Here is a 72,089-nt window from a genome sequence, read left to right on the forward strand (position 1 = left end):
TAGCTTGTATTGTCTTGAGGAATTGTCCTTCCATTCCTATCTCCTGACGTGTCTTAAAAAGGAATTGGTGTTGGATGTTGTCGAATGCTTTTTCCACATCTATCAATATTATCATGTGGTTCTTAGAGTTTTTCATGTCAATGTGGCACATGATACTAATGGTCTTTCGTATGTTGAACTATCCCTGGTATGAATCTTGCTTGGTCATGGTGAATTACCATATATACTCGTGTATAAGCTGAATTTTTCAGCACAAAAGATGTGCTGAAAAACTGGGGTTTAACTTATACGAGGTGTAATATCTCACAGGTGATTGTCGTTCCTCCGCTGTTCATTCAAAGCCCCACTGATACTGCAGGGCTTTGAATGTTTGTTACTCACATCTAACCAATCAGAGCCATCCTATGACATGGAAGGCTCCAATTTGCAGAAGCACCCATAGTGATTCACTTACGCTGGCAGCTGAACTGGTCAGGATGTGTCCGTGGCTGCGCTCCGTCTCTCCCCTCTGGTCTCTGTGTTAATTCACATCCTGCATTTCCCACCCTAGGCTTATACTCAAGTCATCAGTTTTTCTAGTTTCCCAGGTAATAACTAGGTACCTAGGCTTATACTCAGGTCGGCTTATATTCAAGTATATATGGTATTCGTTTTATATACATTTGTATTCTATTGGCAAGTATTTTGTTAACAATTTTTGCATCTGTGTTCATTAAGAATATTGGTCTGTAGTTCTCAATTCTTGTAGGATTCCTGCCCTGTTTGGGTATCATATTTATACTTGCTTCAAGAGGTTGCCGTCTTTTCTATGTTCTGGAAGATTTTGTGTAGGATTGGTGTCATTTCTTCCCTAAATGCTTGGTAGAATTGTCCTGTGAAGCCATCTGGTCCAGGGAATTTGGGGTTGGTAATCCCTTGATATCCTTGTCTATTTCTTCTATTGCTATGGGTCTATTGACATTCTTGATGTTCCTCTGGGAAATTCGAGGGAGGGATTGTTTTTCAAAATTTGACCATGTCTTCCAAGTTGTTGAATTCATTGGAGTACAGTCCTTCGTAATACTCTTTAATTATCATTTTGAATTCATTAGAGTCTGTTGTAATGCCCCCTCTTTCATCCCTCCTTCTTGCTATTGAAATTTGTTCCCGTCTTTCTTTGGTTAGGTTTACCCACGATATGTTGATTCTGTTTATCTTTTCAAAGAACCAACTTTTAGCAGCATTAATTTTTTCCATAGTTTTCTTATTTTCCCTCTCCTAAATCTCAGCCCTGATTTTTATTATTTCTTTTCTTTTGCTATTAGCATGATTGTGCTGTTGACTCAGCCCTAGTTGCTGTAAATTTTGTGCCAGCATATCAATCATATGGCTTTCTTCCTTTCTCAGGTGTGCATGTATTGCTATGAAACTTCCTCTGATAACTGCCTTTGCTGTGTCCCATAAGTTTTGGTACGTCTTATTCTCATTCTCATTGGTTTCTAGAAATTTCCTAATTTCATCTATGATCTGAGCCAGTACACACTCCTTTTTCAGTAGAGAGTTATTCATCCTCCAATTGTTTGCCTTGTTTTATTCATCTTCATTTTGCTGATTTGCAGCCTTATGGCACAGTGGTCAGTGAGAGAAGTCTATATGATATCAATGTGCTTAAATTTATGCAGATTTGACTTATGCCCCAGCATGTGGTCTATCTTCGAATATGTGCTATGTGGGCTTGAAAAGAATGTGAAATATTTTGTATTTTCATGAAAAGCTCTGTAAATATATATCAGGTCAAATTGACTAATTGTAGTGTTTAGATCTCTGGCCTCCTTGTTGAGTTTCTTTCCCTGTGATATTTCTTTCTCAGAGAGTGGTGTATTGAAGTCACCTACTATAATTGTTGAGGCTGTGACTTCCTTTTTCATATTTTGAAGCATTTGTTTGACGTATTCAGCAGGTCTGTCATTTGGGGAATATGTTTACAATGCTTAGTGGTTCTTTGCCTACTGCTCCCTTGAGCATTATATAGTGTTCCTCATCTCTTTTTATGGTTTGCACTTTGAGGTCAGTTTTATCCAAGATTACGATTGCAACCCTTGGTTTTTTTTTAATTGCTGTTTCTTTGGTATGTTTTTCTCCAGCATTTGATTCTCAGCCTAGTTTTGTTTGTAGTCTTGACATGTGTCTCCTGTTGGCAGCAGATTGATTAGTTGTATTTCTAAACTAGTCTAAACTAGTCTGCTAGCCTCAGTCTTTTAATGCCTGAGTTTAGTTCATAGATATTCAGGGGTATTATTTCCATCCGTGGACTCTGTGATGTCATCTTACACCTTTTGTGTTGGGTGTTTTCCCACCTCCCTTTCTTTTTAATGTAGTGTGTGTGTGTGTGTGTGTGTGTGTGTGTGTGTTTCATTCTTGACTTCTTTTCACCCTTAATCCAATGCTATCTTGGGGGCTGTTTTCTCTTTGTTTCCCTCTGGGTGAGGTTGTTCTCTGTGGCAGTCTCTTACTTATGCTTGGTGAGTGCTGTTCTTCTGCCTATACTGGATCGACAAGGATCCAGGCTGGGTTTCTTCTAATGTATTCTTTGAGTTTTTCCTTCTCTAACAAGACAATTACTTCTTCATCTATCTTGATCAGTAATTTGGCTGTGTAGAGTATTCTTGGGTTTGCATTATTTTCCTTCAATTTTTGCAATGTTACTCAACAACTCTCTCCTCTTCTTCATAGTGTTCTCTGATACCCTGTTTCCCCGAAAATAAGACAGTGTCTTATATTAATTTTTGCTCCCAAAGATGCACTAGGTCTTATTTTCAGGGGATATCTTATTTTTCCATGGAGAAGAATGTGGTACACGTTTATTGTTTTATTAAAAGAGACCTCGTACTACCTGTCTGCTCTGACTGCGCTGCAGCCAATAGTGAGCTGCGTGGTGGTGCCCACCACTATGATCCAGAGTCCAGAGTTACGGTAGCTTCGGGGGTGCTGATTTTTGGGGAGGTCTTATTTTTGGGAGATGCCTTATATTTCAGCCCGAGGCAAAACTGTAAGTAGGTCTTATTTTGGGGGGATGTCTGACTTTTGGGGAAACATGATAGGTCTGAGCATATTCTTATTTGGGAAACTATGTGATTGCTTGTTTTTCCCTAGCTCTTCTCATGATTTTCTCCTTTTCCTCAAAGTTGGATAGTAAGTATGATGTGCCTTGATTTCTTCTTGGGTTTCAATCTGACTGGTGTTCTTTCAGCTTCCTGAATGGTTGCCAGGTTTTCATTCATTAAGCTCGGGAAGTTTTCCTCCAAGAATTTCCTCTGTGTTGCAGTTGACTTCTTTGTGGTGTCTTCCTCTGGTAATCCAATAATTCTAATGTTGTTCCACTTCATAGCATCAGACCTAGCTTTTAGGTTCTCTTCATCTTCACTAATGATCTTATTAGATTTTTGTTCGCATTTAAAGTCTCCTTGGCTGTCCTCTAGGTCACTGGTGCAATTATCTGCCTCCTCCAGTCGATTCTCGTGGTCTGCGTGTCTGCTACTAGTTTTTGTTATCTCTTCCCTGATCTCTTGTATTTCCCTTTGGTGTATGGACTTAATCTCCTCTTTCATTTCATCTTTTTTCTGTATTGTTTTTCTCATATCCTGTATTACAGCAAGAAGTATTCTGAAAAATTCTTTATGTGGCAGATAAATATCTGCTTCTTCTATGCATGTCGTTCGGTTCAGGACATCTCTGCCATTGAAGTTTGTTTCTCATGTTTTTTTGTTGAGGTCATTGGGCCTGATTGCTGTTTGTTTTAGAGGAGCCAGGTGCCATTTTTCAGGGAGTCAAAGAGCACTGGCTCTCTCTGGGAGACTCGTAGGAAAGCTTCTTCGAACTGCTACAGCTAATTTCACTATGGAATTAGCCAACCACTTTATCCTCCTGTGGCTTCGCTCTTTCCCTAGTCAACAAGTTGGATGGGCCTCTCCGGAGATGCTGGTTGGGTTGTTGTGGATCCACGAGGATGGTGCTTTACTGGGTGATCTCACAAGAATCCATGATGGTGTGGCCCATGACGGCTTGGGTTGCCACAGGTGGCATGCAAAGGTGCCCGCTGCAACAGGAGTGTCACAGAAATCTGGTTGGTTGCCTGCTTTGGTATAGAGCACCGTGAATGTTGGGCGGAATTTCCCTGATCAGGTAGATCACTGCATAGGTTAGGCAGAGGTTCCCACTGCTCCGTGGAAAGCTGGTGAGTGTTTGTTAAGCTTTCTTAGTCTGTGAGGCACTACAGCATGCGGGAGGAAGCTCCCTCAGTAACGTGGGACCACAGAGGATGGATAGGAGCTCCCCAAGGCACACAGGCAGGATTTCCCCCAAAGAAGGGGTGCCGAATTTCTCCAGCCGTGTCTTAAGCACTACAGAGGACCGGCAGGTGGGCTTTTCCAGGGAAGAAGTTGGGCAGGATATCCCCTGTTGGAGTGTGGGTGGGCTTTCCCAGCTTCCGGTTATGCTGCAGAGGGAGGAGCTCGCCCAGCAGGGTTGAGTGCAGGCATTAATGCCCTAGGCTAAGGGTAGTGGTCAGGATGTTGGCAGTGCTGTGTGAGAGAAAGGGGAAGAGAAAAAGAGAAGGAAAAAAACAGCCCACTGAGACAGGGGGATGGGGGGAATAGAGAGAAGAGAGGGAAACTGAAGCATCAATATAAATGAACCTGATCCTTGACCATGGGGCTGCAGGGGTTTAATCCCTGCCCTGAGATGGTGTCAAACTGTGGCTGTGTTGAGATAAAGCCCCTGTGTTGGCTACAAATGATCCTGGCTCCAGCCAAGACAGTGGCCGGGCCAAGGTAAGGTGACCAGATTTTAACATTGGTATAGCGGGACACCATTGATAAAACTCATATCCTGGTGAAATTGCCACATGGCAGCCGAAAACCGTACATACCCTCACTTGTTGTCCATTCTTTCAAAAAATTGGGACTTTTTAAAAACACCATAGACACGAGAAAAAATGTTTAAAAAGCGGTACGTCTGGTCACCTTAGGCTAAGGTCAAACCCTAGCTGGCCTCCATTGTGGTAAGCCAAAAGACCCAGCTCCTTAAAACCTATTGGATCTCTGCCTACTTATCTTTCTGATGCTCCTTCTGCGACCTGGCGGTGTGGAATTTCCCTCTTAGTGACTCTCCTGCACAGATTTCTGTGGAGTTCCTCTGCTATGTGTTACTCAGTCGCCATCTTCCTGGAAGTCTCTACCATCCATTTCTTAACAGATTTTTGTGAGAACTTTTTTTTCTCTCCCACTTAAAATTAATATACTTTTCCCCTCAAGAGACTGTAATTTACCTTTGTAAATTACAGAAAAAGGGCTTCAAAAATTCATGGAAAATTCCTTTAACTTTTAATCCTATTTCCATGAGCTATTTGTGACTCACTCATACATGTTATTCCAGTTACTATGGCTCCATAAGAAATTATCGCCAACACTTAATGGCCTAAAATAGCAATTAAATATGCTCATAGATTTTATATTTTGTGGGAAGGAACTCAGACATAGCATAACAAACATGTTTCTTCTCTGCCCTATGATGCCGGGGCCTCAGCTACACACCTTACTGGCTAGACCAGAAATGTCTGAAAGCTCGCTTACCATGTGGCTGCCTGATGGGCCAGTTTGGGCTTCTTCACAGTTCAATGTCTAGTGTCCCTCCAGAGTACGTTTCCTAAAGGAGAAACCAGGTAGAATCATACTCCTATAGTCCCTGGGAGCACTGCTGCCGTATTCATTAGGTCTGAAGAGTCCCAAGTCCCCCATCCCCAGGTGCACAAAAGAGAAAGTGACCACACACCTCACATTCCTTCACGAAGGGATCTAGGGTCCCTGAGTAAACCGCATGGAGTGCATAGCTGACCTCTGGCTACATCAAGGAGAAGAATCCTACGTAGCTCCATCAATCAAGGCCGATTGCCACAAAATAGAGATCAGGCATGCCTCCACCCTCCATCATTCTTTACCCTTTTCTGATAGTAACTGTTTCTTCCACAGCATTCTACTTTTGTGCTGTGTTCTATAATCCATTGCACTGGTCGCACAGAGCTCACAGGCAATACTCACAATTAAGGGAGCTTTTTAGAGAACTTAATGGGTTACTACAAGCCAAGATCAGAAAACACTAAGGATACACTCATTGGTCCACAGTATCATCTCGCCTCAATCAAGTCTTTCTCTAGTCCTTAGTCTCTGTGTTGCTCTTCAATTCTGTCTCGTGTCTCCTTGCCTCAGCCTCTGACTTTGCCTTGTTCTTTCAGTCTGTCCAGTAATTTCTGTTTCACAGCCTCTGGTTCCTCTTGTCTTTAGACAGAGATCTCATTTGTTCTCCACTGGAAGTTCTTTATCCCTTAAGTTCATGGGATTCCTCTCTGTTCCTGTTCTAAGATAACACATCCCTATGGCCAGGGAAGTGGCAACGAAAATGAACCAGTCCACTCTGTTTTGTGTTAGACATGCCCTATTTGCAAAGTCCCACCTAATCATCAATGGGAATCACAAAGACCTAGACAGAAGAGCCATGCCAAGAGACTTCACACCACGATAGTCCCACAGACAGGTGCTTCTTGCCTTCTTACCCTTAAATCTACAAGTGAGAGCTGTGTCTTGGGAGATTCGCCTCTAAACCCTGGCAACCAAGTGTGCTTTTTACAGTGCATTTCCTCAACTCCTGTGCAGACAGACCACTGCAGCCAGGTGCTGATTCAGGGCAGCCTCCCAGCATTGCCTGTCTGTCCTGCAGCCCCCACTCTATGTGCCTCATTGGGCCTCAGCCATCCATGTGGCCTTTCTGCTCTGCTGGGTGGCATTTTGTTTTAAGATGATGGCAACGCCTTGACAGTCAAAGCTGCAGAACCCTCTGGAGAAAGGACACCAGTGAGTTGCTTTTCTTGCCCACACCCCATCACTGTGGTGGACTTGCACACATTCCTGTTGAGTCAGATGTTGGTGATCTGCATTTCTCCTCCACATTCACTTCACTTAAAAAAAAATTTAGCCCCTGCTATGATTCTAGTGATAGAAGGCGATGTAGGATTTAAGAAAGCTGAATTATCCCTGTCATGTTTAACTCACTGCATAGTTGGAAACTTATAGTTTGAATGTTACATGTTTGCTGTCAGGAATTGAATTTCCTTTCCACTGGGCATCCTACAGACCCTGCGGTGCTGCATTGCTCCTTGGACCTTGCTGTGTAGCATGGGGATTGCAGGGCCATCTCTACTCTGCTTATGGGACCTGCAGGACCGCAATGATGAGTTGCAGGCTGCGCTGGAAGGCCTACAGACATGGATGCACAAGACACAGAGTAGCCCATCTAGTTTCCGGCCAGATGGATGCCTGCCCCCAGCAGATTGCTCCGAAGGTAGAGGATCTTCTTGGGGAAAGGGTGGAGTCCTTGTTCCAGCAAACTGGGCTATCTCTCAGACCTACCCGTAGTTTGTGTCATGGGCCACTTCCAAGCATCATAGGGTATATTGAGGCACAAACACCTGCCCCAGACACACTGGCACCACCCGGCTGAGTTCCTTGTAGCTGGGAATTTATGGAAGGGGATGGGGGCTTTATCAACTGTAATGAAATGGCAGCAGTTATGTGATCTCACAATGACCTCATGAGAGGCATGTCCATCACTCGTAGATGTTCCAAAGCCACCTCCAGAGTTGTGATTAAGATGAAGGGACTTGGTGGTGAGGTTTCAGCATAGGCTAGAGACAGAGAGAGTGAGGGTATGTGACAGTAAATAAAGGAGCTATATTTCCTTTGCCCAGGTCACAGACCAGTCTCTATACAGATTGTCCTCTGAGCTGTAAGCTGGTTGATGTGAAAACTCTTTTAATAAAAGAGATAAATTATATCTAAAACATATTAATGACTCCCTGATGTTCAGAGAGAGCTTGAGATTTGTCCCCTTGAGTGTCAGAATTCGTCAGAATAGACCTGTGCCAGCGGCGCCTGCGCAGGACACAGGTCAAGCACTGGAAGCAGTTGGGACCTGTGTGCATAGGCGTGCATATCTGCTTAAAAGTAGATATCTCTGGCTTCAGGATCCTCTTAGTGCTGAGGTTTATGACAAATTCCACCTACAGTGTAGACTGTGTTTGATTAATCTCAGCTCCTTCAAAAGACAAGAACAAGGAGGTAACACAGCTGCCCTAGAGTTTTGTCATAGTCCTGTATAGCCAGGGGTTGGTTCTTGGATCAGTGCCCCCAACTGTGCATCAGCAGACACCGTGGCAAGTCTCTCAGCCCTGCTGCCAAAGCTCTGATACACAGTGGTTTTGTGTGCTAAGTTTTGGCCACTCCCTCACCCCAGGGAGATCTGTGGACACTGACAGGCCACTCCCTCACCCCAGGGAGATCTGTGGACACTGACAGGCCACTCCCTCACCCCAGGGAGATCTGTGGACACTGACCTGTGGATCTTTGGCAGTCGAGCATTTTGCATCCTCCTCCCTCCCAGTTTTGTAGTGCTCTAAAGCTATTTATTTAATAAAATGTAAATGAATTATAGCTAAAAGAGCCAACCTGGGAACCTTAAGTTTTCTCTGAATGTGGGTACAGCGTCTTTGGACCCCAACATAACCTGCACACCTGCAAATGGCAGATTGGTGTCTTGAAATCCTGTGAGTCAACAGCCAAAGGCCATTAGACTCATTTGGGAAATGTGGGATGGAGCCTGACACAGCCAGCTGCACCACATCCAGAGATGCCAAGGGTGCTGTGACATCCATTTAAGGCATCCTACGTATTCTTCCACACAACAGACAGGTCAGCCATCCCCAGGGAAATGGACACTGTGTCCCCTCAACTACACAGAATTTATGGCCCTCAGCACGAACCACTGACCCAAAACCTGGGAGACAAGGCCCTGAAGTCTTGGGTCTGCTCGAGACTGGGGACTGCGGCACCAGATCACAGACCTAGGCTTCATGCCATCCCTAATGAAACCTAGCAGTTTCACAATGTGGCCTTTTTATGTACTGTCCTCCCATCCCTCTGATGGAAACCATTTTAGAAGCAGCACCAAGGCTCAGTTGACCCTTCCGATGTTTGTCTGCTGCTGAGAGAATAGTAAGAAGCTGGGTTGCAGTAAGCCTAGTGATGTGGACTGTCCAGCCTCACGGACCTCCTGTCAGCCCAGGTGACTGCGCAAGTTGACAGTTCTCAGTTTCCAAGGCAAAGTAATTCTTTCCAGAGGTTCTCATTCAGGTTTTTGTCTTGTCCCTTATGTCAAAGTTTGTCACCATTTTCAGGGTGACAATGAGAGTAGAGGATGACTTTGCCACGTCCCATCCTTGACACTGCAAAATGAAGACTGAGTCATGGCATAAATGCAATTCTGAGTCTCAGACCAGCTCTCTTCCAAGCCCTAGCAACACACGTAGTTCAAAGATGTGCCCTGTGTGCCTGGTGTGCGGAGTGGTGATTCAGGTCGGAAAGCGAGTCCTTGCAGTGCTCTCAAGCACCATTCCTCATTCCACACGTATGGAATGTGCCTGACTGCTTTATTTATTCATTTATTATTATTATTATTATTATTATTATTATTATTGTATTTTAAAATCATTTTGTTGGGAGATCTTACAAGTATAACATTCCATAGTTAAATCACATCAAACAGTGTTGTACAGTTGCTACCACAATCCGTTTCAAAACATTTTCTTTTTCTTGAACTCCTTGATATCTGCTCCCCATTTATTCCCTCCTTTGCCCACCATACCCCGCCCCAGGAAACCTTACTTTATTTTTTTCCATATCTTGCACATCCAATATATCCACTCACATACAATTCTGTTGTTCAATCCCATTGAGTGGGGTTATTCAGTCATCAGTGCTCTCAGCTCCCTGTTATCTCCTCCCCCCTTCCCGTACCCTCAGGGAACCGTTACTCCATTTATTGTTTCTGAAGGGTTATCTATCTTAGATTTCATGTATCAAATGATATTAAATATACGATGAACCTACATCAAATCTGATATGATTAAAGAGGCAAAACAAATAAAAACCATAATCATAAGGGGAGGGGATATTAAGGAACTAGAGGATAATTATGTAGTTCATCAGTGCTATACCACACCCTGGATTTATCATCCCTTCCTGTGTCCCTTCTGAGCGTGACTGTCCAATTACCAGAGGGGCTGTGATTTCTGGGTCTCTACTACATCCATGCCCCTTCACATCAATTTGGTTGCTTATCTTTTGAACTTCTGATACCATTTCTCCTCAACACCTCATGATCACACAGGCTGGTGTGCTTCCTTGTGGGCTGTTTCTTACCTGCTAGTTGGGCACTTATTTAACTGCAAAGCATCTAAGACCCCATATGCTATTAATAACCAGGCACCATCAGCTTTTTTCAACCACATTTGCTTATGCACCCATTTTGGCTTCAGCAATCATCTGACCAGTTTATCGAGCAACACACAGACTTACTGCCATCAAGTTGATGCCAACTCATAATGACCCTATAGGACATGGGAGACCTGCCCCTGTGGGTTTCTGAGACTGTAACTCTTGATGGTGGTTTCAAACTGCTGACATTTCAGATCACAGTCCAATGCATAAACACCATGCCACCAGAGCTCCTACATATCCTGAAACCCAGCATTATTTGTGTGATATAATAATGTGGAGGAGGAGGAGGCCAATTTGAAGTCTTTAGCTAATAAACAGGCCATGAGGTGTGTCTGGCCACCTTCACACACAGTGAGGCTCATTCCCAGGCATCACACTGCCCAGAGGCATGTGTCACCAGGTCACCCCACTTCTTCCATCTCCCCACCTCCTCTATGATCCTGGCATCACCAGGGAATAAACTTGAAGTGAAGTACAAGGGGGCCTTACATTCATGGACAATTCCATTATCTTTTTCTTCCGTGTTCTGGAGGTTTTTTGAAGTCCCTTCACACGATATCACTGCCACTTTGTAGGAACTTGAAGGGTGTGATGGGCTGCAGGAGCCTCCTGAGCAATCTGTTCTGGTGAAAGTGTGAAATGGTTCTAAATGAGTGTTTCCTAACGTGGGCAATGCTGCCCCCTGGGGGGCACTGGAATAATCCGTGGGAGCTGCCAAAGCAAATAACCTACACCCTATCCTGGATTAGGGATGGGCTATTGTATAAAAGTTAATTGCCAGAGGGTTGCTGGGTAACTATTTTTCTGAAAATTGGACAGCTGACCAAATAAGTTTGAGATCCTTTATTCTACATGGATACAACATAGCAGATCACCAGTGATGCGTGCTGTTGTACGCCAGTGCGGCAGGACTCCACCATCACTGCCTTTCCCTTGAAAAAGCACATGTAGAATCTGTGCTTTGTTGTCCCTTGGGAATAGGAAAGCTGTAAGAAACCTGTAATGTCCTCACTGAGCTAAGCTGAGATTTCCTCTTCTTCGCAGGCTTTTTCACATGCGTTACAGCTCCTACTCCAGTGAGCCTCGAAACGGAACTCATGATGGAGCAGGTGAAAGAACATTACCAAGACGTCAAGAGCCAGCTGGAGACGAAGGTAGGTGTGAGGGGTGCCCGAGGGGGAGCCTGGGGCTTCCTTTTGTGCACAGAGAGCCGTGCTTAGTGCTGACCCTTCTCCAGGCAGCTGCCTTGGATTTCTCTGGTTGGTGAGCGGGCACTAAGAAGACAGTTTGAGGGAAATACAAGCAGAAATGACTGTCAGTGCCTGGCCCAAAGTCGCTGGGGGCTGGCATGCTGAGTGCAGCCCTGCCAACTGCTGTGCGGGAATTCACACCACCTACCTCATTCTTAGCATAACTTATCCTTGGCTTTGCCTCTCTTGGGATGCTGCATAGTTTCTCAGCCAGGATTACCCTGGCTGACAAGGTCTTCTCAGATGAAGTTAGCTCCTGCCTCTCCTTAGATGGTGACTAAGAGAATGTCCGCACACAGTTGCCATGTGCCGCGTTCTTTCTACTTTCAGGACTCAGAGAGCCAGCCACCCTGTTTCCACCGGGACCTCTGAGCTCCTGGGTGCAAGTTACTTACCTAAACGGAGCTTGCCAGCCAACGGCCAGACAATATCTTCTCCCACGGGAGGTTATCCAACTGGTCCAGACAAGGCTGTGCCTACATCTTGAGCACTGAGTCTTGGGGATGTCACCGCTGCCTTTTCATCCCTGACTTCTGCAGGCCTCAGCTCCTTGGCATGCCCGACAACCTTGCTGTTTCCATGTCATATTGTCAGGGGCTAATGTTTCTCTTTCCAGGTAAACTACAAGCAGGAAATTGAACTAATGAAGAAAAACTTTGAGAAGGAGAAAAGGGAAATGGAGCTTATGTTCAAAAGTGAAGTCAGCATGCTAGAGAGCCAGAGAGCAGACCTGGAGGCGCTCCATGCACAGTCTCAGGATGCCCTTTGCAGCCTGCAGGGGCAGCTGTGGGAGATAAGGAGTGGGGGCCCACATTGCCCCAAGGAGTTGGCCACCTTAGCTCAGTGGCCAGACGAGAAGCTACGCCTGAGACACCAGCACGGACTACCACAAATCAGGTCTGCTGCCCTGTTTTCTTCTGGGTCCTCCTTCAGTCTGAAGTTCTTCCCCAAAACCCACATTAGATATTTAATTCAGGAAATGACTCAACTGCAGTGCATGCTAAGTGGGTAGTTTTTCTCTGGCCACAGAGAGGAAGGTAGGAAAAAATAGGGCTTTGTATGAGTTGTTTTAACTTAAATTAGAAATATATATATTAAAACTTAAGTTATGAAGTAATTTAGTTTGTAGACTACTTTTAACACATTCATATTTATTTTCTGCCTCAGACTTCTCTGTAGCAAAGGAACAAAGTAGCAAAGCATCTTCCTTATTTAATGTCATGTTCTAATTTTCCAGTGCACGCGGTAGCATGTGGGCAAATGGAGAAAAAGGCTAAAAGCTCCTTTGCAATAGGGAGGCCAGTTATCTGCAAAGGTAGCTTTTCAAAGCTGTCCTAAGCGAAAGGAGCCCTGCTGGGGCTTTGGGTTAGCATCAGGCTGCTAACTACAAGATTGGTGATTCCAACCTCCCAACTGCTTTGTGAGAGAAAAACAGACTTGCTCCTCCAAGAAGAGGGACCATCTGAGAGCCTCGGCAGCAGTTTGCTCCATCCTGCAGAGCATAGGAGTTAGAATCGGTTTCATGGCAGCGAGTTGCTGTGTCATCACAAAGAAAAGCAATGAAAGATTTCTTTGGAAAACTGAGCGTATCAAGTAGGTTTCACTTAGTGGAATGATAACTGGTTGCTGCCAGCCCATGCCTATTTATCATGACCTCACTCTCCCACAGAGAATCTTGGCCCTCGCCAACTTGGACACCAAGCGGGCTAGAGCCCTGCTGACCAGACCTGCAAAGCCTCCTTGGGAAGCATTCTTAGCTGGGAACATGGCTCGGGTTAGAAGTGGCACTACGATGACCACAGTGGACCAAGCCATCTCCCGTGTCCTGTGACCTGGGGAGGTTGATGATCCCAGAGCCAGTCTGCCTTTCTGTCATGGTGCAAGGAAATTGAGGCAGCTTGAGTATGGGCGGTAAAGAAAATCCTGGACTACTGAATTGTACCCTCTTCTGTACCCTGCCTTTCTGTTCCCCAAAAGATGACCACACAGTGGCCTCAGACCTGGGCGTTGCAATAACACATACTGCCCGCTAGGATGATCCAGAGCTTCCTCCTGAGAATTTTGCTTCATAGTATCTGAACCTGTGAACTGTCTGGTAAAGGGCGGGCTACTGTCCAGAACACCTTATAGACCATTGCCACTATTCCCAAGCCCTCTCAGGCTCTAAGAAGCAGCAAAGGGACATGTCTGGTCCCAGGAGTTTCCTTAACTGGCTGGAAGGCTGCTCCCACCCCCATTCCCACCCCATGTCATGATTGTGAGTCGAGCCATATTGCATGACTCTGATGAGCTGAGTTACTCTTGTTCTCCCAGGCTGACTGCTCTCAGCTGGGCCTCACTCCACCGCAGTGTTATTTTCCTGGGGCTTCTAAAGGCCTCTTTCCTAGATGTTTAAAATACTTTTTAGAGTAATTTCGACTAAAGGTACTTTTTTTTTTCACTAAACTTTAGGCCAGTACTGCCCAATACAGCTTTCTGTAGTGATAGACATATCTTGTGTTTGCCTGCCCATTACAGGAGCCACTGGCCACATGGGGTCACTGAAAGTGACTGATGTGACCAAGAATCTGAGCTTTGATTTTATTCCATTTTAATCCGTCTAAATGTAAATTTAGTCCCATTTGACAAGTCGTGTCTGCTGCATTATCAACTAGATCCTGTGCATGCACTCTCTGAGCGCAGCTGGCACGAGTAGCGAGGAGTTGTGCACTTAGAACGTGCGCTTGGGCAGGCCTTTCTAACCCTGTGATACATGTGACATTCGTGTTTCTGAGCCAGGTCCATGTGAAAGTTTCTGTAGAAAGGGGGCAAAGGCTGAACTGAGCCAGAAACTCCTGTGGATGGAAGCAGCGCACTTGTTACAGCAATGGGACTGTAAAAAGAAAAAGATGCTTCAGAGGCAACTGCAGCTAGTGACAGACATGGGAGCCCAGCTGGACTTGGACAAGGGATAGAGAAGAGAGGCAGAAGGAGATGCTAGCCCAGTGCAAGAAGCAGCAATGCAAGTTGGGTGGGGGGTGGAGGGTGGAGGGTGGCAGGGAGGGCTGATGAGTAAAGAGCAAGCTAAAATTTGCAAAGTGTTTGCACTTGACAAGTTAGAAACCACATATAGGAAGCAATTAAAAGGGCTTTCCCTGGAGGCAGAGGGGCTGAAAGCCTTCTTGAAGGAGGGAAAGGCAACTGCCTCCAGGCCTGCTGAGGTCCACAGAAGTCAGAAAGGAGACAGGACCAGCAGGGTCAGAACGTGGAGAGGCTGAGTTCCTGCGTATGCCAGGGAGGCATCTCACTGCAGATCCTGTCCAGAGCCCGGTCCCGAGAGCAGCCCCACAACCCAGAGGACCCTCTGCATAGCTCACTATCAGGGCCATCCCATCTTGGTGAATGATATAGAGGTGGCTCCTGCTCCTTTAGAGACATGGGTGATCTATGCTATCCCCTAGAGGGGCAAGGCCCATGTTCCTGGAGAAACCCGTACCTTTGGCTAGCAGCCTTGCTGGTCAGAAGCAAAGATCATCTGAGCAGCAGGAGTCCAAAGCCACAGAGCAGCCCTTACTGGACATGGCTGGACACAAGCTGCCCCTCTAGGAGCCTCTGTGTCTTGGAAGGTGAGCATGGGGTAGGGACCACTAGGACAGGACAGCAGAAATTAGAAGCTGCTGTACCGATAACAGAAGGTAGAAACTGTGCTGGAGAGAGAAAAGAATGACATGAAAACCAGGCTCCTACAGCTGGAAGATAAGCTTCTGGCTAGGGAGAAAGAAGCAGACTCGAGAGAGAATAACAGGTTTGCCCTCTATCCATTCTTAAACAAGTGGAACTGAGTCATCTCAGTCCCTGATGACTTGATTGCATAACCCCCTTTCCTCCTAGCAGGCTGGTAGACTCGGCACCAGGAGAATACCACGTAGCCCAGGTGTGCCCAAGTTTACAAGCCCAGTCTGGCCTGTACTCGGGCCGTGGTGTTGCTAGGTGCTGTGTGAATGCGAAAAGAGAAATTTTCCATACAGAAACCCCCAGAACTTCACCAAGAGGACTGCTGTGGCTTAGACTCAGGTTTTCACTATCTCTGTCGGCAGGAAATCTGTGCTTGTCTCACGGGGCCCACGAAAGACTGCCCTGAACCCCATTTCATTCCTTTGGGGTCTCTGAAGGTCTCTGCCTGCCAGCTCCAAGCACCTTCCTTTAGTCCCACTGTGTGTATTTATTGAAAGTGTCCTTGGCGCAGATCTACTGCTTCGTGAATTCTGTGAGAGCCCCAAGAACTGACTGGGACACTCGGATGTTGGCCGCAGAAGCCAATGCCTTCTAGAGAAAGCTGAGCTGAGAGGGAGTTCTTAATTCCACCAGCTGGGCAGGCTGCTTGAAAGGCCACAGGTGGAACTGGCCTTCTCGCTTGAGGACTTTGGCTGGCAAATGCTCTATCTCAAAAGCCTGGGATATAGGAAGGCCTTTCCCAATATTTTCCATAGATGGACCCATGTCCCTGAGTGGCTTAAAACAACACAGATTTAATATCTTACAGTTCTAGACGCTACAGGTCAGAAATAGGTTAAAATTTAGCTAATTTCTTGACAGCTTAGTTGCATGTTAGCTAGAACTGAGTGCTAAATTGTACTCTAATCGAGGAGTCATCAGGGTTGTGCCCCTTCCAAGGGGTTCTAAGGAGAACCCATGTACTTACTTTTTCCACCTTCTAGAAGCCACTCACATTTCTTGACTCGTGGCCTCTTCCACTTTTCAAAGCGTCCAATGGCTGGCTGAATCTAAGGCTGTGCCTCTTTTGCCTCTTTCATTTAAAAGGACCCTAGTCTGTACAATAGGCCCACTAGAATAGTCCAGAATAATCTCATTATCTCACAGTCAGCTGATCAGCAGACTTAATTTCATCTTCAACTGTAATTCCCCTTAGCCATGTAACATAATATTCACAATCGGGAATTAGAACATGAATAATGTTTTACCAACTGCCATCGAGTTAATTCTGACTCATATCCACCCCAAAGGGCAGAGTAAAACTGATCCCTAGGGTTTGTGAGGCTATAAATCTTGATAGAAGCAGAAAGCCCCATCGTTCTCCTTTAGAGCAGTGAGTGGGTGGGTCTTTTAGCTGCTGGCTTTCCAGTTAGCAACCTAGAGTGAAATGCAGATGAATACAATACCAACTGCACCACCATGGCTTCCCAGAACAGTCTTTAGGAGGTCATTAATCTGCCAACCACAGCAGTGATCTGGATGTTTTTTATCTCTGATACATTCATGATCACATATCTTTGGTGTATTTAGGTGTGTATTTTTTAAAATATTCTAATGTTATATGCAATAAAAAAGTGTACTGCTATGATTTTATAAGAAATTGATCAGATCGTTTTACCAGCACCCAAAACAAGAAATAGAACCCTCCTGGATTCCCCACACATAGCCAGTATCCTGACTTCTAACTCCTTAATTTTGCCTGTTTTTGCACTTTATATAAAAGAAGCATACCATCCGTCCTTTCTTACCATATGTTGTTTGTGAGATTCTTCCATATTGTTGCTTAGAGCTATAGTTATTTCATTTGCACTTTATTTTTCATTCTCTTGCCTGCATTTTTCTACTGCTATGAAAGTTCTGGGTCAATGCAATATGTTTGTATGGAATGGAATTTTTTAGATTTTAAGATATAATAATGTTTACCTTTTTATTGACATAAGAAACAATGTGTCTTGTGCAAAACTCAACTACAACTCTTTTTTTAATGAAGTTTTTATTGTGAATTAAGGTTTACAGAGCAGATCATACTTTAACACTCTGCAATTCATACATATTTTGATGCCATTCATTCATTCCAGTCCCCTTAATATGCCCTCCCTTAGTCCACGACTTCCCTGTTTTCTATGTCCTTTTCTCCTCCTTTCCTAGCCTTCTGTCTTTGGGTGAATGCTCCCCATCTCATTTTAACGGTTGACTTTTCTAACACAGTAGTGAGTTGAAGTCCAGACCCAAGGGAGCACGGTCTTAGGGGCCCTACCAGACGCTGTCTGACCAGTAAGCCTGGTTTCTTTTAGGATTTTGATTGACAGGTTCTTCTTCTCTTTCCAGGACTCTCTAGTGTGATTTTATGCAGAGCTGGTGGTGGTGGCGCCAGGTATCACCCCGTTCTTCTGGGCCCAGGATTGTGGAGACCGGTGTTCTCACTGTCCCTTCGACTAAGTGTTTTCCCTGTGTCTGTGTAACTGCCACCCCGCTGCTCTGCTCTGGACAGGGAGAGATCAGTCCTTGCACCCTAGACGGCTGCTCAGAGACCTTTAAGACCGCTGCTACTTACCAGATTAGAATGTAGAGCACTGTCTTTGTGAACTATGATATGCTAATGGATCATTTTGTCCCCTGCAACTATTGTGATACCACTCCCCCAAAGCCCAGTACCTTATTCCTTCAGAGTATCTGCTTATATTTAAAAAGTTGTCATAATTTTGTCCTCTGTTCGCCCCACCACATTCATGGATATATTTGCAGTAAAAGTAAATATACAAATACTCTCTTTTAAACACACACACACACATATATATATATGTATATATATATATATATATGTTTGTAAAAGTCTCCTATCTGTTCAGCCTGTGTGTATGTCCAAGTACTCACTTGTAGATTCCCCAATCCCCCACTGTTGTAGGACTTTGAATCTAACAGTGTTTGCGTCTGTAGTTTCTCACTCTTGCAAACTACCGGTGTACTCGCCTGCCTGCCTCCATCGTTTCTCCTGTGTGTTGCATTCCCCTCCGCCCAGGCTATCACTTGCCTGTGTTCTAGCCGCACCTCCCCACCCTCCTTTCCATCCTCTGCAACCATCAAAGAATGTTTTTATTTCCATAAGAAAACTTACTGTTGATTTTTATAGTGGTGGTCTCATACGATATCTGTCCTTTTTGTTTTTGACTAATTCCACTCGGCGTACTGTCCTCCGTGTCCATCCCTCTGTGAGGGCTTTGCAGGTGCATCGTTATTCTTCGACGTTGCATAGCATTTCATTGTGTGTTTATTGCACCCAAGTTTGTTCATCCATTCTTCCACTGCAGGGCATTTAGATTGTTCCTGTTTTTTGCTATTGTGAATAATGCTATGATGAACATGGGTCTGTATCTATTTATTTGTGTCATAGTTTTTATTTCTCGAAGACACATACCAAGTAGAGGGATTGATGTGTCATGGTATTTCTCTTCCCAACTTTCTCAGGGTGCACCATACTGCCTGCCACAGTGGCTGCACCATTTCCCAGTTCCTCCGGCAGTGTATGAAAGTGCCAGTCTTTCCACACCCTCACCATCATTTGTTGTTATCTGTTGTTGTTTTTTTAACCTTCCAGTTAATTTGGGGGGTGAGGTCGTATCTCATTTTGATGTGTATTTCTCTAATGGCTAATGATTAAGAGCATTTCTTCATATATTTTTGCCCCCCTGAATGTCTTCTTTGGTGAAGGATCTGTTCACATCCTTTGACCATTTTTTAAATTAGATTGCCTATCTCTTTCTGTTGAGATACTCAATTTTCTGTAAATTTTAGAGATGAGTCTCTTGTCCAGTATGTCATTGTCCAATATGAAATTCCACAGCCTTTGGCTGCTCTTTTGACTCTTGGTGGAATCTCTTGACACACACAATTGTCTACATTTTCGGAGCCCCTAGTCATCCATTGTCTTCTGCTCTGAGTGTGTTCTCCATTACTTCTGTGAGGGCAGTTACATACTTGGCTTCACATAGTCTCTTAATTGTTCAGCAGATAGGATGAGCAATCTTCAGTGTATCTGCGCTCCAAGCAGCCAAAAGTAGAATTCCACCTCCACCTAACACAGTGTACACACCTAGAATCAGTCTGTTTCCCATACTAGAGCCAGAGTGACCATTTCAAATTTCATGTCCCATTTATTTGACAGCCCTACTCTAAACCCTTTGCTGCTTTTAAAGTTCCCATGACTTCTTTTTCTCTATTTTTCCCTTAGTGCCCCATGAGATCAAATGAAGTCAGATGAGACATACTTGTGCTTGATACTAGAACATAATGCATAAGATACGCATGGCAAGGTTATATCGTACCTTGATTACTTAGATTGGGAAAATTAGAATCTAACAAGATGCCAGACAAAGACGTAGTTGGGGGGATAAATATCGACATGTGTTCAGGACAGAAAGTATGGGTTCAAAGCTCATTAGGGATTTTTTTTTGTTGGTAAAAATACTTGCCTGTCATAAATCACTTGTGTTGTCTTGGCAGAGATTCTTTAAGAATTGTTTGTCAGGAAATAATATGGCCCAGGGTAGCCTTGGTCATGGAGTAGATAGTGACACCTGCCTTTCTCTGCTGAGGTATTCACTGTGCATCAGGCCGCTCCATAAATCAATATGTATTCTTCCTCAGTTTTTCCTTCCAGTGATGACCTTGGAGTATAGCAGGTGACAGTCTCACTAAAGAGGAAAATGTGTGCATATATTTTAAGCTCTGGTCATTCTTGTTTCTTAGATCCCTGCCGGGATTCACTAGCAGGGAATAGTTTTTGGAATGCCCCAAGGTCTCACATTCAGTATTACGCATTGATACCAACCATGGGCACATGGTTCCCAACTTACTTCTGATTGTCAATTGTGCTTGCAGAGCCGAGCTACAGAGGCTTTCTGAAGAAAACACATCGTTGACAAATGAATTGGGAAGGATTCAGCAAGAACTTAAAGTTGCAGAAAGAACAAATGATGTACAGAGGTAAAGGCTTGTCCAGGTTCAACTTAGGACCTTTGAGCTTGTGACCCAGTTTTCACATAGCAGAATGAGTGGTTTCCTCTCAGTAAAGCGAGTGTAGAAGTTACTGAGATAGAAAGTGGGGCGTATTCTCAAATCAACCTCACTTTCCAGAAAGCCAAGAGTGGATGAACCTAATTGGTCTCTGACCATGACATGACACATATGTAAAGGGCCCTGGCCTACCTCCACATGCAGGCAGCCCCTCTCATACCTGAATGCCTGGTCTCAGACATAAAAGGTAGAACACGTATGTATGTGGCAGCATTGCCCACCCCACAGTGAGCAGCTGCTACACCCATCCTTCTTACTTCTGCCATCGTGGCATACCACCTTATTCCCTGTATGAAAGTACTCCGCATCACACCTGATGGTGAGGACAGGTGGACATAGTTTAGTACAGTGAAATGATCCTAGGGCCTTCCTAGACAAATACAATATCTATGTTCATGACTCAGTAATAATTTCAGGTGGACTTTTCACCACGGTTTATATTTGTATGTAGATATCGGCATTAGGGGTAGGTCTGGGCCCTAGGACACTGAGGCAGGAACAAGGGACAGGGAGTGGAGTGCTAACACTGGTCAGTGAGTTTTCACTGCTGTAGCCATATCCAAGGGCAGTCTGCCTTTTGATTTTTCTTCCAAATAAGAAGTTCAAGATAAAGTCAACTCTGACCTGCTGCGAGCATGGAGCATAGTTGATGGAGTAGCCATGACGGTCAGAATATGGATGGCAGGGGAAGGGACCAGCGGGGATTTGCATCATTACAGTTCTGAAATCCAGGAGGTCGTTCTGAAATCCAGGAGGTCTTCCCTTGAAACCATTTTCTCCTAAGTTTACTACCAGACTCCATTCCCAGCAGATCGCAGTGAGGGTAAGATGGTTTGTGTTTGTGTTGCTGGGTGGCTAGTTCCATACTTTGCTAAATCCGTAGTAATTTGCTTGACTAAGGATTGCCACGGAGAATGCTCCTTTTGTACAATCTGGCAAAATCTTGCAAGCGAAAACTAAACCCACTCTCATTGAGTCTGTAGAGGGTTTCTAAGACTGAATCGTTAAGGGGTGTGGGAGGCTATACCATTGACCTTGGCAGTTACCAGCACAAACCAAGGTGACACCTGGCTTTGGTTTCACCCTCCCTGCTGAAAATTTTCATTTCCGCCTCAAAAAGAGTCACCTGACGAATCCCATCTGACCCTAGACCAAGGATGGGACCAGCCTTGTTCTCATGTAAAATGCATTGGAAAGGGGATTATTGGAGATGCAGTTAGTTTAAAATTTGGCACCTTGTCTTTTGATCTCTCTTAAGTTCCATTTTTAATTTGTTCCAGTTTTTAATACTTTCTGCTTTCTTTTCTAAAGGTTCTTGTCTGTTTTACTTTGTTATTGTTAGTTGTTTCTGTTGTTTTCAAAGTATGTTTTCCTATAGATGAAGTCCAGAATAGGTGCATCTATACAGACCCTAACTGGATTAATGGTTCTTTGGGAGTTTCACACAGTTGGTTAGAAGGAAATGGGAAGCTAATAACGACGAGTACAAGAATGAAGAAAATGTTCCAAAACTGATTGTGGTGATGATTATACAATCTTGATATGATTGAACTATTGAATTGTATATATGTGAATTATGTATCAATAGAACTTTTTTAAAAATTAAAGAATCGCCTGAGAACTTTTCTAAAATATTGATTGTGATTCAGTATATTTAGGTCAAAAATTCAAATTATCAACAGGGGCTGGAACTGGAATGAATCGGTTTGAAGTCCTAAGGGTAAACTTTCCTAAATTCTTCTGGCTTTAGGAGCTTGGGATCAAGATTGAACCATCACCACTATTATCAATCATAGCAGTAGCAGTAGTGTAGAGGGATCTGGGCCGTAGAATATGAGTGGAGGTAGGGGTGGGCCTTTTTGTCCAAGCCATGGTGGACTGTTACTAGAAGAAGAAAACTCATTAATTGGCAATGATATTGTTAATTTTGCTTTTTCAACAGGAAAGAAATTGATATTTTAAAGAAAGAGAAATATCAGGCCTGCCTTGAAATGGAAATGATCAACAGTCAGGTTTAGTATTACCACCTGATGTGAAGCTAATGAACTTTTCTTTCTCTCTTTCTTTCTTTCTTTAAAAACTATTTTCGAATATTATAGAGGACTTTGTTCCTCAACGATTTCAGAATGCAGTAACTACCTCCCTTGTCAAAAATCAGAAAGTTCGTGTGGATACATTACTGCCGTCAGGGACACCGCATTTTGGTGCTGCCAGCCATCCTGATAATTCTTAGAATCACATGTGGCATTTATATCATGTCTTCTTGTCTCTTTCTCTCGGTCTATTCTTTATTTTGGAGACCATGGCACTTTTGAATATTACATGCAATTGTTTTGTTCCGTGTCTTGAAGTTTGGGTTTGTCTAGTCATTGATAATAATTAGATTGAGATGAGGCTTCTTTGGCAGAAGTACAAGAGTAAGAGTTGTGCAGTCATCAGCACCATCAATGTCAGAACTCTTCCTTCTTCCACTCATTGTTAACTTCCCACTTCCCGCATCCTCCCTGCCATGCCCCTAGCCAACTATCACTCCAGTTACTGTCTCTAGAGATTTACATAGCCTGGATTTCATACACAGAAAATCACACAAAGCACAAACAATGACAAAGCAAAACAGAGAAAAACCTCAGCCAAAAGAAAATATAAAATGTTAGAAACTGCCACCAGTTAGAACCTCCTTGGGAATTCAGCCAGTCTCAGCCAGAATCTTAACAGTGAGACACACTTTCACATAAACTAACAAGTACTAGCAGACCCCTTAAAATCCCCTTTTTTAATTTATCAGAAAACCACTATAACCAGAACACCACTTATGATTATTTCTGTCACCTAAATCCTACTCATGTATTCCTATCTCCTATTCCTTCTACCCAGTCAGCTCTATCATTTCTTCCTCATCTCAACAGAATACATTTCCAGCCCCTATCTGAACTTTCTCCACTAACCCAAAGAGCAAGTCCTGTCCCTCCCTCCTCCAGCTACTCACACACAATCCAGAACCTTACATACCATCTACAGTTGGATCACTATGCCATGCAAACAACAGTCAACAGTAGTAACCACAAAAAATCAAGATAAACAAAAGTCAACAACTGAAGATTACGCAACTTCATTGGAATACACAGAAAGTGAAGACCTTAAATTACCAGAAAGAGAATACAGGTGAATGATGTTTGTGACCATACAAGAGATTTGGGGATCAATTCTGAAAAAAGGAAGAAAGTGTGATACTAAAAACCTCACACCCCAAAGAAACCGAGAAACAAAACAATGAGATAACAGAATTAAAAAACATTGTATGAGAACTGAGCAATACCGGTGTTCATCGCAGCACAGTTTACAATTGCAAGGAGTTGGAAACAACCCAAATTTCCATCAACAGATGAATGGATTAAAAACCTATGGTACAGATGTGCTTTACATAATTGATGTATGTATGGATTGTGCTAAGAGTTGTATGAGCCTCTAATAAAATGATTTAAATAAAAACTATGGTACATACATACACTGGAGTACTACACATCACTAAAAAGCAGTGATGAATGCATGAAGCACCTTGCCACATGGGAAAAACTGGAGAAAATGATGCTAAACAAAGTAAGCCAAGCACAAAACACAAATACAACATGAGTCCGCTGAGGTAAACTTAAAAAAAATGCAAAAGAGACATAAGGAAAAAGCTACTGTATACAAACATTCCTGGGGTGAGGTCCAGGTAGTATGGCAGGGGCCAGACCAAATCCAGGGATACATATGGTAGACAATTAAAAAGGTTGGGGGGTGGGGGATGAAAATGAAATAAATGGGTAGCTGGGGAACAGGGAACTAACCCATCCAAGGGGAGGGTCTTGTTCATATCGTCGCCGGGAAAGAAGGACCAGACTTCTACCCCATGCTCCAAGATGTGAATGCAACATACTGGCATGAAGCAAGGAACCAGTAGAGAGGTCTGAGGGGTTGGCCCCAATCCCAACTACATGGACAGCAGCCCTTGCCCCCAGAAGAAAGTACTTCAGAGGATAGCATTGAAGCTACAGCTCCGAGAGAGGGACATGTCTGATCAGAGCAAATCGAAGCAAATGAAGGGGGAGGAAGAGAGACTGGAGCACATCCTGGCCCACCAAGCCTTAAGGACAATATCCCCACTAAGAACAGCCAATGCACAGAGAGGACCATATGGCTGGTCCCACTATGAGACAGGACATCCCCCACTGACCCATAGCCCTATAGGGGACAACACTGGAGACACAGTGTGGGAATTAGACCGATCTGACCCCACCACACTGAGGCAAAACATGAAGGGCATGCAACAGAACAGCAAGGGGAGCAGAGCAAGGAAGTCCCGAGGCATTATCAAAAATAGACTTTGGGTTCAGAGCATGGCACCCCATCAGGCTCAATCAGCAAACACTCGCAAATGTCAACAAACAGACCTTGAACTATTGACAGGCTTTTCTTTTTTGTGTCATTTGTTTTTTGGTGGTGTTGTTTTGTTTTCTTTTGTTGCTTTGTTTTGTTCTGTCTTGTTTTTGTGTATATTATTATCTCTGCAGGTCTATCTAGATAAAATAGGTGGGATAAACAATCTGGAGGAGAAAACAATGGGACTGACAGTTCCGGGGGGACATGAGAGAGGGGAAGGTTGGGGGAAAAGAAGTGGTTAACAAACCAAGGGACAAGAGAACAACAAGTGATCCAAAATCAGTGGTGAGGAGCGTGTAAGAGGCCTGGTAGGGCTTGATCATGGGTAATGTAACCGAGAGGAATTACTGAAACCCTAATGAAGGCTGAACATGAACAAGAGCAAAGTAAAAGGAAATAGAGGAAAGAACTGCAAGGCACATAGCATTTATAGAGCTCTAAATATAGGCATGTACATATGTAAATATATTTATATATGATGATGGAGGAATAGAACTATGCATATATTTATAGGTTTAGTATTAAAGTAGCAGATGGACATTTGGCCCCTACTCAAGTACTCTCTCAATGTAAGAACACTTGTTCTATTAAACTGGCATTCCATGATGCTCACCTTCCAGACACAATCACTGAAGGCAAATGTGGTGAAGAAAGTCAATGGTGTCGGCTATCAAAAGATATAGCATCTAGAGTCTTAAAGGTTTGAAGGTAAACAAGTGGCCTTCTAGGCCAACCAAAGCCCACATGGAAGAAGCACACCAACCTGTGTGATCATGAAGTGTCAAAGGGATCAGGTATCAGGCATCAAAGAACAAAAAATAATATCATTGTGAATGAGGGGAGTGCAGATTGGGGACCCAAAGCCCATCTGTAGGCAACTGGACACCCCCTTACAGAAGGGTCACGGGGAGGAGATGGGCCAGTCAGGGTGCAGTGTAGCAATGATGAACATACAACTTTCCTCTATTTCTTAAATGTTTCCTCCCCACCACTATCATGATCCCAATTCTATCTTACAAATCTGGCTAGACCGGAGGATGTACACTGGTACAGATAGGAACTGAAAACACAGGGAATCCAGGATAGATGAACCCTTCAGGACCAGTGGTGGGAGTGGCAATACTGGGAGGGTGGAGGGAAGGTGGGGGTAGAAAGAGAGAACCAATTACAATGATCTACATATAACCCCCTCCCTGGGGGATGTACAACTGAAAAGTGGGTGAAGAGAGACGTTGAACAGTGTAAGACATGACTAATAATAATTTATAAATTATTAAGTGTTCATGAGAAAGGGGGGCAGGGAGGGAGGGTAAAAAATGAGCTCATACCAAGGACTCAAGTAGAAAGCAATGTTTTGAGAATGATGAGGGCAACAAATGTACAAATGTGCTGACACAATGGATGTATGAATGGATTGTGATAAAAGTAGTATGAGCCCCCAATAAAATAATTACCCCCAAAAAAGAACTGAACAATAGAATGGAAGAAAATGAAAATTGAATCTATGAACTTGAAGACAACCATGCAGACTTCAGCAAATGAGAGAAACAAACAAAAAAGTAAAATAATCTGAAGTAAACCTGAGGATGATGTGAGAAACCATGAACAGAAGTAATGAATGTCTTGTTTGGAATACTGGAACGGGAAGAAACAAACAAATCTACATATAAATTAGTAAGAGAATTTGTGGAGGAAATTTTCCCCAGTACTATAAAGGAGGAGATAATATCCATTCAGGAGACAGAGAGAACTCCAAGGAGGTTAGACCCGGGGGGTGGGGGTAGGGGACATGTATAGGAGGGCATCAGGACATATGATAGTCAAAATATTCAACTTCAAGGAAAAGGAGAGAATCTTGAGAGCAGCTAGAGAGGGAAAAAGTCACCTTCAGAGGTAATCAGATTGGAATAAGCTCAGAGCTCTCAGCAGAAAATATGCAGGAAATAAGAAAATGGAGCAACATAGATCAAACTTTCAAAGTAAAAACCTGCCAACCAAAATCCTGTATCCAGCAAAGCGATATATCACATATAAAGAAGAAATAAAGGTATTCCCAAACAAGGGAATAGTTAGAGAATTCATAAAAACAAAACCAGCATTGCCGAAAACACTAACCATATCTCTATGGTCAGAAAATCAACAGCACAAAAACATTATGAGATCGCCACAGTCCGTGCTACTATCCAGAAGTCAACACACTAAAACAACACCCAAAACAGTAGATCTAGACGGGAAACAAGGACATGAATAGATTCCTCCCTCCCAAACACAGATAATACAATATGATAGTAACTCACCTGCATTTGGAATTAATACCAATGAAAATCAATGGGCTAAATACCCCAGTCAAAAGACAGAGTAGCAGACTGGATTAGGAAACAAGATCCATCAATCTGCTGCCTTCAGGAAACACACCTCAAACTCACAGACAAAAACAGACTGAGAGTCAAAAGATGGAGAAAAATTTACTAAACCAATGACAATGAAAGGAAGACCTCACACAAATAGAAAACTACAAGCCAATATCTCTCATGAACATAGATTCTCAACAAAATCCTGGCCAGTAGAATTCAACAACATATCAAAATAATAATAATACTTCATGCCCAAATGGGATTCATACCACCATATAAACAAAATATAGAAGAACCAGATGATCATATTGATGGATGTAGAAAAAGCATTTGACAATATCCAACACCCATTCCTAATAAAAACAATAATTAAATATAAGGAAATTCTTCAATATACTAAAGTCCATATCTTAATATCCAACAGCCAGTATCATACTGGATGGAGAAAAGCTGAAATCATTGCAATTGAAAATGGGAACCAGACAAAGATGCCCATTATCCCCACTTTTATTCAGCATTGTGCTAGATCCTAGCCAGAATCAAAAGGCAACAAGAGATTAAGGGAGTGCAATTGGGCAAAGAGAAATTAAGCTCTAGTTATTTGCAGATGGTATGATTTTATAGAGAGAGAAAAACCCAAGGTCTCCACAAAACCCTGTTGGAAATAATTGGAGCTTGTTTCAAATAAGCACCCATCTAAGTGAGATGTCAGTAAACTCACCTGGAAGAAGCACACGATCATCGATGATCCAAGGATTATCAGTTATATAAACCAGATCTGAAGAAGGGAGTGCTGTCAGAGCTGAAATTTGTGACATTCTGGTGTTCACAAAGCTATGGCTGACAGTGGGAGCCCAAAATACATGTTCAGGTTCTCCACAGGGAATAAGCCTCCAGTGGCCCCCCTCTGACTATCACTGAGAGATAGGAATAACCTGGTTATCAGGCAGCTGGTATTGGAAAGACGATTATAGTAAATTAAAATGATAAATAGGGCTTGAATGGTTAAAATCTTGTTATTTGAGCTCCCTTTAGATACACTTTGACTTTTATCTAGTTTTTAATATTTTCTGGGTTTTGCTGTTGTTTTCTAGATTAGGTCTTATCTCTGCTGTATTTTGTTATTTTGGTACCTTTCTTGATTCTCTGTTATGTATCTTTCTGTGTTTGGGGGTTTATCAAACCCAGATTGGGTGAATCTGTAGAGGTAATAACTGGAGTAAGAGTTCTTGGGGTGTATTGATGGGGAGGAAAGAGGTAATGGGGAGCTGACATCACGTAGTATGAAAAGGAAGAAATTGATTATATGCAGTAATTGCACAACGCTGCTTGATCTGATAGAGCTATTGGTATGATGTCTGGATTATGCCCTAATAAAATGATCTGGGAAAAACATAAATTTTTAAAAATCCATTTTCATTTACATCAGGGCTATCACATTTTTAACAAAACTCAAGTGAATATTCCCAAATTAATTAAGTTTTCCCACAAGTTTACAGGAATGCTGCCGCTCCACATAACACAATACTTTTTAGCGTTTTAATGAAGGTCGGGAAGACCTCAAAGATGAATTCAAGGCAAGTCACCTCAGAAGGCTTTGGAGACTCTCTTTCTGGGTTTCAAAGGAATCCTCTTTATATTTTCTCAAGGATGATCACAGAGACTTCTCAGGAAGACATCTGAAGAGAATGGAAAGCTGCGCTGGGGAGGAGGAAGAAGGACAGGAAAATGTACCACGGCGTGTGTTCTGTTACGGCGCCATACCTGCTCCTCCTGGAGGGTAGCAAGGACTGTCTGACGAGCTCCTCATTGGGAACGACCCATCCACCTGACGCAGCCTTATCTGCCTTCCACACTGCTCTGTGTTCCCAAGCTCAGAGGACATTTAAAACGAACATGATTTGCATCCCTTGAACATGACAAAACTCCCATTTGACATGACATAAATTGAAGAGTGAGAATTCTTTGGGAAATGAATAGAAAGATGAAAACACTTCAGAAGCATATAGGCATAGATAAAGATATGACATGAAACAGTAGCTTCATATTTTGATAGTTTTGTTTAATTAAGGTTTCTTTTTTTAATCCTTTTATTGGGGGCTCATACAACTTATCACATTCCATACATACATTCATTGTGTCAAGCACATTCATACATATGTTTCCATAATCATTTTTAACAAGTTTCTATTATACAATGCTTTGATACTTACCCTTGTGTGTGCGTATTAAACCTACAAGATAAAAATGATATGATTCTGCTCATTGCTGAACCATAGGTATTCACACCAACGTGGGAATACCTTGGAACTGTGGTTGATCTCTCCCCTGAAAACTAATTGTTGTGAGAAAAAAAGAAAGGCAATCCAACAAAAATGTAATTTGATTCTTTTAAATTGTAATTTATTGAAAGATGCTCCTGACCAGTGGTTGACAGTAACTGAAATCTCTATGGTGAAAAACTGAGAAATTTTCTAGCAACTGTTGGAACACACGGCCATTTGTGTATACACCAAGAGGACATCTGTCAGACACTCTAATTTCCTGGCCCAGTGGTACTGAGAATATCAACAACTTACTGCCAGATAGATTTGGATATCAGGGACAGGTCAGAGGTCCTTTTGAAGAGATTCATATGCTTTAAGTTTCTTCCTCCCCCCCCCCCCTTAACACGATGTTTTAAATAACTTAGATAAAAGTGGGAGGCCTTCAGAACAGTGGTTTGAATGTTCTTAATGGTCTAGATGTATTCTCACTTCTTCTCAGGAATAAAGCAGAGTTCTCAACTTCAGCATCATTGCTGTGTGAGACTGGATAAGTCTGTATAGGGGCTGTCCTATACACTGTAGGATATTTAGTAGCATTTCTACATGTCAGTAGCCACCCCTACCTACCCCAATTATGACAATGAAAAATGCCTCCAGATGATGCCACGTCCCACAATGTTTTCAATCATTGTTTTACCCCTTTTTGCTCTAGAGTCAGAAATACAAGGATCAGTTATCTCAGCTCAACCATAGGATCCTTCACCTGGGTGAGGAGGCCTTTGTCCACAAGGCTCAAAATGAGAAAAATCAAGTACCCGTTCAGTTGCTGACACTGAAGATGGATCGGGCTGGTCACCAGGTGAAAGAGCAGGTGAGTGGGCAGTGCAGAGTGGGAATATGAGAGCAACAACTTAAAGATATGGAGACATACACTGCCCCACACATAGCCAGGAAGCCTGGGGGAAAAGAACATGGAATATCATAGTTTTTTATAAATCTGCTTTATTTAGAAGAGTAGCATAAAGGAATTAAATCTTAAAAAGAGAGTAAATTCCTACAACCTTTCTGAAAAGACAAGTTGAAAATATAGATAGCAAGAGCCTCAAGAATCTCATTATAAGAAGTGAAACTTCACTGTTTGCAAATAATATGATTTTATATATTGAGAATCCTAAAGGGTCCACAAGAGACTAGCTGGAAGTCATAGAGGAGTTTAGTAGAGTAGCAGTATACAAGAGTAACAATTGACTTCTTCTATACCAGGGATGGGGGTACAGAAAAAGATACCAAGGAATCAGTATCCTTTGCAAAAGCTGAAATACCTGGGAATAAACTTAACCAAAAACCAAGACTTGTACGAAGAAAACTATAGAACATTACTATAAGAAGCCAACCGGGATCTACACAAATGGAAGCATATTCCGTGTTTGTGGATCAGAAGACTCAGTATTGTGAGAATGTTGATACTATCTAAAACAATCTACAAATAAAATGCATTGCCGATCCAAATTCTAACATCATTCTTCAAAGAAATGGAAACACTGATTATTAACTCCATATAAAAAGGGAAGAAACCCAGGATAAGCAAAGAACTCCCCAAGAAAAAGAACAAAGCAGGTGATCTCACATTACTTGACCCCAAAACCTACTTATACAGCCACAGTTGTCAAAACAGTCTGATACTGGTATACTGATACATGCTCCCTGTCACTAGCCACCCAGGAAATGCGAGTCAAAATGACCATAAGATCCCACCTAATGCCCATAACTAGCCCAATTAAAAAAAACCAGAATGTGAAAGGGAGGATAGGGCGGAGGTAGGGGGAGGAATGAGGAGCTGATGCCAAGGGCTCAAGTAGAAAGAAAATATTTTGAAAATGATGATGGCAACAAATGCACAAATGTGCTTGACACAATGGAAGGATTACAATAAGTTGTACAAGTCCCCAATAAAATGATTTTTCAAAAGAAACAGAACAACAAATGTTGGAGAGTGTGTGGTGAGATAGGAACTCTTATCCCCTGCTGGTGGACTGGTAAATATGTACAGGCACTCTGGAAGGCAGTATGGCGATACCTAAAACAGATGGCAGCTGAACTACCATATGATCCAGCAATACCATTGCTGGTATGTACCCCAAAGAAATAAGAAGCAGATCACGGACAGATGTTTCCCTCCCCTATGGTCATCACAGCAGAGTTCATAGTAGCAAAAAGCTGGTGGGTGGGCAGGAAGAAGCTGGAAACAGCCTACATTACCATCAGTACAAGAGTGGATAAAAACTCTGGTACATACATACAATGGAATACATCCCTAAAAACAGCAATGAAACACCTCAAGTTGTAGAGGCATCTGGAAGATATTATGCTGAGTGAAGCTAGTCAAGCACAGAAGGATAAACACTGTGTGAGTCCACGATAATAGGAACATGCAGCAGAACGGGCACAAGTTCAAGTGTGCAGGCCATCCAGTCGTCTGGCTGGGGACCAGGCAGGCCGCTAAAGAGCCACACATCATCTGCTCAAAGTAAGTATCATGTAGGTCACTTGGCCGAAGGTCACCTCATGAGAGCTGGAATCAGATGGATGGGGTGGGGTTGATGCTGGTCCCTGAGAGGTAGCCATGTGGATTTGGGGTGAGGTCTCCCAGAGAGGGAATCAGCCCTGTCAGAGGAATGGGGCTTACTGATGCGAGGGGCAGCACAGGAAAGAAGAAAGGCAATGGTCAAATTTGGGGGAACATAGGTGCATGCCTGTTGAGGGGAGAAGAGGGAGGGCTGACATTGTGGGGGAGGGGTGTCCAGTGAGGTTGCTCTTGGGAGGACCTGATGCAGAGGGGTTAAGTGGAGAGCAAATGCTTTGAGAGTGATTAGGGCAAAGAATGTATGGATGTGCTTTATACAATTGATGTATGTATATGTATGGATTGTGATAAGAGTTGTATGAGCCCCTAATAAATTGTTTAAAAAATAATAATAAATTTTTTTAAAGTTGTATGAGCCCCTAATAAAATGATTTTTTAAAATACTGTAAAAAAAGAAACCAAACTTGACCAACAGTTACCATGGGTGAAGGGGAAAGATCTGTTGCTTTGGGAGCATTGAGTTTCTGTCACTGTGGTCGATAGTTTGAAAAAGGATAACAATGATAGTTGTACAACATGAAGAATATTATTGAGCCTCTTCTCGCTCTGAATTATACAACTAGAAGTTGTGCAATTGGAAAATATTTCTGTATATTTGTGCCACAGTTAGAAAAAATAAGTACATGAATTACAATGAGTACAAGGAAGAAGAAAAAGGTTTTGAATTAAATATTGTAACAATTGGACAACTTTTCTTGATCTGATTGAATTGTATGACGTGGGTGAAGTGCTAATACAACTGTTTTAAAAGATGTGATGCAAAACAATAATATGGATTATTCGGGAGAACATGATGCTGAGTGAAATTAGTCAATCACAAGAGACAGATATTGTATGAGACCACTACTGCAAACGGTTTTCATATTGAAAAATAAATAACGAGATAGAAAGAAACTCCATGTGGTTACAGATCAGATCAGGTTTTCTGGGATGTTAGAATTACAGAGTCAGATCATGACCAAGAAAGCCCCATGGAGCACTTCGACTCTGACAAATACATGTGTTGCCGTGAGTTAGAACTAACTCCACAGCATCAGTTTTCGTTATTAACTGCTGTCTCTTGTTCCCATTCAGGATGACGCTTAGGGTTGCCCGTAGGCATGCCCTGTACCCAAGATTAAAGTTTCATGCAGAATAATTTCACTGCCCTTAAAATTCTCTGCTCCACCTGTTTGTTCCTCTATTGTTCCTTGAACTCCTGCTAGTCGCTGACCTTGTTTCTGTCTCTTTAATTTTGCTTTATAATTGGAATCATGCATTATGTAGCTTTTTCAGACTGGTTTCTTGTACTTAATAAGTACTTAAGTTTCCTCCATATTTTTTTCATGGCTTGATGGCTCATTTATTTTTTTTGCTAGATAATATTTCCATGATACAGATATGCTCGTTTGTTTAGCCATTGACCTGTTGAAGGACCTCTTGATTACTTCCAGTTTGGGGCAATAATGAATAAAATTACGATAAATATTTGTATGCAGGCTTTTATGTGGATACAGATTTTCAACTCATTTGAGTAAATACCTAGGAACACAACTGCTAAAACATATGACAGGCCTTTGGAATAGTGGTTACATTACCAGATAAGTATTGGACTGCTGACAGCGAGATTGACAGTTCAAATCCACCAGATGATCCGAGGGAAAAAGATAAGCCTATCTATTCCCATAAAGAAATCCTGTCAGAAACTCTATAGAGGGACGCTGTGAGTCAAATTGGCTTGATGGCATTGTTTTTGTTTTTTTGTAAGCCTATGTAAGAAACTGCCACTGTCGGATTCCTATGCAAAACACTACGCCCTGCGCCACACCTATACTCCTGACAGAGCTTGTTAGCATCCCATGTTCAGACAGAGGCTCGTAGCTAGTAACTTGTAGATGTGTACATTTCGCCCAAATACCATTTTAAATGTCTTGAAGTTAGTTCTTTTAAAACATAATTTTTTGATTGGTAACCTCCTTTTGTCAGGAAATACATGAAAAACAACTTAATACCACAGAAAAGCAAGTGGATAAAGTGGAAATGATCTTAAAGAATATGGAAATGCTTCTACAAGAAAAAGTAGATGAGCAGAAGGACCAGGTGAGTGATAAGTTCTTGTCATTTCCTCACAAACATCTTATATCTGCACACTTCTACCTCCTGGGTATTCACACAGCTGGTGTAGTAAGAGACTGTCTGGTCACAGACTCCGAGAGGCCATGTTCATTAGTTACCCCTCAGACTGAGCCTCTGTCAACACCTTATACTTGAACATAAAGTAATTTTCCACAGGATTCATAATTAATAGCAGTCAATAAAAGATTCTATTATATATATATAACTAGCTTGTTTATTGTACTTATTTTCTTTTGGGTATCATTTTAAGGTTTCTTTTTTGAGATGGCCACATAACCTCAGGAAGGTTATGGATTTATTCATGCATCCATCATTCAGCACATTGCCTACTGAGCACCTACTGTGTAGGAAAGCATTTTTCTAGGTAGACCTGAGATAAATAAGCCCTCATGGAACTTAAATTCTAGAGCTGATGAGAGCTAATAATAAGATTGTAGTTGGCCAAGGGCTTTGAAGAAAACACATTTTCCTGGACTGTAGAGTCAGGGTGTTAGGGGAGACTATACTGCACAGATAAGGTATCTGAGCAGCCCCTTAATCATGACCTAACATATATGAGTGGGTAAAAAAGAAAAACAGGAAAACTCCACTCTGTGGAGCTTTCATAGGATGCATTGTTCCTACTAGCTGAGCATCGAGCAACTTGTTCTGAGTTAGTGCACCCAGCGGCGTCGCCTGGGAAGGTTCTCTGGTCACAGTGAATTTTTTCATAAAAGCAGTTTTGCTCACACCTTGTTTTTTTGTGATGGCTCATTTAAGAGAACTGCGTGTGGCTGTGAAAGTTTGCTTTCTGCTCCAGAAAAATGTCACAGAAACTGTTGTGATGTTGAATACAACTTACAAGGATAGCACTCTGAAAAAAACTCAAGTGTACCAGTAGTTTTCTTATTTCCAAAAAGGTAAAATGTCGATCGATAACAAACCTTATTCTGGATGTCCATCAACTTTCCAAACAGACAAAAATGTCCAAAAAATTCATCCACTTTTGCTTGAAGACCAATGATGGACCATTAAAAAGATGGGGAAGTTATCTGGACTATCTTGGAGCTTAGTTCAGTGAAGTTTAACAGAAGATTTGTGACAGGCCACCAAGAAGGAGTGTCAACTGGAAACAAGTCATTCTTGGAAAGAACAACTCTGAAGTGATCCAGACTTTTCTCAAGGTCATTACTGGTGACAAACAAACTTCAGTCAAGCCAGGGGAAGACACCATCATCACCTTGCCCAAGAAAAACTCGTCAAGTGAAATTAAAGATCAAGATTATGCTCATTTGATTTTTTTGATGTCCATAATATAGTGCATTTAGAGTTCCTTCCACTAGGTCAGACTGTTAATCAAACTTTCTATTTAGAGGTTTTGAAAATATTGTGTAACAATGTGCAACAAAAAAGACCTGATTTGTGGCAGATGGGGGACTGGTTTTACCATCATGACAATGCAACTGCTCACATGCCATCTCAGTGTGCCAATTTTTGACAAGAAACAGCATGCCTCTCTTGTCCCATGCACCTTACCTGACTTCACTCCATGCAACTTCTTTGTGTTTCCACCAATGCAGAGGAACATGAAAGGACAGCTAGTTGATGATATAGAAGAGATGAAGCAAAAAAATGAGAGAGGTGCTGTCAGCCGTCCAAACAGCTGAATTTGAAAAAAAACAATGTTTCCAAGAATGGAAGCGCAGAATTGACAAATGTATTAGGTGTAATGGAGAGTACTTTGAAGGTGATAAGGTTGTTTTGTAAAAAAATTTAAATACAAAGCTTTGAAACAAAATTCCAGGTTTTGGGGGTACCCCATCGTATACCTCAAGTAGAAAACAGATTAGCATTGGGGGAAGCATGTTGCTCACTGGTGGAATATCACATGTGTTGTACTTGAGAATCCTTCCTGACAGGTGCTAAATACTGGTAACATTTCCTGATCACCAGACAGCCATAAATAGGCACCCACACACTTACACTTCCCTGTTCGTGGTTGTGGGAAAATAGTCTCGGCCCTGTAAAAGGTTTTGCTCTACCGAGTGCCAGGCACCATGCCTGTCACTGTTCTACTGTTCCTTTACTTCCTCCTGCCCCTCCCCTACTCCTCTTAAGTCCCCTTTCTCCTCTTCTTTCCATCCTGCCTTGCTCTTTTTTATTCCCCCACTCACTGGGAGCCCTCCTTGCCATAAGTATGTAAGCCCATTGTAAAGAAGCCTGGCCCTCTGGCCTAGCCCTCAGCCCTCCTCTCTGCTCTTTAAATGCCCTTCAAAGACTCTGTGCTCACAACCCTGCTTCTCTCCCTTCCATGCTCCTCTCATGGCTCAGCCACTGTTCGTCCCCCCTGCCTGGGTCTACACCTAATTCGCAGCTCAGCTTTCAGAATGGATATAGACTCCAAGCACTCGTACCCCACTGATCTCACTCTGGTCCACACCCCCTCACTTTATGCCCTCTCTCTGGCCTTCCTGGTTCTGCCTTGCATACCGGCCTTGATTTCTTCTTAGCACAGGCGCTGCAATACCTCTGAGATCTCAGCTCGCCGCGCCTCACACCTTCCCATCTTCTTCAAAGTAAAAGTCAACCTTGTCACGGTGTCCTTTAAGGCTCTCTTAGATTTAGTGTCCACTCCTGCCCTGACTTCCTGTCTATGTTTCCTCAGGAGCACACACCTTCAGCTATGGTGGCTGCCTGCTGCTACCTAGTCACCCGAGGCCCTGACCAGCTGCAAGGTCTTTGTAATCTCTCTTCTTGCTACCTGGTGTTCACATAGCCCCTAGATTCCTAAACTTACTTGGCCTACCACCCCTTTTTACAGGAAAAAAAAATCACTCATTGTCCACCTGACCATTAAAATCTTTGTACTATTGCCCTTAATTCAGGATACGGTTTGGGTGTCTGCTTGTGTAGCGCCCCTGGATGCTTTGAGGCCCAGACATCGTCACTGGACTGTTTCACTGCTACCCAACGGGCAGTACCGCCCCCTTTGGGAAAAACTGGGATAGTCTCTGGACTCTCATTTTACTCAGAACTCCGTTCACATGTCATCTTACAGGAACAGCCTCGGGGTTTCTGTAGACAAGCAAAACCAGTAAAACATGTATGTAAATATATTGAGAAAATTGTACTTCGTGACTCACACACATGGGGGGGTTAGCACGTCCCATATCCGTGGGTCCAGTGGCAACTTGGAGACCTCTGCTGGTTCATGGGGTAGCAGAGGAACAGATGTCTGCAGGTTTATGAACTAGAACTGCAGGCCAGGCGTTAAGCAAAAACATAACAAAGAATCGAGACGGCTAACCACGATGACAAAATACAACAGAAATAAACCCCCATAGTTTTAACTGTTCGAGATTTTAGCTATTCAAGTCAGAGTTATCATTTTAATTTCCTATAGTCATCTTCAGTACTCTCATCTGGTAACCAGGTTCTTCCCATTCCTCAGTTTCATCGGAAAATCACTGGAGACTTATTCGCTGAGTAGCTCCTGCAAATGTATTTTGGCCTTCCGCTCTCATCCATTCCCTTCTGAAAACCAGAATCTCGCCTGCTAAGCTTTGATACTATTCCCTTCTTCCGATTTGGATTATATAATTTACAATCCATGGATAACAGATGTTGGTGTGCTTCTTCCATGTGGATTAGTTGACATCTCACTTAGATGGCTGCTTGTTTGGAAACAAGCCTTTAAGATCCCAGATGCTGTTCTGTCTGATTAGTGGGGCACCATCTAATTTCTTCACCAATGCTACCCTTAAGGGACCTGATCTCATTCAAGAACTTTTTGAAGCCCCCTTGTATTCTTGACCTTGATAGCTAAAGGTACACTGCTTCTGACAGGTATCAAGAAAAAGACATTGATTAAAGCAATAGCTATGTGCTGTCTTCCAGGAAATGTACTAATGTGCTCAAGCAGTGAAACCACATCTGGATTAGCAGTTACAATCAGAGCCACCACTGGTTAAGTTTATATCAATTCACTGTCACTCTCTTAAGATCCTTTTTTTTTTTTTTTTGCACAAGACAGATAGGTAAGTTGAATGAGATTGTGGTGGAAATCATCCCCCTCCATTCTTCAAGTCTTTATGGTGACATTAATCTCTGCAGGTTCTCCAGCAATGTAATACTGCTTTTGGTCTAATATTTCTTTGAGGAAAGTTCTAATGGCTTCCACTTGGCCTTTCTTACTGTAATAACCCTTTCTCCATGTGTCAGGGATCCAAAATTCTGCCAATTGCATATTCTGGACCTGGAGAGATTATTACAGGATTATTTCAGAGACCACTGTACCCACTGTTGGATAGGCATGAGCTGACATTTGGGCCTCCTAGAATGAGTGTCAGTTTAGTGCCATAGGGATCCTTTGAGAAATATTAACTATCTATATTCTGACAGTGTAGTGGATTTCTACCTCAGAGGATTCATAGGAGTTGTGGGCCTATACACTTGCTCATCTTGGAATTGATAGAGCCCTCTAAGCATCCCCTACATGTGTGGGTATGTCCATCTTGATAAATCTACTCTAACATTCCAATTTACTTCAGCTTTTAGATCCCTTTTCCAGTATATAAAAGCAATTCAACTTCATTCAGTATAGGCCACTTCATAGTCCTCATTGTCGTCCCACAACAATGTAACTACTAGGTACTTTTCTGACGCCGTGAGCTGAAACATCGAATGAAGACTTGCCACTTGGCAGGCTCATAGCACTACACTCAGACTGACACAGTTCCCACACCTAATCCCGAGGCCTTTGTTTCTCCTTGTGTTCAGTAGGAAAAGCAAGCAGTCTCTGTCTGGAGTATGCCATACCTCCTCCTGGGCCACACTTTATGCCTCAAAGAAGTCGTGTCACGGGACAGTGGACTTCACACTAATTATTGTTCTAAAAGCAAAAAGTGCATCTTGCAAAGCATTTGCCTCATACAAAGATTCCTGGGACACAGCTGTGGGACTATGGTCAGATGAGGATAAGAGGGCTGATTTTACTCTCGAAGGTGATTCAGGCAAAGAAGGTGGGTTAATCCCTTCAGATGGGGGCAGGAGGCTGGTCCTTCTGAAAATAAAAAAAGGTAATTCAACAATAAGGGCTCCATGTCCCTAGCTTGATCCTTTTATTGTCCACATTTTCCCATCTCAATTTTCAGGATCTCACATCTTCCCCGTCAAACCTTTCAACATAAGGGATTCAGTTGATGGTGTAATTAGCTATTCTTCAGCTAGGACTCAGGAATGATGGTGGTGTGTGGGTTACAAACTGGACTGTTAGCTAAAGGTCAGCGATTTTAAAAGCACCAGCCACGCCCCAGGTAAAAGATGAAGTTTGTGCTCCGATAAATATTTATAGCCCCCAGAGCCCTCGAGGACATTCGATTTTGGCTTATGCAGTCACTGTGCATTGCAGCCAACTCAGTGGTAGTGAGGATAAGACTCTGGATGGGTTTTCAGCAATCTCAACACTGCTACAAGAAATAAGACTTTATTTCAAGACCCAAATAGCAACTTTCAGGTCCTTTATGTACTGCTTGAGCCAGGACTTTGAAGCTCTGGACTCATCATTTTCTCTTTCCGCGTTGTGTATCTGAAAGCTGAACCAGCCAGCTTCACTATGCTTGTGGGTGTAACAAAAATGTTGAAAGATAATAATGAAATAGTAGTCACTCACAGCATTGTCTCTCACAGATGTTTGATCTAATGGTGGGGATATTATGCTTGTCTTTATTGCCACCTCATGCCATGGATTACTATGCCTCTTTACTATTGGAAGTCGAGCAATTAGTACTTTTAAATCCAGCCAGACTTGAGAATAAGTTCAGAAAGCATGCTGTAGTGGAGTTAACAAACCCAGGGACAAGAGAACAACAAGTGCTCCAAAATCAGTGACGAGGATGGTGTAAGAGGCCTAGTAGGGCTTGATCAAGGACAATGTAACTGAGAGGAATTACTGAAACTCAAATGAAGGCTGAGCATGATAGTGGGACAAGAGAAAAGTAAATGGAAATAGAGGAAAGAACTACAAGGCAAAGGGCATTTATAGAGGTCTAAGTACAGGTGTGTACATATGTAAATATATTTATATATGATGATGGGGAAATAGATCTATGTGCATATAGTTATAGATTTAGTATTAAGGTAGCAGATGGACATTGGGCCTCCACTCAAGTACTCCCTCAATGTCAGAACACTTTGTTCTATTAAGCTGGTATTCCATGAAGCTCACCTTCCTGACATGATCGCTGAAGACAAATGGGTACATAAGCAAATGTGGTGAAGAAAGCTGATGGTGCCCAGCTATCAAAAGATATAGCATCTGGGGTCTTAAAGGCTTGAAGGTAAACAATTGGCCATCTAGCTCAGAAGCAACAAAACCCACATAGAGAAAGCACAACAACCTGTGTGATCATGAGGTGTCGAAGGGATCAGATATCAGGCATCAAAGAACAAAAAATCCTATCATGGTGAATGAGGGGAAGTGCAGAGTAGGGACACAAAGCCCATCTTTAGGCAACTGGAGATCCCCTCACAGAAGGATCATGGGGAGGAGACAAGCCAGTCAGGGTGCAGTGTAGCAATGATGAAACAAACAACTTTCCTCTAGTTCTTAAATGCTTCCTCTCCCTCCCCCGCCATCATGATCCCAATGCTACCTTACAAATCTGGCCAGAGGATGTAGACTGATACAGATAGGAAATGGAAACACAGGGAATCCAGGATGGATGAACTCCTCAGGACGAGTGGTGATACCGGGAGTGTCAAGGGAATGTAGAATAGAAAGGGGGAACCAGTCACAAGGATTTACATAAAACCCCCTCCCTGGGGGACAGACAACAGAAAAGTGGGTGAAGGAAGATGTCGGACAGTGTAAGACATGACAAAATAACAATTTATAAATTATCAAAGGTTCATAAGAGAGGGGGACTGGGGAGAGGGGGGAAACAAGGAACTGATGCCAAGGGCTCAAGTAGAAAGCAAATGTTTGAGAATGATGATGGCAACAGATGTACAAATGTGCTTGACACAATGGATGATTGTGTGGATTGTGATAAGAGATGTAAGAGTTCCCAAGGAAAGTATATAACTAAAAAAGAAAGAAAGCATTCTGTGTTGGGCCGGGTTGACTAGAGAAACAAATCCAGAGATACTCATATATGTATAAGAAAAAGTTTTATCTCAAGAAGTAATTATGGATCAATAAAACATTCCATCCCAGTCCAGCTCTTCAGTCTATAAGTCGCTCTTCAGACTCATTAAGTCACATGCAATGATGCAGAATGCAGGACAATCACAGGCCAGTGGGTGTAGTTATGTGGATCCAACTGACCGTATCGTAGTGCTTGCAGCAGCCAGGAAAGTGAAGGCACAGAGAGTGGGGGAGGTGCCCAGGACCCTGCTTATGAGAAAGTCTCGCCCACAGAGAGTCACCATCAGGGTGTGACCTGATTGACAGACTAAACTCTACCCTTACACTTTCATATATCTTCAAGTTGACATGAAATGATGTAACTACCACTTCTTCTTTGAGTTTTGTTCTTCTAGAATCACTCTTGGTGCCAAATAGCTAAGTCTGAGTTCTCGAGACGGGTGCATCAGTGAGATGCACACATACATACATATAAAGAGATTTGCTGCATGGTAGGGGTTTATGCAGTTGTAGAGGTTGGCAAGTCCCAAACCTACCGTTTGTGTCCAGTGGAAGCTAAGGATTTCTGATGACTTGTGGGGTTGTAGGACTGGTGAATCCACGACCTGCTGGTTAGGATGGAGACTTCTTCAGGTTTATAACACAGGAACTGCAGATCAGGCAACTAGAGTGCAGGTCAAGAAAGAGAGCAAACTTTGCCACAACTTCCACTTCGATAAAGGAAGCTGGCCACACTCCCGAGGCAATTTCCCTTTCAACTGATTGGCTGTTCATATCAGATCACAAAAATGAAAGTTGATTCCATTATGAAAAAGCACCTGTCAGACTGATGAGAATCACAGTCTAGTCAAATTGAGGTTTACATTAGTCGTTACAGTTCCCTCAACCAACTAGCTGCCCCCCTCTTGCTCCTTGCTTGGTTTTCTCAGCACTTCCCCCATATGGCATACTAAGTTTGGTTCTCATTAGCATATGTGGTGCACAGCCCAGAGACTACGTTCACCACTGCTTCGCTAGTGCTAGAGCAAGACCTGGCATGTGGGCGCTTACTGACTATGTTCTACAAGTGAAATTTGGTGTTGACTGAACCCCATGCTGGGATTCTTGTGCCCTTGTATTTTGAATGAGGTCATTGCTAGTGTTTCCTGTCATTCACATCTGTGAAACCGTATGGGTTTGGCAGAAAGCTCAGACCCAGGAAACAGCAGTGGGGGTCAGGGCCACAGTGATTCCTAGGGCAAGGGGCAGTAAAGAACCAAAAATTGTTGTCATTCTTTGCAATTCATTATTGTATCGTACAATAGCCTTTCTGAGAACTGTTGATTTGTGACTCTTGGGTCTTCCGGTAAAACTGATTCCCACAATTTCCCTTAAATTTTCTCCAGTACATAATTCATCACACCCTCAGTTGGAGGTCTCACTTCAGGGTAACAAGAAGTGTCATACACGCAATATTTTTGTTATATCCTTAAGAACCTAAAGTTATCATTTCAACGACCGTGGAATGAACAGGGTCGGGAGCATGTACCCCTTCCCTGCACTCACAGTAATGGGTGGCTCTATTCCCTCTCTAGTTTGAAAACAGCGTGAAGTCCAATTTGCTGCTCAAGGAGCTTTATGTGGAGAACGCACACCTGCTAAAAGCCCTCCAGGTTACTGAAGAGAAACAAAGAGGAGCTGAGAAAAACAGCCTCATCTTGGAAGAAAAACTCAGAGCTCTCAACAAATTAATCAGTAAGATTTCTCCGGCATCCCTCTGTGTGTAAAGACTGCTTGCTTTCTTGGAATTCATTCTGAAAAGAAAATCTTAAAACCTGAGCCACTGTGATGCCTTAATCACTTGCAGCTTATTGGCCATGGTCCTCAGAAACAGGGCGACTGTGGTGTCTGGCTCGTTCCAGCAGCATCTGCTCTGTGCCAGATCCTGGGAACATACACGTGTTGGACAAGAGCACATTTTTATAAAACTCCCAATTTTACCACTGGGAAAACATGATGGAAACACTTGGTCAGGCCTGACAGAGAAAGTGGGTTAAGATAATGCAGTTCCAATACTGCATTTTCGACTTAAGCTCTCATTGCCATCGAGTCAATTACAATTCGTAGTGACTTTGGCTTCAAAGATTAAAATGTAAAGTAGGGCTCTAGACAGCTTTATCATATTTTTCCTTTTAAATTTCATTTATGTTTTCTTAAGCAGACACACAACAAAACATACATCACTTCAGCAGTTTTTAATGTATACAGTTTGCTGATACGGATTATATTCCTCCGGTCTGTAGCCATTTTCAGCTTTTTTGAGTTGTTGCTCATCTGTTAGCATAAATTCACTCCCCTTAGAGTTCCAGGGGAGTCCAGGTGGCATGGTGATGACAGCGCTGGGCTGCTAGCCACAAAAGCAGCACTTTAAATCCAACAGACTTGGGAGAAAGACATGGCTGTCTGCTCCCATGAAGAGTTGCGGTCTCAGAAACGCACAGGGGCAGGTCTACTCGGTCCTGTAAGGTCATTGTGAATCAGCATTGATTTCATGGCAGTGTGGTTGGCTTTGTTTTTTGTTTAAAGTCCCAGGCAAATACTTCAAGTTGCTTTCCATTTTATTCCACATACATAGTTGTTAAAAGATCATCAAGCTCAAAGCAGACTTTTTTTTTTACTAGTTAAGCCAAACTATTACTTGGTTTCAAGAAGACATTATGGTACATTTCTGGTTTAAGGCAATAGTTTTAGGAGTTCAGCCACCCTCCATGGCTCCAGAAAGTTGGGAATTATGAGAATTTTCTATTCTTGTCTGTATTTTTGCCCCATTTTGTTCAGGATCCTTCTCTGAACTCTTTGATCAAAATGCTCAGCAGTGGTAGCCAGGCACCATGCAGTTCATTTGGACTCGTGACAAAGGAGGGCATTGTTTATGGAGGCAGCTAATTAGCCATGCATTCCAGAATCCTACTCTATTCGATTCTGTTGTTCCACATGAATCGACACCAACTGTGCCTGACAACTGAAGGAGGAGGTAGAACAGAAGCACCAAACATGTTAATAAGCCAAATAATGGTATGTCCCATGAAACCATTACCCTGAACCTAAGAGCTTTACTGTCTGGTTATTCAGCTCTGTCCTCTGTTACACTTCCCAATGGCTGCTGAGTGCAGACTTTCCAGAAGGGCTTCCCTCTGTAAGCAGAGTGTCCTCTAGACAATAAAGGGGAGGACTCTTGTTCGTTTGGAACCACTTTACCACATGTAAATATTGGTACTGTGGTTACATCTGTAGGCTTGTATTTATTGTACATTAATCTTTTTTTCATTGGAGTGTTTTTGCACTGGGAATTGAACTATATGTTAAAAAAGATAAAAATATAGTTTTATACCAAAATTGATGGTCATTTGTTTATCTGAATGTACTACTGTAATGTGAAATGAGTCACTGTATTTGCAGTTTTTCAATTAAAAAACTTCAATTTTGTCCTTTGTTCTTCAATTATAAAATATCTCAAATAATTAGAAAATACAGTTTTAGGAGAAAACCCATATACCCATCAACTAGATACATTTAATATAATATTTTGAAATTTTTCTTTTTAAAAGATATAAAATATTTTAGATAGAGGTGAAGGTCGTATTCTATTGATTGCAACCTTTTACTCGTCCTAAAGGCACGCACTATCCCAAAGATGGTAAGTAAGTCTCCTGGTCTCTTTGTACATTTATTATATATGCATTATATAGTCTTGATTAGTGTCCACTCTTTTACTTTTGCATGTATCCATTGCAACGGCTACACAGAAACTCACAGACAAAATGCGTGATGAAAGAATTTAATAACTCAATAAGTTATAGTGCCAAGAGAAATGCTCAGGGTAGGTGTTTAACAGGACACATTACAGAGTTTCAGGTATGCTAATAAACACCCGAAGTGGCATACAACTCTGCTATGAGCCTCAACCCAAAGACATTCAGCTCAGGCTCTGGTCAAACCCAGGTCAGCAAACCCAGGTCTCCGAATTAAGTGCCCAGACTGAAGGACCAGGAAAACGTCAGTCTTCACAACCTAGAAATTGAAAACATTGTTCGGCACCCAGCTACCATGACCAAGTGTTATGAAAAGGATCACAACAGAAGGTTCTGTCTAGAGTGGGGGAGAAGTTAAGAACATAACCCTAAAGGATGCCAGGTTTACTGATCGAACAGAGATAGGCAGGACCTCCAAGATTTGCACTCTTCCCCTGCAGATCGGGAACTGAACTCAAATGGTACATTGACGGTATTGCTGCAATTATTGGGTTGAATCAGAATGCATATGAATTGTGGTAAATGATGTAAAAATATCACCTGATCTTTTGAGGGCAGGCCAGGTATGAGTGATAGGCTTTTTCACTGGGGTCAAGGAGGGGAGCCAAGCCCTTCTTTCAAAAGATATTTTTAATTAAAAGTTTCTTTTTTTCATATAACACTGTTTAGGAATGAATAAAATGTAGCACAAAACCTGTCTCTTTCAGCCCTTCCATGTTCCCAAACATGCTCCGCAGTGTTCCCCTTGCTCATATGATAAATATGATTATATCTATCCATACTTGTTTTATGAAAAATGCTCACACTGTACAAGTTGTAAAGCGGTCCTTCAAAAATTAAGGACTGTAAAAATTGTCCTTCAAAAAAAAGTTAAGTATTCCAAGATAAAAGCTGAGCGTTCATAGCTATTAGACTCCCATACAAGAAAACTTAAAGCCAGTCCTCCAACGTGAGAAATGTGAAGGAATGATACTAGAAAGTCACTCAAAGTTGAACACAAAAGGGAAAATGATGAGAACAAATGTACAAATGTGCTTGAAAATTGATATATTTATGGATTGTGATAAGAGTTATACAAGCCCCCAATAAAACTATTTTTTAAGTTGTACGAGCCCCCCAAAAACTGATTTAATAAAAAAGAAAGAGCTAGATCTGGAAATGGTGGAATGTCACCTGGCTTATATTCTTTTCTTATTTTTTGTACAATGACTATATTCCTTTCTCTCTTTTTTAATCATTTTACCACAATCCATATCTACACCCATTGTGTCAAGCACATGTGTACATTTATTTCCATCATCATTCTCAAAATACTTTCTTTCTACTTGAGGCCTTGGTATCAGCTCCTCATTTTTCCCCTCCCTCCCCACCACCTTCCCTCATGAACCCTTGACAATTTATAAATTACTATTATTTTGTTATGTCTTACACTGTCCAACATCTCCTTTCACCCACTTTTCTGTTGCCTGTTCCTCAGGGAGGGGCTTATATTGTAGATCCTTGTAATCGGTTCCTCCATTCTATCCCACCTTTCCTCCACCCTTGAATTATCGCCACTCTCACCACTAGTCCTGAGGGGTTCATCTGTCCTGGATCCCCTGTGTTTCTTTCTGTACCCGTGTACATCCTCTGGTCTAGCCAGATTTTAAGATAGAATTGGGATCATGATAGTGGTGGGGAGGAAATATTTAAGAACTAGAGGAAAGTTGACTCATCCTTCCCTGTGGTCCCTCTGTGGGGAGATTGTTCCACTATCTACAGATGAGCTTTGGATCTCTGCTCCAGCCCTCTCATTTTTATTTGTTATGTGTCTGCTGATGCCCAGTTCCTATGACTCCTCATGATCGCACCAGCGATGTGCTTCTTCCATGTGGACTTGTTGCTTCACTGCTGAATGGCAGCTTGTGTGACATCAAGCCTTTTAGACCCCAGACACGATATCTTTTAATAACCGGGCACCATTTGCCCTCTTCACCACATTTGTTTATGCACCTATTTTGTCTTCAGCGATTGTGTCAGGAGGGTAAACATCTCATGCTGCTGACTGGTTAGAACAAAACTTTCTCTTTTTAAAAAAATTTATGTATTGGGGCTCATGCAATTCTTATCACAATCCACACATACATCAATTGTGTAAAGCACACTTATACATTCATTGCCCTCATCATTCTCAAACTTCGCATTCCGCTTTGGTTCCTGGAATAAGCTCCTCATTTTCCTTTTTTCTCTCCCTCTCCCTCCCCGCTCCCCTCTCCCTCATGAACCCTTGATAATTTATAAATTATTATTTTATCTTATCTTACACTGCCAGGCGTCTCCCTTCACCCACTTTCCTGTTGCCCATTCCCCAGAGAGGAGGTTATATATAGATCCCCGTGATTGGTTTCCCCTTTCTACCCCTCCTTCCCTCCCGGTATCACCACTCTCACTGTTGGTCCTGAGGGGGTTCATCTGTCCTAGATTCCCTGTTTCCAAATCCCAACTGTACCGCTGTGCATCCTCTGGTCTAACCAGGTTTGCAAGGTAGAAGTGGGATCATGATAGTTGGGGGGAGGAAGTGTTTAAGAACTAGAGGAAAGTTGTGAGTTTTGTTATTGCTACACTGAAGCCTGAGTGACTCATCTCCCCACTACCGCTCTGCAATGGATGTCCAGTTGTCTACAGATGGGCATTGGGTCCCCATAGAACAAAGTGTTCTTGAATGGAAGGAGGATATGAGTGGATGCCCAAAGTCCATCCCCTACCTCAGGGTATTGCCATATAAATATATGTACATGGGCCAATACCTCTATTTTTGTAGATTAATGTATTTACATATGCACACCACTATGTTTATACCTCTATCCATTGCTTTGCTTCCTTGGTCCTTCCTCTGTTGCCTTTTACCTTCCTCATGTCCCACTGCCACTTTCCCCTTATTTCTGCCTCTTGGTAACCCCCTTAGCTAGTCTGCTGTTGCTCCAACATTACCACCACCCCCACCTTGGATCCCTATATCCTCATTACTGGCTCTGACACCCCAGTTGTTCCCCTGTCCATGGCGCAGCCTGCTCAGCACCCCCTTCCTCCACCACTCTGACCTCCCAGGTCTCCCTGGAACCGTTGGTCCCAATGCTCTCACCTCAAGCATGCCTCCCATACCTATCCTATATAGGTAGGTACACCGACTATGACATAGCCCAAAATGATTTTTTAAAATAAAAATAGTAAATCAATAAGAAAACTTTTTTAAAAAGAGAAAAGAACTATACAAAAATCCTGGGTCTCTTCGCTGGCCTTCAAGACTGTCCAGGAGCTGCCTCTCCCAGCCTGGAGTGCATGTAGACCCTACTATGAAGCACCAAACCATGAGGACAGCATGGTCACATGGAAGGATGCATGAAGAGAGAGAGCTACAGGCTAGGGAGAGGAGCCAGCATGCCACACCCACACAGAGGCAGGCCAGGAGAGAGGAAGAGAAAGAGAGCGGGACTAGACCCCACGCTGGCACGCCAGGCTCGGAGGATGACGTCCCTGGGGGAAGCTAATGGGACACAGAGGGAACTGGACAACTGACAACAGCTGGTGGCATGCTGTCCCCTTGCTGGAGCAGACTGCGACAAAGTATATTTCTTGATCACAATTGAATGTAAACAGAATTTGGTAACACAATGAAACTGAAATACACAATTATATGGAAATTAAACCATTATACAAACAACCAGTGAATATTTAGAGTCAAATGAAAATGAAGATACAACACACGAAAACATTTGAGACTCTGAAACTCTTAGGGTGGGGGAAGGGAAGTATACTTATTGCCAATTAAGTGAAGGTTTACAGAGAAGTTCATCAGTTTTACATCGAAAAATTCATACACATTGATTTTGCACATCCACTCCAATACCTTCCATGTGCCATCCTACTTCCCCACTGGGCTTTCTCTTACCATCACTCCGTCTTTAGTAACCCTCTGGACTTTGTCATTGGGTAAATGCTGCCCTTTGGGTTTTAAGCTGTTGATGGTTTTAAAAAAGGTCATTTCAGTTCCACGCCTAGAGGACATTGGCTATATTCTTGGGGTATGCTACTAGACTCCATTCAACCAGTAAACCCAGTCTGTTTTATGATCATGAGTTCTGTTCCACATTTTACCCCCATTCCATTGAGGACCTTCTAATGTGATTGTGTTCAGAGTAATAGGTAGCGGTAGTCAGGCACCATTTAGGTTTTCCAAGCTCAAGATTATAGAGACTAATGTTTGGGTTGTTCATCATTCTATTGTAATAATTGTATTCAACATGTCTTTTGACTTCACTCTTGTTTCCTCCGAGTGCAGAGAGACCAATAGTTACTACTGGCTGCTCATGCACAGTTTTTCTTATTTAAGTCACTTTTTTAAAAAACAAAAATTTCAAAAGAGGACCTGATGCAAGGGGCTTAAGTGGAGAGCAAATGCCTTGAGAATGATTGGGGCAGGGAATGTATGGATGTGCTTTATACAATTGATGTATGTATATGTATGGATTGTGGTAAGAGTTGTTTGAGTCCCTAATAAAATGTAAAAGAAGAAAAGAGAAAAAAATGATTAGGGCAAAGACTGTACAGATGTGCTTTATACAATTGATGTATGTATATGTATGAACTGTGAAAAGAATTGTATCAGCCCCAATAAATTGTTAAAAAAATAAATTTAAAAAAATTCCTTTTATTTTTTTTGTACTGTCCGACGTCTCCCTTCACCAACTTTTCTGTTCTGTTTTAATGTAATTTTTATCATTAAACTGTGAGTCTAATGGCAACAAAATAGAACGTGTGTGTGTCTGTGTTAAAATAGTCATTAAAGAATAGAATTCAGAGACAGAGAATTTTTTTAAGTTTTTAAAAATATTTTCTATTGTTACTTAGGTGAAGGTTTATAGAGCAGACATCAGTTTTACATTAAATAACTCGTTAAATCTACCATTGTCTTTTCATTTCCAATATTTTTTGCCAATCTCTTGTTTTATATTGTCTTCCCTTCACAAAAATAACACCTGTCTACCCTCTAGCTTCCACAGACAGAGAACTTATTGTTGACAAAGGCCTAAAAAACATTAAATGGGAAGCAGACACCTCTTCAATAAATGCTATTGGAAATACTGGCTATCCACTTGCAGAAGAACAAAAAAAAAGATGACTGCCTCACCCATGCACAGAAACAAACTCAAGATGGATCAAATTCCTAAATGTAAAACCCAAAGCTCTCAGGATCAGAAAACTGGGACAAAACTAGGAACCCTAGTGCAGTAGATGGGCTATCAGAAATAATAAAGCTGACACAATCCATAGAAAACAAAATAGTGGGACATATTAAAAAATAAAAAACTTGCATACATTAAAAGACTTCATTGAAAGAGTAAAAAGACCCATAGACTGGGAAAAGATATTTAGTAATGACATAACAAAGGACTAATTACTAAAATCTACAGAATTTACAAGGTGGCAAGAAAAACAAACTAGTAGCCCTATGAAAAAGTGGGCAAAGGACCGGAGCAGATGATTCACAAAGGATGATACGCGAATAACTAATAAACATATGAGTAAGTTCTCTCAGTCATTAGCTATCCAGGAAATGCAAGTGAAAGCAACCATGAGATACCACCTAACACCCATAACTGTAGCCCAGTTAAAGTAAAAAAGCTGAGAACAGCAAATGTTGGAGAGTGTGTGGTGAGATAGGAACTCTTATCCTCTGCTGGTGGACTTGTAAATATGTACAGACACTCGGGAAGGCAGTATGGCGATACCTAGAACAGATGGCAACTGAACTACCATATGATCCAGCAATACCATTACTGAACATATACCACAAAGAAATAAAAAACATCATAAGCAGACATTTGCTCCCCCATGTTCATCACAGCACAGCTCACAATTGCTAGAAGCGGCCTCCATTCCCAACAATGGATAAAAAACCTCTGGTACATAAACATGATGAGTACTGCACATGCCTGAAGAACAGCAATGAGACCCCTCACGTCGTGGAGGGCTCTGGAAGACATGCTGAGGGAAGCGAGTGAAGCACGAAAGGACAAGCACTGTGTGAGTCCAGAGCAGCAGGAACAAGCAGCAGAAGGGGCGCAAGCTCAAGTGTGCAGGCCATGCAGTCGTCTGGCTGGGGTCAGACAGGCCGCTAACGAGCTGGACCAGTGCCAATGACCTACACATCATCTGCTCCTGGTGAGTATAGTGTAGGTCACTTGGCCGGAGGTCACCTCACGACAGCTGGGATCAAATGGAGGGTGCGAGGGGGTAGTGGCTGTTCGCTGAATAGTAGCCATTTAGATCTGTGGTGAGGTCTCCCAGAGAGGGAGGTAGCCCCGTCGGAGGAATGGGGTTTACTGATGAGAGGTGCCGCACAGGAGATGAAAGGGAATGGTCAAATTTGGGGGTACATAGGTGCATGCCTGTTGAAGGGAGGGGAGGGAGAGCTAACCTCCAGGTTGGGGACAAAAGACTGAGGATGCTCTTGGCAACAATAAATGGGAGGTGTCTTCAGTGGCATGCAATGGGTGGGCAGAACTTGTGTAGGGCATCTGGGGGGGGGGGGGGGGGTATCCCAGGAAAGCAGACCAGGTGCCATAAAATGCTGGGACAACAAATCCTGGATCTTTGGGGTGCATGCATGTTCCAGAGGCTACATCAGTGAGCCCCATATGGGAATCCCACTGGGTGAACTAGACTCTACCTCAGACACACTTGTAACATGAGGACTTAAGCGGGAAATACATGGTGCCTGAGGAAGCAGAAAACAGCTGTACCAAGAGTGGTGTACTGATGGTTGGTGGACAAATAAGGTCATGTTACATCAACCCCCTTTATGCTGGGTTAAGATATCTATTATTCTGGAAATCTTGTGACAGCCCCTCTACTGTGTGTTGCATGTGCTTGGGTATATTAAGGTGTGTCTCAGGGGTGCAGCACCATGGGGGTCACTTTCTTGAAGCTGTTATTTGTTTCTGCTCTTTAGTAAATGAGACCCAGAGACTTTGAGAAAGAAAATATAACAATAGTTTGGGGGGGCGAGGATAAAGAGGGTCGGGGGAAGTAAGAGGGAGATGATGTCAAGTAGTCTAGGAGGGAAATGTATGTGTGGAGACTGATTGTGGCAGCAATTTTACAATTCTGTTTGATGTGATTGAACTATGGAATAATATGACATTTGTATTAACTCCTAAGTTAGCAAATTTTTTAAAAAGCATAGATTCAGGAATGGTTTGGGGGCTCACACTTAAAAAGAATTATCATGGCCCTGCTCAGTACTCACCTTCATGAAATGATCACTGAAGATAAAGGTACTACAGCGAAGTGTCGCAAAAAAGTAGATAGTAGCACTCCCTCAATGTATGAATACTTTCTTTTATTAAATTGGCACTCTGTGATGCTCACCCTCCCGACACAACTGCTGAAGCCAAAGCGGGTGAACAAGTAAATGTGAAGAAAGCTGATGGTGCCCGGCTATCAAAAGAGATAGTGTCTGGGGTCTTAAAGGCTTGAAGATATACAAGCGGCCATCTAGCTCAGAAGCAACAAAGCCCACATGGAAGAACACACCAGCCTGTGTGATTGCATGGTCCCGAAGGGAACAGATATCAAAGAACAAAAACTCAAATCATTGGCTGCACACCTCCATGATACAATCACCGAAGACAAACAGGTGCATAAGCAAATGTGGCGAAGAAAGCTGATGGTGCCCGACTATCGAAAGAGATAGTGTCTGGGGTCTTAAAGGCTTGAAGGTGAACAAGCGGCCATCTAGCTCAGAAGCAATAAAGGCCACATGGAAGAAGCACACCAGCCTGTGCAATCACGAGGTGCCAAAGGGACCAGGTATAAGGCATCATGCAATATATATATATATATATATATACACACACACACACACACACACACACACCATAGTGAATGAAGGGGGAAGTGCAGAGTGGAGACCCAAAGCCCACTTGTCGGCCACTGGAGATCCCCTCATAGAGGGGTTTAGGAGAGGAGATGGGTCAGTCAGGGTGCGATGTAGTACCGATGAAGAACACAGCTTTCCCCCAGATCCTGGATGCTTCCTCCCGCCACCTACCATGATCCGAATTCTACCTTGCAGGACTGGATAGGGCAGAGGTTGTACACTGGTGCATATGGGAGCTGGAGGCACAGGGAATCCAGGGTGGATGATACCTTCAGGACTAGGGGTGTGAGGGCCGATGCTGGGAGAGTGGAGGGTGAGTGGGTTGGAAAGGGGGAACTGATTACAAGGATCCACATGTGACCTCCTCCCTGGGAGATGGACGGCAGAGAAGGGGGGGGGGCGGTAGACTCTGGATAGGGCAAGATATGACAAAATAACAATCTATAAATTATCAAGGGCTCATGAGGGATGGAGGAGCGGGGATGGAGGGGGGAAAAAAAGAGAACCTGATGCAGAGGGCTTAAGTGGAGAGCAAATGCTTTGAAAATGATTAGGGCAAATAATGTATAGATGTGCTTTATACAATTGATGTATGTATATGTATGGGTTGTGATAAGAGTTGTATGAACCCCTAATAAAATGTTTTTTTAAAAAGTACTAAATCTAAAAAAAAAAAAGAGTGGCTGAATTACAACACTAACTGAACCCTCTACTTAGAATGATTTCTGATGTTAATAGGAGAGCATGGATTGGGACTAAATGGGAACCTGAAAGTTACGGTGGAGAGGACTGTGCTACGCTGAGTTTTCTAGAGAAATAAATCAAACTACACTCAAATAACTTTATAGCAAAAATCAATTTACATCAGGAAGCCCAGCCCAGTTCAACTCAAGTCCATGGGTCAGATGCTAGATGAAGTCCCCTTTAGACTCACCCAGCTTCCAGCCAATGAAGCAAAGGCAAAGCAGGAATCGGGAAAATCACAGGCCAGTAGGGGCAAGAGCATCTGGATGTAAGGTCAGCAGGAAGAGGGCAGGGCACTGCAGCTCCTATGATCAGCAGGCCGGCTCGGCCATGAATCCTAGAGATGCAGAATCAAGGTAAGCAGGATGGAGGGAGAGGGAAGGAAAGTTGTCCATGGCATCTCTCTAAATTGGGCACCTCCTCCAAGGAGAGGGCCTTATTGAGATTGAACTCTACCCATACTTTCACAGAGATGCATCAAACTGATATGAAATCGAACCATCATAGGGACACACGGAAAGATTATTCTCAGAAATATCAGAACATGGATCCTTGACATGCCATTGAGTTACTTCAGCCAACAACACTACCACTCACATCTGAAGAGTTTAATCCATCATTAGTAAAGCCATTGTCCCCTCCACCTGCACTTGAGCTTAGCCCAACTTTCCCTGCTGATAGGGAACCTCGAGTTGTATCTGGAGCATTCCCTGCAGCAGATGCCTTGCAAGATAATGCTGACACTTGCTGGGAAACACCTTCGACACTCATGCCTGCTTCGACACTGCCTCTAAACTTGTCTCAGTAATCCCAAAGGTGACCTCCAAATATTGATCCAGAAAGAGCTGTGCTATCCTCTTAAAGGACTGCTAGCATTTTCTAGTATGTACAGGCAGAGACCCGAGGAATGTGTGCGGGAGTGAGATGATGATGCAAGGAGCGAACGGTTGCATCAGTCTGAATGTGTTGACGTGGACCAACTAAGCACTGATCCTTCAGTCAGTGTTTCAGCACCAGACGTTAGGACAGAATCTAATAGTTTATCTGTTTGGTTTACTGAAGCAAAGCTTCTGCAGTGGCTTAGAGCAAGTTAAGTTGAAGTACCAGACCTAGCTTGGTATACTTTAGAGGATTAAGGGAATGGGCGTGTTTCAGGGCAGACCCATAGACTCACAAATGGAATGCACTGAGGACACACCTTTTCTCTCAGTGGGAAACAAATTTCTGAAGGGATCATAAGTATCTCTAAAGACTGCTGTGATTGATATTTTATTTTGAGCCAGTTTTGACAGTGGAAAATACCCTAATTAAGACGTTTGCACATAACATGGCTGATTGGGTCCCATGGTAGTAGGCGGTAAGCAGTAGCATTTAACAGAGACAAGGTGGGTGTGGTTGCCAAATGGTTAGCAGAGTCAAAGTAGTAACAGAATAGCCTGATTTGTATGGCATTGGATACCTAAGCAGAGTGTCCCTAGGAGTGAAATAAATGAGAAACCTACCAAATCTATCATTGATCTGTACAAGTTGAAAAATTCTAGGCCAGTTGAATAGCAGTCTAATTCAAATAGCCAGATATAGAGTCGCAAATGCTCGATCAATTCCCAAAAATTGAGCCAGTTCACAAACCCTTCATTTACGGGGAAGCCAGGTCCCTTTGAGGAAGGCACCCACTACACTAATAAAAAAAATGCATAGTTAGCCTTTCTCCCAGGCCTGCCCAGTGGAAACTGCGCCTTTTATAAGTGACAATTCATTGGAGAAAGGAAATAATCAGACGTTGGGGATGGTTACTGGACATTGGCTCCAAACTGACATTAATCTAAGTGACCCTAAATTTTAAGGTCCCACAATCAGACTAGGAGCATATAAAGGTCAAGTTATAATGGAGTCTTAGCTCAGGTTGATCTCACAGGGGATCCAGTATGAGCCCAAACCTATCCTATAGTAATTTCCCTGTTCTAGAACACATAAATGGAATAGACAGACTCACTGACTGCCAGTACCCCATATGGCTACCTGACTCTAGAACATGGACTACTATGGCAGGGGCAGGAGTGGAAGCTAGTAAAGCTACCTCTACTTAGGAAAATGGTAAAGCCAACGCAATTATGTTTTCCTGGAGGGATTGCAAAGATCAGGGTGCAAAGATTGCACCATCAAGGAATTGAAGAATATAGGGCTGGAGACCATTACTTCCGAACTGAGCTGTTGTCTATGGGGTGACTAGCAAACTCTAGACCTATGTGGTTTGTAAGGGTCCAGGTATAAGCTGTGCTTACACACACACAAGCACCAGCAGCGGTTAAGCCAGTTTTTAGTGTGGGGTTTTTTAATCACTTTATTAGGGGCTCTTACATCTCTTTTATAACAATCCATACATCAGTGGAGTCAAGCATATTTGTACATATGTTGCCATCATCATTTTCAAAACATTTTCTTTCTACTTGAGCCCTTGATATCAGCTCCTTTTTTCCCTCCCTCACCCACCCTCCCACCCTCAAGATCCTTGATAAATTATTATCGTTTTCCTATCTTACACCATCTTCTGTCTCCCTTCACCCACATTGCTGTTGTTTGTCCCCCTCAGGGTGTGGGGGTTATGTCTACATCATCATTGTAATCAATTCTCTGTTTCTCCCCCTTCTCCCCCTACATTCCCCCTAAGTGGCCTACGCTGATAGTATTGCTACTCCCATTACTGTTCCTGATGTGTTTATCTGTCCTGGATCCCGTGTGACAAGAGCTCTTATCTGTACCATCTGGTCTAGCTAGATTTGTAAGCTAGAACTGGGATTTGTAAAGTAGAAGTGGGGTCATGATAGGTGGGTGGGGTGGGGTGCGGGAAGCACTAAAGAACTAAAGAAATGTGTGTCTCGTTGGTGCTGTACTGCACTCTGGCTGACTTGTCCCTCCTGTGAGGGATGTCCAATTGTCTACAGATGGGCTTTGAGTCTCCATCCGACTCCCTTCATTCACATCATATGATGGTTTGGGGTCTCCTGATGTCTGATACTGTTAGATTCCTCAGGTGGAAATACCTGGGTCATTGGCTTCCCATGAGAATGAATTCACACCGAAGCCTGGTTTGTGATCCAAGTGAATTTTTATAAAGGATAGAAGTGTAAAGGTGAAACTGAGGTACAGGGAGGAAGACAGACATAACTGACAGGACAAGGAAAGCAGAAACAGAAATAGCTTTATTAGGTGGGGCAGTAGGGCGGCTCCTGCGGCTCCCTGCCGAGGTTTCGTGACCTAGGCGGACAGGTCAGGGAAGTCCCATTCAGCAGCTGGGGGCGAGGGTTTTTACAGGGGTAGTGAGGAATGTATGGCGATTAGCATATGGGGTCTGGAGATCTGGAGAATTGCTTGTCATCTCCTTGCAATTCTGACTTTTCAGGGCCCTCCACTGGGAGGCGTGGTTGACAGTACTGGTTGACTCCATTGACTCAATTAAGCTCACCTGGCCTAGATTGAGGTCCTCCCAAGAGTACTGGCTTCGTCTCAACTGCCTGAATTTATTCATGCCATCCAGCCTGGAGCAGCTTCCCACAGTCTGTAAGGGTGGAGGGAGGCCTTGGCAGGTAGAGGTAGAGGTTTCTGCCTCTAGCTCCCTAACACTTTCTGATCCCATCTACACCTTGTGATCACACAGGCTGGGCAACAATTTTATTAAAGCATAGATAGAATCATTTCCAAAGAAAGTATGTGAGTCCTTCTGGCATGGTGAAAAGGATACCTTAAGCATAGATAAAATATGCTTTGCTCCCGGAATGTAGTGGGGGCCCCTTTCACAAATTAAGAAGGGTCATTCATTGTCTAGGGGAAGACTCCTAGTTTCTAAAAGACAGTTTTAAAGGGGAGGAGTTTGCCACTCCACAGATGTACAATTAGCTTTCTAATTAGTTATTTAGACCACCCTTGAGGCTCTTTAAATTGCAATCTCAGCTTTTGTCTCTGGATCAGTGTGCTGTCAGATTTATCTCCAGCAGCACTGCTGTGTGAGGACATTCATTAGGGCCTAGCTTCAAGGTTGACCTGCTTACTAACCTGTTCTCACAAGGTCTTCTGTTAATTCACATATTGCATGCAGAAAATGCCTCTTCTGTCCCTGTCAATTCGGTCAGTGCAAAAAACAGGTGGATCTTTGAGAATGGCAGGGGGTGCCTGGAAACTTATCCAGGTGGTGACTCCAATTGCAGCTGCTGTCCCAGAAATGGTTTTATTGCTTGAGTAGATTAATATCTCTTCTAGTATCTGATAGCAGCTACTAACTGGGCAAATGTGTTTTTCTCAATTCCAGTTTTAAAGGAGCAGCACAAGCAGTTTGCCTTTAGCTGTTGTGGCAGTTAGATGTTATGTCAACGTGACCCTGTGGGAAACTGTAGCACTAGTCCCACCTATCAAACAGGTTACAGCCTGATGACTCCTCCTAGGGGATATGAACTTTCAAATAAGAAAGACAATGAGAGCAGCAAGAGGAGATAAGCAGCACTTGAGAGGGGATTGAGGGGCAGCTGGGAGGAGGAGGATGACCAAGCAGCACACACTGCAGAGAACAGCGCAAAAGAGTTACTGAAAGGGATAGCACTTCCAGACCACAGGATTGTCACCATAAAGATAGGTAGACACAAATAGACTACAACGAGAGAGCAGAAACACCAGCCAATTAGAACCGCTTAGGGCATCTCCTCGGCCGCCTGAGGGGAGATTCCCGGGTCTTTGAATTGGGAAGCTAGCTGAGGGGGTGGGGGGTACGTGCCAGTGGGGTGTGATGGAGCAAAAGGATCATAATTCGAAGTGACCAGACTGGGACCAGGGAAAATAAAAATATAAATTTCTTTGGCTTCCTGCCAAGACCAGAAGACTGCCAGTGGAGATCCCCCATCTAGGACTCACTCCTAGTAGTGGGTACTTCACAGCTTACTGAGCCTCACAGGGCTGAGAACAGGGCAGCTGAAAGCAGGTGTTAAGTGATTAACACCAAGAGCTCCAGCCCCCTCCTGAGGTACCACTCAGCACAACCCCTGATCGGAAGACACCCCAAAGGCCTGGTACCTTAAATAATTGGGCCACTCTGAGGATTTATTTTCATATTACTTGTTACACATACCTGGATTGCATACACCTGACTCATTGACTAAGTATTTGCATCACAAAACAAGAAGCTGGAGCAGGTTTGGCAGGCAGAACAGGTTTTACAAGCCCAGGCAAGGAATTTATATAAGGGAGTTTATATATATCATTTGTATGATATGTTACTTTACGTTTTTTCCTTCCGATCTCATTGGTTTATTTCCTAGACCCCTAACACCCCATCTACCTACTAGTTCGCACCCACAACAGAGACTAAGCTCTGTGTGAAGCTTAGTGTCCCGGACAAACATACATTAACAGCTCTCCTGCATCTTATGCTAGTATGATTTTTCCTATTACTATTATTAAAACTGTCATCTCTTACCCCTTTTCTTTCATTTTCCTTTCTTTAGTCTAAATATCCAAAGTTTTACTTCACAACATCATTAACCTGTCTTTTAGTTTCACTGTACTGATCATCAAAATTTGTCTTACATTTTCAGACTCATAAAACCAAAGACTAATACTACTATCACAATATTTAAAATTGTTTTTGCTCTCAAATACTAGCACCCATTGATCCATCGTTGCAAATGAAGCATTTCAGGCCCAAATACCCCTTCCTTTACCCTACTATATAACACTACCTGATCCTCCACCCTCTTTTTTAACCTACTGCTTCCTTCACTCTCCCAACACTCATAACATTTCCTCCCCAAATTTCATATGACTCCCTTAACACATAAATTAGCAACCTCCCTCAGACACTTAATACAAACTATCCATTAGCCCTCTACTGCACCACCTAATAGAGTTAACCAGTTCCAAATAACATCGCCTACATAACACTCCCAATAGACTCCAAGATGACAAGGAAACAACAGAAGATATTAGTCACACACACACACACACACACACACACACACACACACAACAAGAGAAACATAAACAAATAACCAAATAGCAATCAGACTTAAATGTAATACCTGAAACTGTACAAGTTATGGATTTCCCAGAAAAAGAATGTAAAGAATGATGTTTGTGCTCATGCAACAGCTGAAAGAAGTCTGAAAGGAAAAATAAAACAATAGAAAAGCTATAACCTCATTAGAGAAACAGAAACACAAAAATCAAACACTATAATAGCAGAATTATAAAGCAGCGGTGTCAAACTCAATTAAAAAGCGGGCCATTTGGTGCAACAGGCAAGATTCACATGGGCCACATCACATTTACAAATTTTGTTCAATTTCTATTTTGAAGTGAGGATTCAGGAATATGGATAGGATAATTAAAATACTATAATAGCTTTTATTTAATGTATTTATAAAACTAAAATTATTGTTTTACCCTTAACTTGACAGTGCTTTCCTTCTACTAGTTTTCACTACGTCTTATGTTGTGACCGGAAAATATAACAAGGTAACTAATAAAAAACACCAAGATTTGGGCAGCTGACAAACGTGATGCACAATTGTAATGGTTTCCCTCTAAAAATGTTCACTAGCACTGCTGCTAGGTATGATCATAACAGCACAACCCAGAGTGCTATTTTTCACCTTTTCACTATTGGGATCTCTTTACATTATGTGACACTGAGAATGGCAGACAGATCGCTTCCAATCATCACTGGAACTAGGTCAGTGCATTTATACACATCCACAGGCCCCCCAGAAAGCACTGGGCCACATGTATACTCATCTTCAGATAAAGGGTTAACGAGGGAATTGTGTGTACGGTATTGCCTCGATCTCCCCTAAGTGCTATTTTCTTCATAACAATTTTTTCTATTTTCATTTTATTTCAGAGCATCGCAGGCCACAAAAAAAGCTCCTCAGGGGCTACATGCGGCCGACAGGGCCAGTTTGACACCCCTGCTATAAAGGAAAAGCGGGAGGCTGTAAAAAAAATAGAGATACAGAATTGAAGAGATAGAAACCCAAATTAGTGAACTGAAAGACAAATCTATAGATTCCAATCAAAAGGAAGGACAAATAACCAAAAAATGCAAAAGAGACTGAGAAAAGCTTGATAATAATGTGGGACACCATTAAGAGGAACAACCTGCATCTTGTAAGAATTCCAGAAGAGGAAGAAACAAACAAAGTTACATCCACACAGAGAATAGTCCAAGAGCGCCAGCCAAAGAACTTTGCTCAATGTCTAAAAGAGAAAAAGACGATTGTTTAGGAAGCCAAAAGAACCCCAGCCAGGAGAGATTCTAAAAGGCAAACTCCACGGCATATTGTAGTCAAGATGTCGAACATCAGAACGGAAACAACAAACAATCTAAAAGCACCTAGAGAAAAAGATCAATTACACACAAAGGTTCAGCAACTAAATATGGTGGTATAATACAATTATTTCAAGACAAGAAAAGCCAAAAGCAAGACCACCATTACAAAAAATACTCAATGAAGTACTGTGGCCAAAAAAACCAACAGCAACAACACACAAACCTGAAACCAACATTCAAGACAATTCCTCACAAAAACCAGCACACACAGAACAACACCCAGAGCAAGGGAACGACACAGGAAGAACAAAGAAACTGAACACAATACACATCCAAACACACAACACACGCATATATAAACCAAAATGGTGGAAACAAATACACATACATGTCAATAATTTCACTGAATGTTAATGTACTAAATACACCAGTACAGAGACAGAGAGAAGCTGAATGGATAAGAAAGCAAGCCCCATCAATATGCTGCCTACAAGAAAAACACCTCACAAACAGAGACTTGAAGACATTAAAAATCAGAGGTGGAACAAAAGCATACCCAGCAAACAGCAACAAAACTCAGCAGGGGTAACAATATTAATCTCCAAGAAGATAAACTTCAAGGTAAACAACATAACGAGAAAAGATTGAATACTACATAATGATAAAGGGAAAAATAGCTCAGAAAACCATAACTTTAATAGTCATCTATGCACTCAATGAAATACCTTTGAAATACATCAGATCCTCATAGAATTGAAAAAGGACCAAGACACATCGACAGTAAGAACAGAAGACTTCAATACACCACTCTCAAAGAAAAAAAAATGTCAAGAAAAAAGGCAATGAAGACCAAAAAAAGTTTAATAACACAATCAATAAAAACTATCTTGGATGTATGAGCCCCTAATAAAATGTTTTTTAAAAAAACTATCTTGGAGGGAAGATGGTGACTGAGTAACACATACCAGAGGGACTCCACAGAAATCAACCCAGGAGAGCTACTAAGAGGGAAATTCAACACTGCTGGGTCACAGGAGGCGCATCATAAAGATAAGTAGGCACAGATCCACAAGGTTTGAAGGGACTGGCGGGCCCTCAAAGTTTAGTATTAAGGTAGTAGATAGACATTGGGCCTCCATTCAAGTACTGCCTCAATGCAACACTGTGTTCTATTAAACTGGCATTCCATGATGCTCACCTTCCCAACACAATCGATGAAGACAAATGAGTGCATAAGCAAATGTGGTGAAGAAAACTAATGGTGGCAAAAGATATAGTGTCTAAGGTCTTAAAGGCTCAAGGTAAACAAGCGACCATGTAGCTGAGGAGCAACAAAGCCCACATGGAAGAAGCACACCAGCCTGTGGGATTATGAGGTGTCAAAGGGATGAGGTAGGAGCCATCAAAGAACAAAAAATATTATCATTGTGAACGAGGGGGGTGCAGATTAGGGAACCAAGAGAGACTCATCTGTAGACAACTGGACATCCCCTTACAGAAGGGTTGGGCGAGACAGCCAATCAGGGTGCATTGTAGCAACAATGAAACTTACAACTTTCTTCTAGTTCTTTAATGCTTCCTTCCCCACCACTATCATGATCCCAATTCTAATTTACAAATCTGGCTTGATGAGAGGATGTACACTGGTACAGATAGGAACTGGAAAAACAGGGAATCCAGGACAGATGATCCCTTCAGGACCAGTGGCGAGAGTGGGGATACCAGGAGGGTGGAAGGAGGGGGGGGAGGGGAAACCGATTACAAGGATGTACATATAACCTCATCCCTGGGGAATGGACAACAGAAAAGTTGGTGGAGGGCGATGTTGGACAGTGCAAGATATTACAAAATAATACATTGCCAAGGGTTAATGAGAGAGAGGGCAGCGACGGGTGGGGGGGGGGAATGAGGAGCTGATGCCAAGGGCTTAAGTGGAGAGCAAATGTTTTGAGAATGATGTGGGCAACGAATGTACAAATGTGCTTGACACAATTGATGTGCTATGGATTGTGATAAGAGTTGTATGAGCCCCCAATAAAATGATTTAAAAAAATAAAGATTTATTTGAACATAAAAAATAGATATAACTGATGGCATATATTCAATCTTGTTTTGTTAGGTGCCACCCAGTCAGTTCAGACTCGGTGACCCTATCGACAACATAAGGAAACAGTGCTTGTTTCTTGTGTCATCCTTACACACGTTTTCTCTTTGAGCCTATGATTTCAGTCATGTCAATCCATCTTTTTTGCTGTGCCTTTTCTGTAACAAGCATTCTTTCAGGGACTGGTCTCTCCTGAAAACCTGTCCAATGTCCAACATCTTGCCATCCTTGTATCTAAGGAGCATTGGGGCTGTACTTCTTCCAAGACAGATTTGTTGTTGTTTTTTGGCAGTCCAATTACTTCCAATATTTTTCACAAGCACCATAATTCAAATACATCGATTCTACATTGATCTTCCTTAATCAATGTCCAATTTTTACATGTGAATGAGATGATTAAAAATGCCATGGCCCCCAAAAGACTGGACTGGAAAACGCTCCTAAGGGCCAGCAAACGATCCCTGAACTAACTACAAGCTTTTCTCTTGTGAACTGTTTTGTTCTGTTCTTTGTCAGTGGTTTGTTTTTGTTGTTTTTTTGCCTGGTTGTATACTGTTGCTTTGTTTTCCTCTGTCTTGTTTTCATGCATGTTAGTGTCTCCACAGGTCTGTTTGAATAGGACAGGCTGGATGAACTATCTGGAGGAAAAACAACGGGACCGACAGTTCCGGGGGGACTTGGGGTGGGGGGTAGAGGGGTATAAGGAAGTGGTGTTAACAAACCCAGGGACAAGGGAAAAACATGGGACCCCAAATGGTAGAGAAGGGGGAGTGGCAGGCCTGGTGGGAAATGATCAAGGGTAAGGTTGATTAGAGAAGAGGTATACTCTAGCCCAGGTGGCGATGAAGCATGGTAGTAGGGCAGGAGGAAGGTCAAGGGAGATGGAGGAAAGAGCTAGGAGTCAAAGGGCATTCATGGAGGTCTAGACAAAGACAGGTACATGCAAATATATATAGGAGGATGGGGAAATAGATCTATGTGTCTATATTTATAGGTCAAGTATTAAGGTGGCGGAAGGACCTTGGGCCTCTACTCAAACACTGCCTCAATGTATGAATACCTTCTTTTATTAAATTGGAACTCTATGATGCTCACTCTCCCAACACAACGGCTGGAGCCAAAGTGGGTGAACAAGTAAATGTGGTGAAGAAATCGGATGGTGCCCGGCTATTAAAAGAGATAGTGACTGGGGTCTTAAAGGCTTGAAGATAAACAAGCAGCCATCTAGCTCAGAAGAAACAAAGTCCACATGGAAGAACACACCAGCCTGTGTGATCGAGTGGTCCCAAAGGGATCAGTTACCAGGCATCAAAGAACAAAAAATCATATCATTGACTGCACACCTCCATGATAGGATCGCTGAAGACAAATGGGTGCATAAGCAAATGTGGTGAAGAAAGCTGATGGTGCCCGGCTACCAAAAGAGATAGTGTCTGGGGTCTTAAAGGCTTGAAGGTGAACAAGCGGCCATCTAGCTCAGAAGCAAATAAGCCCACATGGAAGAAGCACATCGGCCAATGCGATCCCGAGGTGCCCAAGGGACCAGGTATAAGGCATCATGCAAAAAAAAAAACATAAGTGTGTGTATGTATGTGTATATATGTGTATATGTATATATGTATGTATATATGTATATATATATCATAATAAATGAAGGGGGAAGTGCAGAGTGGAGACCCAAGGCCCAAGTGTCGACCAATGGAGATCCCCTCATAGAGGGGTTTAGGAGAGGAGATGGGTTAATTAGGGTGTGAGGTAGTATCGATGAAGAACACAGCTTTCCCCCAGATCCTGGATACTTCCTCCCCCCAACTACCATGATCCGAATTCTACCTTGCAGGGCTGGATAGGACAGAGGCTGTACACGGGTACATATGAGGGTTGGAGGTACAGGGAATCCAGGGTGGATGATACCTTCAGGACCAAGGGTGTGAGGGAAGATGCTGGGAGAGTGGAGGGTGAGTGGGTTGGAAAGGGGGAACTGATTACAAGGATCCACATGTGACCTCTTCCCTGGGAGAGGGACAGCAGAGAAGGGGGGAAGGGAGACTGGATAGGGCAAGACATGACAAAATAACGAGGTATAAATTACCAAGGGCATACGAGGGAGGGGGGAATGGGGACGGAGGGGGGTGGAAAAAAGAGGACCTTATGCAAGGGGCTTAAGTGGAGAGCAAATGCCTTGAGAATGATTGGGGCAGGGAATGTATGGATGTGCTTTATACAATTGATGTATGTATATGTATGGATTGTGGTAAGAGTTGCTTGAGTCCCTAATAAAATGTAAAAGAAGAAAAGAGAAAAAAATGATTAGGGCAAAGACTGTACAGATGTGCTTTATACAATTGATGTATGTATATGTATGAACTGTGAAAAGAATTGTATCAGCCCCAATAAATTTTTAAAATAAAAAAATTTTTAAAAAAAGCAAAAAAAAAGATGTAAGTGTGTGTATGTATGTGTATATATGTGTATATATATGTGTATATATGTATATATATGCCATATTAAATGAAGGGGGAAGTGCAGAGTGGAGACCCAAGGCCCAAGGGTCGGCCAATGGAGATCCCCTCTAGAGGCATTTAGGCGAGGAGATGGGTTAATTAGGGTGTGAGGTAGTACCGATGAAGAACACAGCTTTCCCCCAGATCCTGGATGCTTCCTCACCCCAACTACCATGATCCGAATTCTACCTTGCAGGCCTGGATAGGACAGAGGCTGTACACTGGTACATATGAGGGCTGGAGGCACAGGGAATCCAGGGTGGATGATACCTTCAGGACCAAGGGTGTGAGGGAAGATGCTGGGAGAGTGGAGGGTGAGTGGGTTGGAAAGGGGGAACTGATTACAAGCATCCACATGTGACCTCTTCCCTGGGAGAGGGACAGCAGAGAAGTGGGGAAGGGAGACTCCTGATAGGGCAAGATATGAGAACATAACGATGTATAAATTACCAAGGGCACATGAGGGAGGGGAGAAAAGGGAGGGAGTGGGGAAAAAAAAAGAGGACCTGATGCAAGGGGCTTAAGTGGAGAGCAAATGCCTTGAGAATGATTGGGGCAGGGAATGTATGGATGTGCTTTATACAATTGATGTATGTATATGTATGGATGGTGATAAGAGTTGTATGAGTCCCTAATAAAATGTAAAAAAAGAAAAAAAAATGCCACGGCATGGTCAGGCGCAACTTGGTACTCAAAATATTGTTACCCAAATACATGTCTTCTGATTTCTTTGACTGCTGCATCCATGAGCATTGATTGTGGATCCAATCAAGACAAAATCCTTGACAACTTCAACCTTTTCTCCATTTATCATGCTGTTACCTACTGGTCCAGTTGTATTTTGGTTTACCTTATAGAGTAGTAACCCATACTGAAGGCTGCAATCCTTGACCTTCATCAGCAAGTGCTTCCATTTCTCTTCATTTTCAGCAAGCAAGGTTGTGACATCCGCATATTGCAGTTTGTTAATATGCCTTCCTCCGATTCTGGTGTCACATTCTTCATATAATCGAGCTAATCATACAGATTGAGTAAGTATGGTAAGACAATATAAACCTGACTAACACCTTTCATGATTTTAAACTATGCAGTATTCCCATGTTTGATAAATTACAGAATGGAGACATAGGTACATAGGTAGAAATTTTCAATTTCTGTATCACTAGCTTGAATGGTTGGTATGTAAATTTGAATAATCACAATTGTTTGGATTTCCTTATATGAGGATAGATTTTGCATCACAGACAGCATTATTCTCTAGATCTTGAAATGTCCTTTTTGACAATGCATGAAACACTATTCCTCTTGAATCTATCATTCTCAGCAAGCTACATTTAGATTCAGAATGGCCAATGCTAGTCCATTTTGGTTCACTAACACCACGAATATCTATTTCTATCTTCCATTTCATTTTTTACAACTCTCAATTTTCCTAAATCCCTACATTCTAAGTTCCATTACTGTATATACTCAAGTATATGACCTGAATATCTGCTGAAGCACCTAATTTTAACACAAAAATTACATTAAAATGTGCTGAAAAACGTGCCTTACCCACATGGAAGAAGCACACCGGCCAGTGCGATCACGAGGTGCCAAGGGACCAGGTATAAGGCATCATGCAAAAAAAAACAAACTACGATATAAGTGTGTGTATGTATGTGTATATATGTGTATATGTATATGTATATATATGCCATATTAAATGAAGGGGGAAGTGCAGAGTGGAGACCCAAGGCCCAAGTGTCGGCCAATGGAGATCCCCTCATAGAGGCGTTTAGGAGAGGAGATGGGTTAATTAGGGTGCGAGGTAGTACCGATGAAGAACACAGCTTTCCCCCAGATCCTGGATGCTTCCCCCCCCCCCAACTACCATGATCCAAATTCTAACTTGCAGGCCTGGATAGGACAGAGGCTGTACACTGGTACATATGAGGGCTGGAGGTACAGGGAATCCAGGGTGGATGATACCTTCAGGACCAAGGGTGTGAGGGACGATGCTGGGAGAGTGGAGGGTGAGTGGGTTGGAAAGGGGGAACTGATTACAAGGATCCACATATGACCTCTTCCCTGGGAGAGGGACAGCAGAGAAGGGGGGAAGGGAGACTCCGGATAGGGCAAGATATGACAAAATAACGATGTATAAATTACCAAGGGCACATGAGGGAGGGGAGAAAGGGGAGGGAGGGGGAAAAAAAAAGAGGACCTGATGCAAGGGGCTTAAGTGGAGAGCAAATGCCTTGAGAATGATTGGGGCAGGGAATGTATGGATGTGCTTTATACAATTGATGTATGTATATGTATGGATGGTGATAAGAGTTGTATGAGTCCCTAATAAAATGTAAAAAAAGAGGAGAAAAAATGATTAGGGCAAAGACTGTACAGATGTGCTTTATACAATTGATTTATGTATATGTATGAACTGTGATAAGAATTGTATGAGCCCCTAATAAATTGTTAAAATTAAAAAACAAAAAACAAAAAACGTGGCTTACACTCAACATATATGGTAATTGGTGTTTTCAGCTATCTCTTCTCCTTTTGAGTCATGTCCCATCAGTAAATGAAGGTCCTGAAGGCTTTACTCATGTAGGGTGTATTCCACCCACATCACAATAGACTCTACTTTGTGAAGGCAGTTCTCCTGGAGTCATACTGAGTGTCTTCTGGACTGAAGGCTCATCTTCTGGCACCATCTCTGACAATGTTGTTTCTACTCTTAAGGTTTTCTGTATCTGATTCACTCTGTTTGTCTCCCTGTGAGACATTCCTGTTGACAAGCCACTGGGAGCTACACTGATGGAGCCAGGGCCCTGGAGATGGAGGAGTCATATGGAGACCCATGACATCGCTCAGATGCTTCCACCACCACTGGATCCGGATTTTTCACCCACTGGCCTGTGATTTTCCTCATTCAACATCATTGCATGTGTTGCTTGAGTCTGAAGAGGAATTTATAGACTGGTATTGGACATATGGACTAATATCAGACTTATGGACTTGATCTGGACTGGGCAGGGATGTTTTCTCAATATACAGTTGCTCTTTTATATAAAGTTCTTTTTTATACACGAGTGTCTCCCTGGATCTCTCTACCTGGACTAACACACACAACCACCACAGTAAACCTGAGTCATGAATATCCCCGGGAGAAGCAGCTAGATTATGGGCCCCAAATGAACTCTAGCTCCAGCCCAAGAATAGTCAGTTCTGAAAACATGGCCCTGCTCAATACTCACTCACATGAAAAGATCACTGAAGAGTGTCCTACGCATTGTGGTGAGAAAGCAGATGGTGCCTGGCTCTCAAGTGGAATCGTGTTTGTGGTTTTAAGGTGTGTATTCAAATAAAAAGCCATCTAAGTAAGGAGTCCACTAAGCCAACATGGAAGAAAACCAGCTCGTATGAGTCAAAGATGACAATAAACTCAAATATGATGAAAGAAGTAATATCAGACCTAAAATTATGAACACCCAATTTGTGGAAGGCTATGGAGGACAGTGGGAGCCCAAAATCCATCTGCAGAATATCAAGACAAATTAAGCCACTGGCAGATCTCTAGTTACAGGCAAAGGTCTGAAATACTTACTACCAAACAAAAATCATTGTCATCCTGATTATGCTGGATCAAACTTGGGATTTGATCAGTTGACCTTCTAGATCCATCCTGAATTTGTTCTAGGTGTAAGGATCTCTTGCTTACTCCATGATAAAAACTTCTTCCCTGGCCTTTAAAATATTGATGGTGGTGGGTTAGGAAAAAAAAAAAATGATGGTGGTGCTTTTTATTTGTCTTTATATATTATTGTCTTATCCATATCATTTTATTTTTTGTTATTATTTCTGTTGGATTTACCAGTTGAAGCACAGCAGTGGATAAATATAGTTAACTGATGAAAGGGTTTCTAGGAGATATAGGGGTGGGTGAGCAGGGATTGGGGAGGGTGAGGCTATTTCGGGAGTAAACAATGAAGGTGGGAGGGGGAGTGAGTACTAGGACTCAAGGTGATTACACAACTCAATTTAAAGATGATTTAACCATGGGAGTGGGGGGGTATAGAGAAAATATTCTGAAATTGTGGTAATGATTGTACAATTCTTCTTGATATGACTGAACTATTGAATTGTGTGAATGTGGATTAAAGAGAATTTCAAAACTTAAAGTACAATGCTTTCTGTAATATGAAAATATCTATATACCTACAAGGAAGCCCAATTAGTATGACTATTATTCTAATTTAAGAATAAAGAAATTGAATTCTACCAACTTCAGTCTGAACTGATCACAAATATAATCAAGATGCATTATTGATAATTGGAATGAGAGCTGGAACAAAGGGACAATAGTTTGAAAATATGGCTTCAGAGAAACAAAAGTTGCTGATTGCATGATAGAATTTTCTGAGATGGACTTAAATGCAATACCTTTTTCAACAACATAATGTGTACTTGGATAGACAGCATACAGAATGTATAGATAGGTCTCATACTGACTACCTCCATGGGAAGAGATGACAGAGAAGCTCAGTAATAGCAGCCAAAAGGCTGACTGTGAAACAGAACATCAATTGCTCACATAAAAGTTCAGGTTGATGTTGAAAATTAAAACATGCCCACAAAAGCCCCAATATGACCTTGCATATATCCCACCTCAATTTTATAGACACATCAAGAACAGCATTAAATATTAACAACACTGATGACAACTGATATGCTGTGGGATGAAATAAATGACAAGGTTATATAATAAGAAAGCAATATGCCAATAAAAAGAAAATAAAGCAGATATCAGAAGAGACCCTAAAACTTGCAGTTGATCATAGATCAACTGTAATAAATTTAAGAAATGAAGTTCACAGAAAATCACAAAGGGCAGATTAATGAGACAAAGTATCAAATATGCAGACTTGAAGTTAGAAAACCAAAAAGGAAGAACACACTCAACATATCTCATGCTGAAGGACTGAAAAAAAAAAATCCAAGCATTGAGTTAAACATTAAGGATTCCTATGGGCAAAATATTGAACAAAGCAGGAAGTACCCAAAGATGATGGGAAGAACACTCACTGTACTGAAAAGTACATTCAGCTATTTTAAGAGGTAACTTCTGATCACAAACCAATGGTATTGAAGGAAGAAGTCCAAGCCCTATCAAAGGCATTCGCAAAAAATAAAGTTCCTGCAATTGGTCAATGGAAATGTTTCTTCAGCGAAGTAATATACAGGCTCGTCTATGCCTAAGAAATTTGGCACAAGGTTACAAGGCCAACTGAAAATCTGTGCCTACGTCAAAGAAAGGTGACACAACAGACTGCAGAAGTTATCAAACTTCTTATATTAATATCTGTTAAATCAACTTTTGCTGAAAAAAATTCATCAATGGTTACAATCAACAGAGTGCTGCCAGAAATTCAAGTCAGATTCAGGAGAGGATGTGGAACAAAGGATTTATCATTGATTATATGAGATGGATCTTGGCTGAACAAAGATAACAACTGTTGCTACTTGCGTTGTAAAGGTAACAGGGTACATAGATCATAACTATTGATCACATTTGGAAAAATGGGAATTCCTCAACCCTTGATCATCCCTGTACAAACCAAGTGGTATTTGAGGCATTCATTGGAGTAGAACAATATGGGGCTGTTTAAAAGGAGCTAATATTCATGTCAGAGCTGCTTTCTTTCGCCATATTTAATCAAAATATATGGTGAAGTAATAATCTAAGAACATATGAAGACAGGCCCAGGATTGGAGAGAGTGTTTATTAACAACTTACAATATACAGATGACACCTCAACTGCTACAGGTGAGGACCTGAAACACTTGCTGATGAAGATCAAGGGTTGCAATCTTCAGTATGGAATACAACTCAATGCAAAGGAAACCAAAACCCTTATAATCAGTAGTCAACATTATGGTAAAGACTAATATTATCTAAAATGTCATTCTGCTTGGATTGACAAGCAATGCCCATGGAAGGAGCAGTCAAGAAAACAAACAGTATTGCACTGGACAAATCTGCTGCACAAGACATTTTAGTGTTGAAGAGCAAGGGAGTCACTTTGAGACTGAGACCTGTCTGACCCAAGAGAGTGTGGCATTTGGGCATTAAGACCAGAGAAGAATGGATACATTTGAATCATGGTATTGATGAAGAACAGTGAGAAGACCAGGGACAGGCAGAACAAGTAGTCTAGAACAAATACAGCTAGAATGATCCTTAATGGTAAAGATGACAAGATTTCATTTCACATACTTTGAGCATATTGTCTCAAGATGTTGGACATCAGACTTGTTAAAATAGGGTAGTAAAAAAGATTCTCACAATGGACTGATAAAATG

Source organism: Tenrec ecaudatus, unplaced genomic scaffold (genome assembly GCF_050624435.1).
Source record: "Tenrec ecaudatus isolate mTenEca1 unplaced genomic scaffold, mTenEca1.hap1 Scaffold_535, whole genome shotgun sequence".
NCBI lineage: Eukaryota > Metazoa > Chordata > Mammalia > Afrosoricida > Tenrecidae > Tenrec > Tenrec ecaudatus.